The 54,989-nt window shown below is 58.4% G+C and overlaps 2 protein-coding genes across 3 annotated transcripts; one reads left to right on the top strand and one right to left on the bottom strand.

The window, feature by feature from the left end:
* The first annotated feature begins 7,103 nt into the window (after positions 1-7,103).
* On the top strand, positions 7,104-44,175 carry SSBP3 (single stranded DNA binding protein 3). Of its 2 annotated transcripts, XM_038752981.1 has the most exons (18): positions 7,106-7,234; positions 7,776-7,848; positions 8,058-8,119; positions 8,779-8,863; positions 32,236-32,325; positions 38,279-38,359; positions 38,966-39,028; positions 40,718-40,784; positions 40,939-41,015; positions 41,171-41,235; positions 41,416-41,464; positions 41,570-41,605; positions 41,750-41,804; positions 42,308-42,378; positions 42,737-42,815; positions 43,035-43,063; positions 43,185-43,286; positions 44,035-44,175. In XM_038752981.1, the coding sequence occupies exons 1-18, from the start codon at positions 7,179-7,181 to the stop codon at positions 44,062-44,064; spliced, it is 1,170 nt and encodes a 389-aa protein (XP_038608909.1). In that variant the 5' UTR covers positions 7,106-7,178; the 3' UTR covers positions 44,065-44,175. The 2 variants fall into 2 exon arrangements, with proteins under 2 accessions (XP_038608910.1, XP_038608909.1); XM_038752982.1 differs by lacking the exon at positions 38,279-38,359 and having other exon boundaries at positions 7,104-7,234; positions 44,035-44,064.
* Positions 44,176-48,503: 4,328 nt separating this feature from the next.
* On the bottom strand, positions 48,504-53,641 carry MRPL37 (mitochondrial ribosomal protein L37). The gene is made up of 7 exons (XM_038752637.1): positions 53,268-53,641; positions 50,469-50,652; positions 50,266-50,381; positions 49,949-50,134; positions 49,089-49,246; positions 48,779-48,982; positions 48,504-48,697 (listed from the first exon to the last, which is right to left on the bottom strand). Exons 1-7 carry the CDS (start codon positions 53,620-53,622, stop codon positions 48,584-48,586), a joined length of 1,317 nt encoding a protein of 438 aa, XP_038608565.1. The 5' UTR covers positions 53,623-53,641; the 3' UTR covers positions 48,504-48,583.
* Between the last annotated feature and the right edge of the window lie 1,348 nt (positions 53,642-54,989).

Genomic DNA, 54,989 nt, shown 5'->3' with positions numbered 1-54,989 from the left:
GGGGTGGACGAGTGCAGAGTTTGGACCCTGACCTGTGGGCATTCTCTGGTGGGCAGGGGGTGGGCAGGAGCCTGCGGGGACTGGCGGGGTGGGGGGCTGTGGGGGGCAGGAAACCACCTCTGCTGTAAGTGGGAGCGAGGCGGGTGAGGGGCAGGCAGCGGCCTCATGGAACAAAAACTCCCGGAGCTGATATTGCAGGCTCTCCTCTCCTCCTCGGCAGCTCCTCTCCCCTCCAGGCTCTCCTCTCCTCTCCTCTCCTCCACCGCAGTTCCGCTCCCTTCCCACCCACTCCTTCGCTGCTCGCTCTCCTTCGTTCCCTTCCAGTCCCACCTACCTGAACCTCGCTCTCCACCGCACCCAGAGGCACCGGACTGCCGCTCTCCCTGCCACCAAAACCATCCAAAACACCACTTCCTCCGGAAAAGCCTTTTCTGGGCTTCGATCCTACCTTTAGCAGCCCTGTACGGATGGATAATTTTATGATAATGGACACATGGATTCAACACTTATTTTGTGTTAAAAGCTGGGGTGGATACAAAAGAATCAGATGGGGCACAATCTCTGCCCCTCATGGGCCTCACAGCCACGGAGGGAGGGAAAGCAGGAACCTCTATCCCCGTGTCACTCGTGAGGAAACTGAGGCTCCAAGAGATTGATGGTCTTGACCAAGGTCACAGAAGAGGCCAGTAGCGCCCTGTCCGGCAGTCAGTGGTGCTGCCTCTCCTGACTTATTTGTAAATTGGTATATTTATCGGAATGCACAACTATGGGCTCAGGGGAACCACCCTGCTCCATCCTGGCTTTTTCTCAGGTTTCGCTGTCAGTCCATCAGTCATCCCAATCCTCTTGTCTCCTCGAGGGCAGGTCTTGCTTCTGTGGTCCTCTCCTGGGTGCTCAGTAGAGTGTCGCACATCCAGTTGGCGTTGTGCAAACAACCGCGATGGACTGATAGGCGCCGAGGCTCAGGGTCAGGAGCGAGGGGAGCGGTGAAGCCTTAATGGTCTGGGCTGCGCTCAGGCCCTTCCTTCGAGCTCCTGGAGTCCCCGGCCCCTCGATCAGCGCCGCCGAGACCTCCCACCCCACGGGAAACGCCTCCTGGGGGCCGGGGAGGGGGAGAATTAATTATGGCATTTGTTAAAGTGCTTACTATGTGCCAGGCACTGTACTAAGCGCTGGGATGGATACATGCAAATCAGATTGGACACAGTCTCTGTCCCATGTGGGGCTCACAGTCTCAATCCCCATTTTACAGATGAGGTAACTGAGGCACAGAGAAGTAAAGCGACTTGCCCAAGGTCACACGGTAGACAAGCAGTGGAACCGGGATTAAAACACATGACCTTCTGATTCCCAGGTAAGGGAGGTTGGAAGAGAGCCCGGGTGCCCAAACCCTGACTCTGACGTAGTCGGCACCATTTCCATGGAAACCAGAATCGACAGTTGAGCGTCACGGGGTGGGGGTGGCGGGGGTCGCGGCTGGAGGTCCCGACTTCCAAACCCTGGGCAGTGAGTCGGGGCGGGGGCGGCAGCAGGAGGGAGGGTAGCTCAGGGTCTCCATGAGGTGCCCGGGCGGTGGGGGGTGGCCTGGGGAAGTGAGTCTGGAGGCTCTAAGTGAATCGGGCTGGGGCTGTGGGGTCATTTCTGGGCATTGAGGGGGTTTTGGCCCCCACCCCCAACGTCTCTCCCCCACTTCAGAGAGAGCTAGAAGGGAGGGAGGTGACCATAAGCCACAGCTCGGGCACTGGGCAGGGCAGAAATCCCGACTCCGGTGGAGGCCTCGGCATCAGGCCAGAGGACAGAAGAGGGATGGAGGGAGGAGGGAGGCCAGAGGAGGTAGATCCCGGGGGTCCCTGGGGGCCGGAAGGGTTAGGGCTCAGCCCTGTGGACGGAGGCAGACTGGACATTACAGAGCCTGGGATCCAAGGTGGGCAGGGGGAGTTTGGAATTGCTGCTCCCCAAACTCCCCCTACCCCCCAGATGGAGGCCAACGGGCACCACCGCTCCTCCCGGCGTCTGAGGCCCGTGTTCGAGAGGGTCCTGGGCTGGGAGGCCCTATCAGGGCAGACCAGGAGGCCACAAGTTGTCTCCTGCCCGCCCCCCACCCTCACCCGTGCTGGCACCTGGCCAGCAAGCTTCAGGGTGCACAGTTGTGGTCTTGTTAGACACTTGTTTGGGAAACAACCTGTTTCGATTTTCAGTTCCTTCCTCTATTGTAACCCGAAAGTAACCATGGGACTCTGGTGAGCACCCAGCCAGGAAGCATCATGGAAACCGGGCCCTGCTGAGGCCCCAGCCCCCACCCCCATTCCCCCGCTTCCCCTCCCAGCTCATCGAGGTGGAGGGCCGGGGGTCGTGCCGACCCGCTGTCCCATCCGCCTGCTCAGAACTGCAGGGACCGAGGGTCGGGGGCTGAAGGGTAAGGGTGGGGGGAACCTTTGGTGGGTCCCTTGACATCACGGTCCCGGGCAGCTTAGAAGGGCGAGGTTCTTGGGGCGGGCCAGGGGAGGAAGGGTCTGCTTGGCCCCTAGCTCTCCAGATCTCTGGGGCCGTGCTGGGCAAACCAGACTGTGAGGTCTCTGGAGTCGAGGGCTTTGACCTGGGCAGGCCCCTGGGACGCCCCACTTTTCCTTATCTCCCACTTCCTTCTGCAGCACCCTGACTTCCTCCCTTTGCTCTCCCCTCTCCCTCCACCCCACAGCACTTATGGATAGATCTGTCATTTCATTATTTATATTTATGTCTTTATTTGTATTGATGTCCGTCTCCCCTCCCAGACTGTAAGCTCCTTGTGGGCAGGGGTTGTCACTCGGTATTGCTGTATTGTACTTTCCCAAGCCCTTAGTACAGTGCTGTGCACACAGTAAGCGCTTAATAAATACGATTGACTGAATGAAGGAATGAATGAATGGTCAGACGACTTCTCCCTGTGGGGTAGGGACGGGGGGGGGGGGGGGGGGGGGGGCGGGCCAGCGCAACCTCCTGAGACTGGGCAAGCAGGGTAGCACCAAGCCGCCGACACCCTAGGCAGACCTTTGTGCTTGAAGAAGTCAATTAATCCATCTTATTGATTGAGCACTTATTATATGTACACAGCGTACTGTACTAAGCGCTTGGGAGAGTACAGTACAACAGAGTCGGTAGGCAGATTCCTTGCCCATAATGAGCTGACAGTCGAGAGGGATGACCAATGGTGAAATTCACAAGGGACTGGACAGGCTGAGGCAGGACCTGCAGGACTGGCGGCATTGTGCTCGCTCATGTGAAACACACACACACACAGAGTGCTCCTCATTATCCCACTGATGCTGTTTTTCAATCAACTGATGGTATTTATTTCTTACTGCGTGCAGAGCACTGCACTAATTGCTTGGGAGAGTACAATATGATAGAGTTAATAAACCCATTCATTCATTCAATCGTATTTATTGAGCTTTTACTGTGTGCAGAGCACTATTAAGGGCTTGGAAAATACAATTCAGCAACTGAGAGACAATCCCTGCCCACAACAGGCTCACAGTCTGGGGGGGCGGAGACAGACATCAATAGTAGTAAACAGGCCTCAAGCGCTTAGAACAGTGCTTGGCACATAGGAAGCGCTTAACAAATACCATCATTATTATAAATAAATTAAATTATAGATATATACATAAGCTCTGTGGGGCCGGGGGGGAGAGCAAAGGGAGTGAGTCAGGGTGACTTCCAGTTGTAAATATTTTATATTTGTCTTCTGCTTCAGAGCGGAAGCTCCTTGTGGGTAGGGAACATGTCACTTTATTCTGTACTTGCAAAGCCCCTGGTACAAGCCCCATCGCAACAAATGGATGCTTAATAAATATTACAACTGCTCCTACTACTGGCTCTACTACTTCTACTTCTGCTAGAGAAGAGCCAATCCTTTCCAGGTAGCAGTGTCCCAGCCTGGTCTCTCTCCACTGCAGTTGACTCCCAGCATCCAACTGGTACGTAGCATTGTCTTAAGGTTTGTTTCACTGTATCCTGAAATTGTTTTCCCCGCCCTCCTCCCTTTCTGTTTCCCAATTTCAGCTCTCCCTAAAGGCAGTTGTTTGGGTCCCCTGCTGTCGCTCATTTTCCTCCCCGTGTCCCACCCAGCAGTGCCTCCATGCCAAGCATTTAGTTCTGCCTTGCCAGAGTTACACTGAGCTCTGGTCTGTGCTGACTTCCCTGGTGCAGGCTTACTTCTTCCAGTGGTCAGGAGGCTTCTCTCCACCAGAGTTACCCACCGCCTGGACCCCTTACCCAGGGGCCAGCTCCGAACAACGGGCATCTCTGCAGCGGGCATCCCTAGACAGTGATCTGGAGATGCCATCACCTTCACCTCAGCTGCCCTCATTCTCCTGTCTTGGGATTGCAGGGGAACGGGCCCAGGGACCATGGGGGGGGGGGGGGGGAGGCACGGTCAGCGGAGGAGGGAGCAAGAGGTCACCTGGTGCTATTTCACCAGCTCCTCAACCCCGTGGACTGCGGGCACTACAGCTGGGCCCGGGAGGAACCGTAGCCAGATTTCCCAGGTCAATTTTCCATTCCCATCAGCCCTGACCCAGCTCCAGGCAGGGCTGCAGCTTCTGAGTGGTCTGGACCATGTGGGGAAAATCCCGCTGCTCGGCTGACTGCCCTGTGGGACTGTGAGTCCAAACCCATCCACGGCCGTGGGAGCCCCCCTGTTGCTGGGGAGGCCTTTCTAACTCTGCCCTGGCTGCGAAAAACTGACAGTCGCTTCTCGGCTCTGGCCCCCACACCCCACCTTCCGGCCCCTCACCAAACCCTTATTCGAACTGGGGTAGTCTAAGCTCCAAATCAGAAGCTCTTCTCCCCGCTCCCTCCCGCCGCTGTTCCGGGAACCCTCCTGCTTCTTCAGGGAAGGGATCCCACGAGCCCGGGGTCCGGAGCTTGGGCCTGGTCAGGGCCTCAGTCCGACGCCCAACATGGGCAGCAGAAGCGACCCCCATCCCCTCCTCCTTCGCTGACCACCAGAATTAGGCAATTTGCACGGAAGAGTGGGGTGGGGGGGGTTATTTCTTTAACCCTGGGGCCGAGTTTTCCCCTCCCCGAAAGTGTTTTCCCCAGGACACTGACCTATCCTTTAATTGTTTGGTGATAGGCATGTAAGGGGGAGGGGCGTTACTTGTTTATTGGAACAGCGCAGTGAAAAAAAAAACCCACCCAGGCGAACCGTTTCAAGGCTCCCCTAAAGATGTATCCAAACGGGCAGCCAATCAGCGCTTACACAGCTTTTTCTGCTCGACACTTTTAAAGGTACACTACCCAGTTGGGAGCGCGCATTTAAAGGGAAACACGCTCCGCAAAAAAAGGGGCTGCCTCCCTTCGCCGCGTCGCCCCAAACCTGCCCCCTTGATTGACCCGGTTCTGATTTGATGGACCCACGGGGAGCGGGAGAAAAATCGCCTCTGCCCGGCCCCCTCCCTCCTGAATCCCTGACAGTGGGTCCCCCCCCCCCCAAAAAAAAAAACCTGGGGAGGCCTTATGTAAGTTTTCAGATTTTGGCGTGTGGAGGAGAGAGGGGCCGGGCGAGTTGGCGTTCAGCCCCCTCGGAATGTTTTCCCTCGAGGAAGGGTCGGTCGCCTCCTCCTCCTCGCCCTGCAGGTCCAGGGCGGCCAGGCGCACTTCCCTTTGGGGTCCGTCCGTCCGGGCTCCGGGCTTTGGGAGCGGGGGGCCCTAGGAGCCCCGGAGGGAGCCCCCGGAGGGAGCCCCCGGAGGGAGCCCCAGGAGGGAGCCCCGGATTAGGGAGGCGGTACGGGGCCCCTCTGAGCCCGGGCGGAGCCGCCTGCCCCCAAGCCAAAACCGGCTCCGCTCCTCGGACTCGCGCTCCCCGGCCCCGGAGCCCGGAGCCTTGGGAATCCGGAAGCCTGGAGTCCTAAGCCCTGGAGCCCCGCTCCTCCTCCCTCTCTTCCTCTTCCTCTCCACCAAAGTGAAACCGAACGCATTGTCGCGGCGACCCCGGGGAGCCCCTCCGATCACCCCCTTGGAGCCCCGAAGTTTCCCCCCCCCCCACCCCCGGGCATCCCGCCCGGCGCCCCCCATCACCACCTCCCCGGACCCTCCCCCATCAATCCCTCCGGAGGTCCCCCTATCGCCCCCCCCCATAATCAGCCCCACGGAATCCCCTCCCCGCGGAGTCCCCCATCACTCCCCGTGCCCCGGAGCCCCGAAGTTCCCCCCCCCCCACACACACACCCCTGGGCATCCCGCCCGGCGCCCCCCCTCACCACCTCCCCGGACCCTCCCCCATCAATCCCTCCGGAGGCCCCCCTATCGCCCCTCCCCGGGCCCCGGAGCCCCCCATCCTCAGGCCCCGCCCCCTCCGGAGGCCCTCCATCGCCCCCCGGGGGGAGGGGGGGGGGCCGGCGGCGGCGGCAGCCCCAGCGCGGCCCGACCTCCCCGGGCCGCCGACCTCCCCGGGCCGCCGAGGCTCCGCCCCCGAGGCCCCGCCGATTGGCCGAGCCGACTATCGATTGGACAACGGGGCCGCCCCACCCGCTCCCGCTCCGGCTCCCGGCTCCCGGCCCCCGGCCCCCGGCCCCCGCTCCCGGCCCCCGGCCCCCGCTCCCGCTCCCGGCCCCGACCAGCCGCCTTCGGTTGAGCGCTGAGCAGCGCGGCGGCGGCGGCGGAGGCAGAGGAGGAGGAGGAGGAGGAGGAGGAGGAGTCGGGGGCGGCCGAGGCGGGTGGGAGGAGGAGGAGGAGGAGGACGGACGGACGGACGGACAGGCAGATAGGCAGGCAGGCAGATAGGCAGGCAGGCAGACGGGCAGGCCGGCGGCCGGGAGGGAGGGCGGGCGGGCGAGCGAGGAGGAGGAGGAGGAGGAGGAGGAGGAGGAGTAGGGCCGGACGGGGCAGGGCGAGGCAGGGCAGAGAGGGAGGAGGAGGAGGGTGGGGGGTCGCGGCGGCGGCGGCGGCGGCGAGGCGGGCAGCCGGGGCCGGGGTCGCCCCAGTGCCATGGGGTCGAGGCCGGGGCTGACGCCTTGACAGCCCCAGGGAGCGGCGGCCCCGGGGAGGGAGGAAGGAGCGGGAGACCGAGCGGGGGACCGAGCGGGCAGGAACAACGGGAGCGGGCGGGAACGGCAGCGGGGGACCGAGCGGGCGGCTGCAGCCCCGGAGCGGCCGGGCCGGCGGGGGCCGCTTCCCCGTCTCCACTGCGGACCATGTTCGCCAAAGGGAAGGGGTCGGCGGTGCCTTCGGACGGGCAGGCCAGGGAAAAGTAAGTCGGGGACAACGCCGGGGAGGGAGGGAGAGAGGCCAAGGCGGCGGCGGCGGGACCGGACCCGGCCCCCCCCCCCCAAAACACACACACACACACACACACACACAGAGGTGGGCGAGCGCGGGGCGGCCCGAGGGTCTGGGCTTGGGGGGAAGGGGGAGCCCCCCGCCGCCTCCTTTTGTGTGTGTGTGTGTGTGCGTGTAGGGGGGTGGGGGTCGCGGGCAGCGTGGGCCGCCGCTTTGTTCCGGGGCCGGGGGCCCTCGGACCGCGGGAAGGGAGGGCGGGAGTTGCAGGGGGGTCGTAGGGCGACCCCCAAGGCGCCCACAGGGCCGGGGGCGACCCGGGGGGCTCGGACTGCCGCGGGGGGGAGGTGGGTTGGAAGTTTGGGGCCACCCCCTCCCTCCCGCGCCCCGGCAGGTTCCCCCTGCTTGGGGCGTCCGCCGACGGCGGACGGTGGAGGGCTGGGGAGGGCTGGGGAGGGGGGCCCGGGGTGGGGGGCGACCCGGGCCCGACTTGACCGAATGGTTTGTGTCTTCAGGCTGGCCCTCTACGTGTACGAGTATCTGCTGCACGTCGGGGCGCAGAAGTCCGCGCAGACGTTTCTGTCGGAGGTGAGCGGCCCCCCCGGCCCCCATCCGCCCCCTCCCGCCCCGTCTCCCATTCTTCCCACCGCCTTTGTTTGCAGAAGCTGCTACTGTAGCCACCATTTTGAATTTTTATCACCTTTGGCCGTTTATCGGTCCGCGGCGCCGGCAGCGGCCGGGCCGGGGGGTCGAGGCGGCCCCGCTGACCCGCCCCTCTCCCCCCCTGCCGCCCCTAGATCCGATGGGAGAAGAACATTACGCTGGGAGAGCCCCCCGGCTTCCTCCATTCCTGGTGGTGGTAAGTTGGGGGGGGGGAGGGGCCCGGGGAGGGAAGGAGGGAGGGGGAGCCCGGGGCCGTGGGGGTTAAAAGGGTGGGGGGCGGGGCAGCCGTGCACGCCGGGGTGATGGGGGGGGGCGGTCCCTGCCCGTCTCTGCCCGCGGGCTTCTGGAATTGCGGGTGGGAATTCCGGCCTCTACTTCCCTCCTCCTTCCCTTTGGGCCCCTCGGTCCCACCTGGCAGGTGGGCCGGAGGCAGGCAGGAGAAGCGGGCCAGGGGGGTGTTGGGTGAGCCCCGAGACCTCCCCATCCTCAGTCCCGTCCCAGACCCGCAGCGGGTTTGCGCACCCCGCTCTCTCGCCCGGGGCCCAGAGGAAGGAGGCTGGGGGTCGTGGATTTGGGACCCCTTGCATAGGCTGGGGGTGGGTGGGTGTGGGTGCGGGTCACAGCCTGCCCCAGGGACCGGGGTGGTCCTGGGGAAACCCAGCCGGGGAGCCACCCGGTCCCCTGGGGGGGGGGTGGCCCCATCCCCGTCTGCAGGTCGTGTCCAGGTTGCCCGTGGAGGGGGACCCGGGGTGCCCGGCTCAGGGCTCCCCTGGGAGGCCCGGGTGTGGGCAGCATCGGTCTGCTGTCCCCTCCCCCGGGGTGTGACCGCCCTCCCGTCTCCCCTCTGCCCCCCAGCGTGTTCTGGGACCTGTACTGTGCGGCCCCGGAGAGACGGGACACCTGTGAACACTCGAGCGAAGCCAAGGCCTTCCACGACTACGTGAGTAGCCGGTTTGTCGTCCTCGCAGTCAAGCTCGGGGCGCGGTGAGGAGGAGGGTGTGGGTGACAACCCACGTAACGCAGCCTTTACCTGGCAGCCCCTTTCCCGGTCCCATCTGTCCGTCGCTCTCTCCCATCCCACATGTCCATCTCCCCAGGCCCGTCTGTCCGTCGCTCTGATCCGTCAAGCGTGTCCGGCTCTGTCCCGGCCCACTTGTCCGGCTCTTTCCTGGCCCGCTTGTCCACCTCCGTTGGTGTCCCCACAACAGAAGGAAATTTTGTCGGGGGTGGGTGAGGTGGTGTTGGAGCTGGATTTCCTAAAGTGGCAATTAAGTATTACGGCAGTGGTGCCCGCATTGGGGCTGGAAAGACTTCTGGAGGCCTGGGGAGAACACGGGGTGGTCTTGCGCGAGTGGAGCCGTTGGGTACAGAGGGTGGTTTGGGCGCCCGAGATGGAGGAGGTGCCCGGCCCTGGGTGGTGGGGCAGTGCTGGACGTCCCTGTCCCGCTGCTGCAGAGCTGGGGAGAGCGTGAGGGCAGGGACATGTCGGGGGGCTCCCCTTCTGCTCTACAGGGAGAGTCTCTGGGTGGAGCGCCTGGTCATCCGCTCTGTCAGGGGTTCCCACGTAATCCCTTACCCCGATGTGGTTCCCCCAGGTCCAGGGAGGTGCTCGGCAGGCTCCAGCTTGGGGAAGGGGAGACCGGGCTGTGGTGCCCTGGGGTCGGGAGGAGGATGGGGAACGTTGGGAGCGAGTATCCCAAAAAATAAATAGCTGTAGCACCTGTTAGGCACCAAGCACTGTACTAAGCGCCGAGGTAGAGACATATAAGCTAATCAGGTCAGACACAGTCCCTGACACACAGAGGGCTCACCATCTAGTGGGGAGGGAGAAGAGGTATTAAGGCCCTATTTTACACATGAAGGAACTGAGGCCTAGAGAAGTGAAATAACTTGCCCAAGTTTATACAGTAGGTGAGTGACCCCGTCCATCAGGCCACCCTGCTTCCCAGCAGGGAGGCATCTGACAGGCAGCCGTGGTGGCAATGGTGGCCCGGACCATTCGATCGTATTTATTGAGTGCTTAGTGCAAAGTAATATACTAAGCGATTGGGAGAGTACAGTACAGTAAACAGAAACGTTCCTGCCCACAAGGAGCTCAAAGTCCAGAGAGGGAATGGTACCTGCCCTTCCCTGGGGGTGAATAGAGAACTGGGCCGGGTAAAACTGGTGGTTTTGTTGCCTACTCAGTGCCTGGGGTGAAAACGGGGGCTGGAGGCACCTGGGTTACCGGGAGCTGCAGCCTGTTCTGGCTCAGTTGCTTTCTGGGCATCTGGGCCTTGGCTAGGTTGGTGGTGTGGCCCGAACCGTTGGGGAGCGGGGATGCCAGAAGGTTGATCGTCTCTCACGGGGGTGAGGGCGGATGGGCACGTAGATCATAGGCCTGGTAATCAGTAGGTCATGGGTTCTAATCCTGGCTCCGCCACTTCTCTGCTACGTGACCCTGGGCAAGCCACTTCCTTCTCTGTGCTTTAGTTACCTCACCTGTAAAATGGAGATTGAGGCCGTGAGTCCCGCGTGTCCAACCCGATTTGCTCAGATCCACCCCAATGCTTACTACAGTGCCTGGCACATAGTAAGCACTTAACAAATACCTTTTTTATTATTATTATTATTACCATTACTATCGTGATTGTTATGAACACTTCCAGTGCTGCACCGAGTGCCCCACTCTTATAGCAGCGGTAAGATCCGCTCCCTGCTGTGAAAGAGTTCACAATCAGAAGGAAAGAAGGTCTTGGGTGAGGCTTGCCTGACTCCCTAGAGGGACTCCCCTCCCCTTGCCATTTGTCTGCTGAGGGCCCAGTCCCCCACCTTGTCAGCCCCTTGTCAGCCCCCTGGGTGGGGGTGGGGGCTAATTAATGGCCTCTGGAGGAGGCCTGTCTGTGGTGGGGGGGCGGGGGGAGTGGGCGTCGGGCCAGGGACTGCTGTGGAGGGCAAGGAGTGTTGTCTTTTAGGCTAGCTGGTTGCCCGGGTGATGCCTCGTCGTTAGAGCTGTCCGCCGGGTGTCACTGGACATGCTGGGTCCTGACTGCCCTCTGAGCCGGGGAGGTTGGGCATCGTGCTTGGGGGCTCGAAGGGGAGGTCCTGAAACAGGAATACGGGCAACAGGGACCAGGACAAACGGCAGTGAGTCCCCAGGCGCGGTCGACCTCGGGCGCTCCTAATTCGTGTGGATCGGCTCGGGGCCCTGGTCCATCCGAGGCAGCCTCCGGCCATGGTGATCCCCTGGCTGGGGAGGCTGACTGCCCGTCAGGGCAAGGATCAGACACTGTTTGACCGGTGGTCAGACCGATGCCCGGTCCCACACGAGGCACCTGGAGGGAGGTGTGTTGGGCCTTGGGCCTGTAGCTGGGGGAATGGTCCCGGGTGGACACTGTGCCCGGCTGTGCCCGAGGTGGACTTGGGTGGCTCTGATCCCCGCCCGCCTCCTGAATGGTCAGAGCAGGAGGCAGCCCGCTACGGGTGGGCATCCGCTGGAGGCAGGGGCGAGGTGGCCCATGAGGTCTCTGTTGGCTTTGTAAAAGTCGACCAGGTTGGGTGGGGGCTGCTTGGCTTAAGTGTGTGGCACTGGGACTGGTCAGATCAGACAGGCCTTTTTAGCTTTCTGGAGTGGCTGGAGGGTTTTGACCAATTGTCTTGAGTCACTTCCCTTCTGGTCACTCATCTGGTTTGCATCCAGAATCTTCCGAGCTTGGGAGTGGCGAGTAGCAATCCCATATTTGCCCTGTCTTCTCTCCCTTCCCACTTGCCCCCCGCTTCGCCCATCCCATGATAGGGGTGAGTGGCAGCCCAGTGTACTGGGGCCTGAGCCCCTCCGTGTGGCTTATTAGAAGGAGCCTGGGCTTGGGAGTCAGAGGACATGGGTTCTAATCCTGGCTCCGCCGCTTGTCTTCTGTGTGACTTTGGGCAAGCCATTTAACTTCTCTGTGCCTCAGTTACCTCATCTGTAAAATGGAGATTGAGACTGAGTCCCACGTGGGGCAACCCGATTACCTTGCATCTACCCCAGCGCTTAAAACATTGCTTGGTGCATAGTAAATGCTTAACAAATACCATAATTATTATTTTTACTATTCTTATCCTAAAGGGATGGGGTCAGGCTTGCCTCTTCTCCCCACCACCCCCATGCATGAGTCTGGGCTTCGGTGGTGAGGGAGGCGTGTTGTTGGGGCCCGTGTCTGTGTGGGCACAGGGGGCCGTGAGTGAGGCGGGGGATGGTGGCTCTGGGGACTGGTTGTGGCAGGGGGTGATGGTGGCCCTGAGCTGAGGACTGGGAGGGTGTGGGAGGGTGACCCTGGGAACTGGGCACGGCTGAGTGCAGCATTGACCCCGGGGACTGGATATGGGCTCAGGCCTCAGGTGGGAATGGAGGCCCAGGGACTGAATGTGGCCTGGGGTGACAGTGGTCCAGGGTACGACGGTCACCTTGGGGACTGAATGTCGGCCTGGGGCACAGAGGGGATAGTGGGTATTGAGATTGTGAGCCCCATGTGGGCAACCTGATTACCTTCTATCTTTCCCAGTGTTTAGAACAGTGCTTGGCACATGCTAAGCACTTACCAAATACTATTATTATTATTGTTATTATTATTATTACTAGTGGCCCTGGGGACTAGATGTGCTGGGGGGGGTGGGGACAGTGGCAGACAAGTGGCAGGGCCGGGATCAGAACCCATGACCTTCCAACTCCCGGTTCTGTGCTCTATCCACTACACCATGCTGCTTCTCTAATAATTTAGGGTTCTGTAAGGGTCCAGGGGAACTGGGGCCCAGGGTCTGGCCCCCATCCTCACGGGCAGGTCTGTGACCTGTAGGGTCCAGTGATGGCGGGCCGCTGGAACTGGGGTAGGAAGTGCCACTGCTGGTCAGTTGTCAGTGCTGCTGGTCAGTTGTCAAACTGGCCGCGGACAGGGGACTCGTCCCTCTTCAGGCTTTAGTCAGTGATCCATATTGTAGCAGTGTTGGGCACCTGCTCCGCTGCTCCGGGGGCTGAACTGAATTTCTACCTAGCAAACTGTAGTATTCCATGCTTAGAATTAAATGGGGGAGACAGACGGATGCAGATATAGCAATAACAATAATTAATACTAATGGTAATGATGGTATTTGTTAAGAGCTTACTATATCTTAAGCACTGTTCTAGGCCCTGGGGTAGATAGAAGGTAATCAGGTTGGACATAGTCCCTGTCCCACATGGGGCTGACGGTCTTAATCCCTATTTTAGAGATGCGGTAACTGAGGCACAGAGAAGTAAAGTGACTTGCCCAGGGTCACACACCAGACAAGGGGCGAAACGGGGATTAGGACCCAGGTCCTTCCAACTCTCCCAGGCCCATGCCCTATCCACTAGGCCGTGCTGCTTCCCTGTTCTTCAGACCACAGAAGCAGCAAGAAGGGCAGGATGGAGCAGGAAGCAGCACAAGTAAATCAGGTGGAAATAGCCGATGAAATGATTGAATGTGTCACTATCCACAAGGCCCCTTCCCGGAGCTGGGGATAGAAATAGAATTCATAAGTGGGTACCTGGCCGGCATGCTGGGAGTTGATGGGAGAAGATTTCTTGGAGGATGGGGGAATTCAGGAGGCTTCTAGGTGGACGTTTACCATGGGTGGGGGAGGGCGTTGAGAGGAGGGGAATATTGGGGGGGGGGGAGGGGGAGGAGCCCAGAGAGTGAGTTGGGGAGCAGTGGATGAAGGGAGCAGGTAATAGAACTAGATAGGGAGTTTACAATCCTGTGAGCTCCTGAGGTCAGGGAGTGTGTTTACTAACTATTGTATTCTCCCAGAGCCTAGTACCGTTCTCTGAACTCAGTCAGCACTCAATAAATCCCACCAATTGATGAATTGAAAGGTGGAGAGCTCATGGGGGAGGCTGACAGAGAGGAGTGTCTACTGAATGTGCCCCGGAGGGTTTTAAAGGCGGGGGAGAGTCACTCAGCAGCAGAGAAAGTGGAGAGGTCAGGGGAGAGGCCGGAGGCAGGGAGACCGATAGAGAGCTACTCCCGGCTGGACTCTGGCAGTGTTGTGGGCTCTGGGCCCTCTTGGAGTAAGAGGTGGCGTTTTGAGTGGGGAGAAGAGGTTGGGGCTCAGGGGCAGCTGTTTCAGCTGATGCTTTGGGGGAGCAGGATCCGTGTGGGTGTGTGGTGGTTGGTGTGCAAAGGCATGTGTGTGGGCTGGGTGTGAAGCCTTCTGAAGCCTAAAAATTAAGCTTGTTGGGCCTTTTTCATTTTTGTGGTTGCCCAGGGAAGACCCCTGCCCCCACTGTCCTAGTCATTTCTCTTTCCCGGGACATGGGGACATCTGCAGACACTGAGCAAGCCTTGAGGAACCCAAGCTCCCTGTCAGCCCCCCAACTGGACCTGGGCTCCTGTTTGTCGGTGGTGAATCCCGACCCCTGCCTGCCTTAGAAATCTCGCCCCTGCCACAGTGTCCCAGGTGGGAGTGGAGGAAGCCCCCATTTCTTCCGCGGAGCTCTCCTGAGCCAACTGGCCGGCTGAGACTTTCACAGCCGTGGCCTGTGGGAGCAGCTCTGGACGCGGGTCATTTGGGCCGAGACCTCGGTGTTTTTACCCGGTGTCCAGGCCAAAGAGAACCCCCACCCTGTCAATCCGTGTGAGCAGCCAGAAGTGCCGCCTTCTCCCCCATGCAGTGGGCCGGGCGGCTCGGGGGGCCTGGTGGGCCTGGGGGATGGACGGCTCTCTGACCTCCAGGTGTCTGCCAATGCAGTTGTCCAGCCGCTGTCCCGGGGTCAGGGGCCGCAGGAGGCAGGAGCTGCTGGGACGGGGAAGAATAAATATTTACCCTATTCCGTCCCTAATGAAAACAAATTGTCAACAGTTGTTCAGTAACTGACTAAATTAAAATCTGTAATTAGTCAATTAGATTAAAGAGTTGGCAGAACCTGGTTGTATCATGCTGGTTAGGTTATTAAGAGAAAGGGTGTGATTTTTAATTACTGAATGCTAATTCTGACAGTTCGCAATGAGAACAGACGCAGCTCCCACCCTCTCTCTCCCCCCTTCCTCCTCTTCTCCCCACCCCTTCCTTCCGTTTCCCCCACTTCCTTCCTTTCCTGCTCCTTCCCATCCATGGCCCCATCCCTTCAGTCCTTCACCTCCGCAAACTGTCAGGGGTTTGGGAAAGGGGAGACTCTGGTCTGGGGAGCAGGGCAGGGAGACACTTTGGGGAGGGGCAAGGCCCTAGGCTGGGGGGGCGGGGCGGGGGGGGACGCAGTACAGCAGGGAAGCAAGGAGGGGAAACCCCTCCTGGGCTGGGGAGCTCAGCATTCGTTCATTCAGTCGTTCACTCAGTCATATTTAATGAGCGCTTACTGTGTGCGGAGCACTGTACTAAGCGCTTGGAAAGTACAATTCAGCAATAAAGAGAGACAGCCCCTGCCCACACTGGGCTTACAGTCTAGAAAGCAGCAGGGAGGGGAGACCCTAGGCAATTGTGAGTGGAGGAGCTGGGGGATGGGCAATAGTGTGGCAGGGGGCGAGGGGAGAAAGTGGGGCAGCTGGCCGGCGTTGGACATTCTGACACTGTCTAGACTGTCCAGACCGTAAGCTCGTCTTTAGACCGTAAGCTCGTTGTGGGCAGGGAATGTCTTTTGTTATATTGTATCCTCCCAAGTGGTTGATACAGTGCTTTGCACATGTAAGCTTTCAATAAATATGAATGAATGTCCAGGGGCTGGACACTGGTCGGTGATCGGCTGCTAGACAGTTGAGTGTGGCCTAAGAGAGCGGCAAGGGACCGGGGTCCGGGGGTGACAGAGAGCTTGCCTCACTTATCCTCCATTCTCCCGCGCAACCCCCCCCCCCCCCCCACCATGGTCCCCCTACTTTGGAGAAGACCCAGGCTCACCATTGGTTTTGACTTGGGCCAGTTGGACCCTGATCCCCAGACCATGGACCCTTCCTGCTCCGGGCCATGCATTCGGGCGGATTCTCGGTCAGCAGTAATCCCCAGGCAAGCTCAGACGGTTGGGTCTTGGGCCCATGGCTACCCGGAAGGAAGTCCTGAGGACCGACTCTGGTCTACCGGTCATCTCGATGGAACTTTGGTGCAGGCGCGGAGGTTATGGGAAGGACAGGGACTATAGGGCAGCTGAGCCCTGAGGTGGGGCCACTGGGGGTGTGAAGACCAGGATCTCAGATAGCAAGTCAGAGGGGTCTGAGCTTCTCCGGTCTCAGAGCTCAGACCCCAGGTCAGAGAGCCATGAGGAGATATCCTGGAGCCAGGGGAGGGGCAGGACTGTAGCCAGGGGAGAGGTTGGGGTGACTTGGGGACTCTGACTGGGACAGGAGGTCAGTCTCTTAGTGGTGAGGGAGGAAAGGAGAGGGGGTTGGGTGAGGGGCAGGAAAAGCTGGTAAGGACCAGGCCCTGTTGGTCACTGCAGGGCAAGAGCAGGGGCCTGAGCAGAGTCTGGGTACTCCCAGCCCAAGCCTGACCCCCTGGGAAGACCCAGATCTCCTGGGACCAGCCAGCGAGGCAGCCTCTGAGAGGGGAAGAGGGAGGGAAAGCAGATGGCTGTCGTTGGCCACTGCCCTGGGGGCTCCTCCCCTGGTCAGTGGAGTTTTCTGGAGCGGGGGGAGCGGGAGGCAGAGGGTTGGGAGAGGTGCCTGTGGGGGATCCCCCCCACACCCACCCCACCGTGCCCCCACCCCTTCCTCCCTGTGGGTGGATCTTGGCTATCCATTATCCATGTGGGTGTGTCTGTTGGCTATCCATTATCAATTGTTTGTGTTAACTGCCTGAGTTGTATCAGATTGATCTCTGCTCTATCAGTTGTGAATCAGTTGTCACCTCCTGTGTGTCTGCTCCTGATCGGCCAGTGTGGCCCCCCCTCCCCTTCCCCAGGGCCTTTGCTTCTCACCCGGGTGGGCAGGGGGCAGCTGGGTGTGAGCCACGGGTTGGTAATAAAAACTTCCACGCCCAGCCCAACCCAAGAGTGGATGCGGGAAATGACTGGTGGAACCCAGTCCCACAGGGAGCTGTGCTGCTGGAAACCCCAGCGGGTCCGATGGATCGATCAATCAGTGGTATTGAACGCTTATCATCGTGTGCTGAACCTTGTACTAAGCACGTGGGAGGGTGTGATTAAAATAGGGTTGCTGAACACAATCCCTGCCGGCCGGGAACTGGAGGGGTTGGGTTAGATCAATAGAGGAGTATATATGTATACATCTGTAATTTATTTGTTCAATTGTTTATATAAATGTCTGTCTCCCCCTCTAGACTGTGAAGTTGCTGTGTGCAGGAATGTATCTGTTTGTTGTTCTATGGTACAATCCCAAGCGCTTAGTACAGTGCTTTGCACACAGTAAGCACTCAATAAATACGGCTGAATTAATGAATGAGTGTCAGTGCTGGTAGAATCAGGGATGAAGGGAGTATTTGGAGTGTTGGATGGGCCATGTTAGGTCACTGAGAAGAGTCAGGGGTGTTGGGTGGGCCAGGCTGGTCACTGTGGGGGCGAATCTGGGACGGAGTGGGGAGAGTTGTCCGTGCTGGGTCACTGGGGGAAAGTCAGGGGTGTCAGATGGACCGTGCTGGGTCGCTGAGCAGAGTCAGACATGTTGGATGGTCTCTGCTGGGTCACTGGGGGAATCGGGCGGAGTAGGGAGAGTCAGGTGTCGGTTAGTCCTTGCTGGGTCATTCAGGGGAGTCAGGGCAAGAGAAAAGAGTCAGAAGTTTAAGATGGTCTGTGCTGGGTCACACGGTCTGGTGTGGATCCCCAGCGCTGGGAGCTGTTGTCCCAGTCGGACGGTCTGGCGTGGGCTGCCAGCGTTGGGACCTGTTGATGGCAGCGGCCGTTGAGCCGGTTGGACGGTCTGGTGTACGATGCCGGTGGTAGGAGCTGTTGATGGCTGCGGCTGTTGTCCCAGGCGGATGGTTCGGTGTAGGAAGCCAGCACTGGGAGTCGTTTATGGCTGTTGATGGTCTGGTTTTGGATGCCAGCACTAGGAGCACTAGGAGCTGTCGGTGGCTGAGGCTTTTGTCCCAGTCGGATGGTCTGGGGTGGATCGCCGGCCCTGGGAGCCGTGGTGGTTACGGATGTTGCCCCAGTTGGGTGGTCCAGTTTTGGATGCCAGCGCTGGGAGCTGTCATTGGCTGCGGCTGTTGCTCTGTTCGGATAGTCCGGTATGGTGAGGCTCAGTGGAATTTTGCAGGGCAGAGGTGGAGAGTCGGGCATTGCTCCCGTACCCTGCTCCCAGAATCTGTACCCTGCCCCCCATACCCTGGTCCCTGAATCTGTACCCTCTCCATACCCAGCTCCCTGGCTCTTTACCCTCCCCACAGCACTGGTGCTGTGCTCCCCGGTTCTGTGTCCCCTCCCCCTACCTTGAGCTGGCCTAGCCCATTGACCACAGATGGTACTGCTTGGGGCACTATAGATCAGGACACTACAGCCCGGGACCAGGCTGGGGCCCTGGGCGAACCCAGGGCAGCTCCTCCCAAACTGTTAGGTACAGGATCAAAAGTGGGGCTGGGCAGGGGTTAAGGGCAGGAGCAGTGGCTCATGCCCGCGGCAGCAGCGCCTCCTCAGTTACTCAAACATCAGTGAATCAGAGCTGTGGACTGAGCTCTCCTGAGCGCAGTACTGAGTCCCGGACTGGATGTGCAGTAGGGAGACACAAAATAATGATGGTATTTGTTAAGCACTTACTTTGTGCCAGGCACTGTGCTAAGCGCTGGGGTGGATACATGTCCCAGGAGCCCCAGGCTGCTGGCAAGAGCCCCACTAGGGGCTGGGCCCGGTGCCGGGGCTGCAGCTGGAGGGGCAGTGGTGCCACTGGCCCATTTTCCCATCAGATAGCGAGGTGCCCACACCTTGCTAGGCGCTGGCACCTTGCATTACTCTGGGCCCCTCCAGGCCACAGGGCACCCTCCCCCCACACTGTAGTGCTCTGCCCCAGGCACGGCCCTCTGCCCCTCTCTCAGTCCTCCCCTCCCTCCCACTCCCTTCTTCTGCCCTTCCCCCCTCTCCCCGCCCTAGAGCACTTATGAATGTGTATATATCTATAATTTTATTTATTTATATTGATGTCTGTTTACTGGTATTGATGTCTGTCTCCCCGCCCTAGACTGTGAGCTCGTTGTAGGCAGGGATTGTCTCTCTCTATTGCTGTATCACACTTTCCCAAGCACTTATTACGGTGCTCTGCACACAGTAAGCGCTCAATAAATCCGATTGACTGAATGAGTAGTGCTTGGGCTTGGGCGGGAGCTCAGTAAATGATGCCGATTACGGGTAGCGCCCCCCCCCCCCCGTCCTGCGGTTTGGGGGGGCCTTAGGTCGGTGGGGTGGGGCTGGGGGAGCCCACAGCCTGGACTCTCCTTGTCCCCTGCCTTGACGTAATCTCCAAGGGGGCCAGGGGTCGCTTTGTTTCTCTCGGTGGAGAGGTTTCTCCCTCCTGCCGGCCCAGGAGGAGAGCGTGGTGGGGGGAGGGGCGGGACAGTAAACGGCTGGCTCCCTCCCCCCATCCTCCCCCGGCCCCGGTGGCTGTGAAAGCCCTGTTTGGCTTCAGACAAGGACTGCGGCCTAGGAGGTATGGGGGAGGGGGGGGGGGCGGGACCGCTGGAGCAGATGCCAGTCGGCGCAGACCCTTCCTCTCCTCCCCTGGGAGACCAGGGTTGAGGGACATCGGGACTGCCCGTTCCTGGCCTGTAAAGGGTTAAAGTGTGGGGGTTGGGGGAGTGCCAATCCCCCACATCCCCCCCACAATTGCCATGGCAACAGGCCCGTGGCTGGGGGGTGACCTGGGAGACAGGATGGCCCATCCAGTGGCCCTTTCCAGCCTGCTCACACTTCTTCAGTGGACGTGGGAGTGTGTGGTGCTTGCAAGGGCCTGTGTGTGCACACGTGTATGTGCAGGGGTGGCCTTAATTGGCCCCTCGATCCAAGAATTCTCCCTTTCCCTGCCCTTCTCTAAAGCTCTCAGCCCCACCCCTCCCTATTAGTGCTCCCCACCCAGTCCTCTTCCTGCCCTTTCCCCTCCTTTTGTCTGCCTTATCCAGCTCTGGGGGCCGGATAACTCCAAAGCCTCGGTGCTGCCCCCCATCTCTCCCCTTCCTGCTCTTCCCCTTATCTGGAAGTATCCTCCGCAGTGGAGCACGTGGAGGGCGCTCTATGAAAGAGGGAAATAGAGAAGGGCATCCAGTCCTGTGGCGGGCACCCCACCTCACGCCCTGCCCGTCACAGGTGCCCAGAATAGTGCCGGCGTGGGCTGTCCAGAAGACTCTTCTCCCACCCTACATGGGCCTGAGAAGGGGCGAAGCCAGTGATGGTCGATGCCATGCCACACTGGCTGTGGGCTGAAGTGGGAGCTGATTGTGGCACAGAGCGGAGGCCCGGGGCATTGTGACAGTTTATGACTCGGCCTTGTCCCTCTGGGTCATGGTGTTCAGCCCCTGGCTCTGGGGGAATGATAATAATAATAACAATAACAGTTATTATTATGGTATCTGTTAAGTGCTTACTATGTGCCGGGCATAGTACAAAGCGCTGGGCTGGATACGGCAAATTAGGTTGGACACAGTCCCTATCCCGCATGGGGTCACAGTCTCGATCCCCATGTTACAGATAACATAACTGAGGCACAGATAAGTGAAGTGACTTGGCCACTTGCTGGGATAAGAACCCGTGACCTTCTGACTCCCAGGACCATGCTCTGTCCAAGGCGCCATGCACTCTATTGTACTCTCAAGCACTTAGTACAGTGCTCTGCACACAGTAAGTGCTCAATAAATATTCATTGACTTGTATTTATTTATTCATTCATTCAATCGTATTTATTGTGTGCAGAGCACTGTACTAAGCGCTTGGAAAGTACAAGTTGGTAACATATAGAGATGGTCCCTACCCAGTAGCGGGCTCACAGTCTAGAAATAGCGGGCTCATTTATTGAGCGCTTACTGTATGCAGAGCACTGTACTAAGCGCTTGGGAAAGTACAATACAGCAATAAAGAGAGATGATCCCTGCCCACAACGAGCTCCCAGTCTGGGAGCCCACTGTTGGGTAGGGACTGTCTCTATATGTTGCCAACTTGTACTTCCCAAGTGCTTAGTACAGTGCTCTGCACACAGTAAGCGCTCAATAAATACGATTGGTTGATTGGGGGCGGGGGCGGTTGGGGTGAAGGGAGGGGGGAATATGATTGACTGACCGACTTGACTCAATAAATACTAATGATTGAGGGCCACTGGGCCCCAAGACTGATCCCGCTGCAGCCCTGCTGTGGCAAGGAAACTGCTCTTCCCATCCCACCCCTTAGAGAAGCAGCGTGGCCTAGCGAGTAGATTCCGGGTCGGTCCGGAAGTCAGAAGGACCTGGGTTCTAACCTCGGCCACCCAGCTGCTGCACCTGAGCGGTCGTGACCCTCAGCTGCCCTGACCAGTGCTCAGCGCCCAGGGTCCCGCAGTCCATCAGCCGTGGCGAGAGCGCTTCCGCTCTGGGCAGGGGTATGCGGAGGACACGGAGTCTTGTGGGTGCACATGTGGAGGCCGTGTCATGCAGAGTAGTACTAGTGATAGCATTTACTAATCCCTTTCTGTGTGCAGAGCACTGTAGTAAGTGTGCGGAAGGAATAGACAGGTGGGAATTCGTCACGGTCCCTGGCCCCAGGGTCACGATCTAAATGGGGAGAAGGGAATGGAGGCCCAAATCAGGAGCGATGAAATATTAAAACACAATGCAAACAAATACACAAGAATAGGCTCAAAGTCTTGGCAGGGAAGAAGAATTAGTGTGGCCTAGTGGGTTGAGCACAAGCCTGGGAGTCAGAGGACCTGGGTTCCAATCCCGGCTCTGCCACTTGGCTGTGTGACCGTGAGCAAGTCACTTCGCTTCTCTGGGCCTCAGTTCCCACACCCGTGAAACGGGGATTAAGACTGTGAGCCCTATGTGGGACGCGGGATGTGTCCAACCTGATTAGCTTGAATCTACCCCAGCGTTTAGTACAGTGCCTGGCATATAGCAAGTGCTTCACAAATAGCACAAGGAAAAAAAATTGAGTCCAAGAGCATGTTGGGAGTGGGGGCCTTTGGTAGGTTTGCCTATATGCATGTGTGCAGGGGCTCGTGGTGGGGCAAGAGTGCTCAGCACAGCACTCTGCACGTAGCAGACTATAAGCTCCTCCAGGGCAGGGATTGAGTCTACCAACTGTATTGTCCTGTCTCAAGTGGTCGGTCCAGTGGCCTTCCCCCAGTGGTCATCGCTCAGTTCTAGGATCCCATTCCTGGACAAGGTACTGGGAACTCCAGAATCATTCCCCGCTTCCTGTCGCCATGGCCCGCACCCTTACTCCCTGGCCTGGAGGTCGAAGGTCAGACCCAGGCTACAGCCCCTAGACTCTGGCAAGTCAGCCTCAGGGCAGCGGGGGATCGTGATGGGTGTCCCAGGGGGTGGGCACTTGAGGCCTGGTGGGGGATGTGGCTTGGGATCGACCTGGTGTCTCCAAGCCCAGCGGACAGCGTGGCAGCAGTGGCAGACAGGGTGTGGCTACTGAGCCAGTAGGTGTAGTGTTCTGGTCTGGGGGTCTCCCCGGGAGAGAACATGATGGCCACAAGGATGTGGCTTCGGTTGGGGGTGGGGCAGAGGCCTGGTCATCCTGAAAGCTCCCTCAGCCCTGCAGAGCCCTTGGCTGTTGCCTCATTTCTGTTGGTATCGTTGATGCCAGGCTCCTTTGCCCAGGGTGGCTTTGGCCTCTTCAGTTAAAATGCAAGCTCCTCAGGGACATTGGCCGGGCCCTTTACTGCTGCACACTGTACTTTCCAAGTGCTTGGGGCGGTGCTCTCTGGGGGAACAGTGCTTGGGGTGGTGCTCTCTGCCGTGACCGTGTTCCTGCTGGGTTTAGTTCCCCTGAGCCCGAGGCTTCCAGACCCTCCCCTTTCCGTTCTCGCCCCCATGTTGTGTTCCAGCATTCAGGAGTTCCAGCCCCACAGTTAGCCCAGTGTTTCCTACCCGTGCCAGGAGCAGAGCTGGGAAGTTGGCCATCTCTAGAGGTCCTGGAATCAGGGCCGGGCCCAGGAGTTGGGTAATAATGATAATAGTATTCAAGTGCTCATTCTGTGCTCGGCACCGTACTGAACACTGGGGTAAATACAAGGTACTCAGCTTGGACACAGTCCATGTCCCACATGGGGCTCCCAGTCTTAATCCTCATTTTACAGATGAGGTAACTGAGGCTCAGAGAAGTGAAGTGACTTGCCCAGGGTCACACAGGAGGCAAGTGACAGAGACGAGATTAGAACTCAGGTCCTTCTGACTCCCAGGCTCATGCTTTATCCACTAGGCCACGCTGCTTTTCATCAGTGGTCCCGGGTAGATGGTCCCCGTCTGGGTAGGGGTTATGGTTGGTGGGGCGGGGAGGCTGGGTGGGGGCCAGGGCCCGTTCCACAGGTCTCGGAGGCAAGGGGTCGGACTGGCCCCTTGGTCTTTGCCCTCCCCTCCCCCTGACCCACCTGAGCCCCTTTCACCGGGCCTATTAACGGATGTGCCCCTCTCCTCCCACCTCTTAGCCGACCCTTTCCTTCATGGCACGGCCCCACGACTGGCAGTGCCAGCCTGAGCCCTGTGTTTCTACCCGGGCCGGAGAAACCTCCGCTCTAGGAGGTACGGTCTGGAGCCCGGAGTGGACAGCCGGGGGTTGGAGGGCTGGGCCAGGAGGGGATCGGACTCCGAGCTGGGGAGAGGGAACGGACAGAGAGCAGACCTCCACATCCCCTTTCAGTCTTTTGTCAAAACCTGCTTGTTTTGCCTCCCCGTTTCCCCGAGCCACCTATTCCTCTCCATTCAGGTAGCCTCTATGCTGGTCAAGGTGCTGGCCCCATCCCAATTATTAGTATGAAGTTTGCGGGCCCAGACGAGAAGGTGCTGGGGCTCTGGGAACCGGGAGACCTGGCTTCTGGTCCTGGCTCTGCCCACTTGGTCTGCGCCGTCGGTGGGAGCTATTTCTGAGTAGGGGGTTCCCCACCTGGGATGTTGCATGAGGGGGATGGGTCCAGCAGGGATCAGTCATTAGTATTTATCGAGCACTGTACTGAGCACCAGGGAGAGTGCGAGAGAACAAGTAGACACTGTGTTCAAGAAGCTTATAGTCATTGCTTGCAGAGCTCTGTGATGAGTGCTGGGAGAGTATCCTGGAGTTAGTAGGCCTGATCCCTGCTCTCAAAGAGGGTGCAATCTAGCAGAGGAGTCACAAAGATATTACAAGTGAAGGGGAAGCAGCCTAGTATGAAAGTAGGACCAGAAATACTATGGGGATGTTGTAATTATCCATATGCTTGGGTACTGTGGAAATAGGGTGGGATTAGTCAGGGAAGGCCTCCTGGAGGAGGTATGATTTCAGAAGGGCTTTAAAGATAGGGAGAGGGTGGTCTGCCTGGATGTGAAGGGGAGTGAAGCAGTGTGGACAGGAGCATGGCTCACTGAGAAGGTTAGCCCGAGAAGAGTGAAGTTCGAGAACTGGGATGTAGTGGGAGAGGAAGGAGGATAAATAGGGGGAGAACTAATTTGAGAACCTTCAAGCTGATGGTGAGGAGTTTCTGTCTGATATGTAAGTGGATGGGCAGCCACTGGAGGTTCTTGAGGAGTGGGGAGATGTGGATGGAACTTTTTTTTTATTTAGAAAAATAATCTGAGTAGCAGAGTCAACTATGGACCGGAGCGGTGAGAGCTCGGAAGCAGGGAGGCCAATGAGGAGGCTGATGCAGTAGGCAAGGCGGAATATGACCAGTGTAAGGACCAGCAGGGTGGCAGTTGGGATGGAGACAAAGGGGCCGATTCTGGAGATGTCGGGAAGGTAGAACTGATGGGATCTGGTGATTGCCTAAATATGTGGGCTGAAGGAGAGCAAAGAGTTGAGATTAATGCTTGTGAGGTGGAGGACGGGGTTTGGGTGAGAAGATGACGGGGAGAGTCATTGTCCGATGGATTTGATGAGGGAGGGCATTCCAGGCCAGACGCAAGATGAGAGTGGAAGGTCGGTGGTGAGGTGGCGAGATCAAGGGACGGTGAGAAACATTGTCATTCGAAGCGCAAAATGTGTGGGCTGGGTTGAAGTAGGAGAGTAGCAAGGTGAAGTAGGAGGGGGCGAGGTGATTGAGTGCTTTAAGGCCGTTGGGAAGAGGTTTCTGTTCGACACGGAAGTGGACGGGCAACCGCTGGAGGTTCTTGAGGAAGGGGGAAACATGGCATGAACGTTTTTGTAGAAAAATGATCCGTAACAGCAGAGAGAAGTATGGACTGGAGTGGGAAGAGACAGGAGGCCGGGAGGTCAGCAAGGAGATTGATATAGTAATCAAAGCGGGAGAGGATAAATGCTTGGATTAATGTGGTAGCAGTTTGGATGGAGATGGAGATTTGGGAATCATCCCCATAGAGAAGGTAGTTGAAGCCGTGGGAAAGAATGAGTTCTCCAGGGCAGTGGGTATAGATAAAGAGTAGAAGAGGACCCAGAACTGAGTCTTGAGGATCCTCCACAATTTGGAGGGTAAGAGGCAGAGGAGGGGCCAGCGGCCGAGACTGAGAAGGAGGCTGCAGGCCCAGATTCCAGTCCCGGCTGGGTAACGGGGCAAGTGAGTGAGGCCGGGCTCGCCTCTGGACCTGCTGTTTTGTTTTGTCAAACAAAAACTCCCCATGATTGACTTTAAAGCACCCTATCACCTCGCCCCCTCCTACCTCGCCTCCTTTCTCTCCTTCTACAACCCAGCCCTCTCACTCGGTTCCGCCGGGAGCCTTCCCACTGGGCCTCCCATCTCATCTCGCCTGTCTCGCTGCCGACGTCCTATACCTCTGTCTTGGAACGCCCTCCCTCTTCAAATCCACCAAACAATCACTCTTCCCTTCTCCCCCCCCATCCCCCCCTGCCCTTCAAAGCCCTGCTGAAAGGCACACCTCCTCCAAGAGGCCTTCCCAGACTAAGCCCCCTTTTTCTCAGCTCCCCATCCCTTCCATGTCATCACGACTTGCTCCCTTTGCTCTTCCCCCCTCTCCCTGCCCTACAATGACTTTGGGCAAGTCACTTAACTTCTCTGTGCCTCAGGTACTTCATCTGTAAAATGGGGATGAAGACTGTGAGCCCCCCGTGGGACAGCCTGATCACCTTGTAACCTCCCCAGTGCTTAGAACAGCGCGTTGTGCATAGTAAGCTCTTAATAAATGTCATCATTATTATTATTATATAGTCATTCATTCAATCGTATTTATTGAGCGCTTACTGTGTGCAGAGCACTGTCCTAAGCGCTTGGGAAATACAAGTTGGCAACACATATATGAATATATACCTATAATTCTATGTGTTTATATTGATGCCTGTTCACTTGTATCAATGTGTGTCTCCCCGCATCTAGCCTGTGAGTCCGTTGTGGGCATCGTCTCTCTTTCTTGCTGTATTGTACTTTCCAAGCACTTAGTACAGTGCTGTGCACAATAAATACGATTGAATGAATGAATGATGGTTGGAAAGAGCTCGGACTTGGGAGTCAGAGGACATGGGTTCTAATTCGGCCTCTGCCCCTTGTCTGCTGTGTGACCATGACTTCTCTGGGCCTCAGTCACCTCATCTGTAAAATGGGGATGAAGACTGTGAGCCCCCCGTGGGACAGCCCGATGACCTTGTACTTACCCCAGCGCTTAGAATAATGCCCGGCACATAGTAAGCGCGCAGCGTGGCTCAGAGGAAAGAGCACGGGCTTTGGAATCAGAGGTCATGGGTTCAAATCCCGGCTCCGCCAATTGTCAGCTGTGTGACTTTGGGCAAGTCACTTAACTTCTGTGCCTCAGTTACCTTATCTGGAATATGGGGATTAAGACTGTGAGCCCCCCGTGGGACAACCTGATCACCTTGTAACCTCCCCAGCGCTTAGAACAGTGCTTCGCACATAGTAAGCGCTTAATAAATGCCATTCTTATTATTAACAAATACCGCCATTGTAATTGCATTTCATTATTATTCCCCGGCGCTGGCTCGCGGGGGTGGGGGTGGGGAGGGGGGTCGCAGAGCCGGCGGGGCGGGCAGGGGGCGTCTTGGGGGGTGGGGGTGCAGGCCCCCGGGAGCCTGGGTCCCCGGCAGGTGCGGGGGCCTGAATGGAGCCTTTATCATTCTAATGCGGCCGCCCCACCGGGCTCCCATCTGCTCTGCTCTGCTCTGCTCTGCTCGCCGCCGCCCCCCTCCCACTGACCGCCCCCTCCCCCAGGCCCCCCGCCCCCCGCCCCTCCGGCCGCGGCCCCTGTTGCCGTCCCGGGGTCCCGGGCCGTGGGGTGGGGTGGGGTGGGGAGCGGAGCCGGGGGTCCCCGGAGCGGCGGGGGCGGGGGCGGGGGGCTGGCCGGCCTCCCCCCTCCCCCCTCCCCTCTGTCAGCCCTCTCCCCGCCGTCCCTCTCCCGTGGCCCTGCCCGTGGCCCTGCCCGGGCCGCCTGTGTCCGTGTCAGTGTGTCCGTGTGTGTCAGTGGGAGCGCGCTGGGCCCGCGGGGGGCGGTGGGGAAGGGGGTGGGGGGCAGCCGGTCCTGGCGGGGGGCGGGGCGGGGCGGGATCGGCTCGCCCTCCCGCCCGGAAGATTAACGGCCCATTGTTCCCCGCCGACCCGGGCCCGACGCCCCACCGGCCTCCCGTTCTCGTCCGCCCCACGGGACGCCCCCCAATCCGGACCCTCCCCCCGGACCTCTCACTCACCCCTCCCTTCCTTCTCCACCTCCCCTTCCCGCCCTTCCCTGCCTTTCTTCCTTTTCTTTCTTCCTTCCTTTCCTTCCCTGCCCATCCTTCCTTTTCCTTCCTTCCTTCCTTGCTTCCTTCCTTCCTTTCTTCCTTCCTTTCCTACCTTTCCCTTCCCATCCCTTCCTTTCTTCCTTCCCTTCCCTTCCCTTCCCTTCCTTCCTTCCTTCCTTCCTTCCTTCCTTCCTCCTTTCCTTTCCTTTCCTTTCCTTTCCTTTCCTTTCCTTTCCCTTCCCTTCCCTTCCCTTCCCTTCCCTTCCCTTCCTTTCCTTTCCTTTCCTTTCCTTTCCTTTCCTTTCCTTTCCTTTCCTTTCCTTTCCTTTCCTTTCCCTTCCCTTCCCTTCCCTTCCCTTCCCATCCCTTCCTTTCTTCTTCCTTTCTTTCTTTCTTCCTTTCTTCCTTCCTTCCTTCCTTCCTTCCTTCCTTCCCTCCCTCCCTCCCTCTTTCCTTTCCTTTCCTTTCCCTCCCCCCCTCCCTCCTTTCCTCCCTCCTTTCCTTTCCTTTCCTTTCCTTTCCTTTCCTTTCCTTTCCTTTCCTTTCCCTTCCCTTCCCTTCTTATCCCTTCCTTCCTTCCTTCCTTCCTTTCATCACCTACCCCTCATCCCGGTGGCCAAGGTCGAGGGAGACCCAGGAATCTTTGTCCCCTCCGCACCTCGGGCTCTTCCCATCCCTCCCACCGGCCAGGCCTGCCCACGTGTGCGGGCAGATGGCCTTCTGGGGCAGAGGGAAAGGGTGGCAGGGGTAGGTAGGCTCAAATGTCTCCCACTTCCCAGGGTCATTCATTCATTCACTCAATCGCATTCATTAAGCACTTACTGTGTGCAGAGCACTGGACTAAGGGCTTGGGAAAGTACAGTCCAGCAATAAAGAGTGACAGTCCCTGTCCGCAACGACTTCCCAGTGTAGGGGCGGGGGGTGACGAGAGGTGCCCAGCCTGGCCAAGCACTCTGGGCTGGGCTGGTTTTTCGAGGACTTGGGGAGGGGGAAGGGTGTGCCCTGGGGGGCTGAAGCCGTTCTGGCCAGGATGGACCCCAGACGTGCTCATGGTCGTGCCGGGAGCAGAGGCCTGGAGAGTGGGGGGGAGGGATTCTGGCCAGCTCGACCAGCCGACCAGGTGGACATTCTCTGGCAGCAGGAATGGTGGGTACTGAGCGCCCTCTGGGGGTCGGGCTCTGTACTGAGCGCCCATCTACCACTAGTAATAATAATAATCAATCGTATTTATTGAGCGCTTACTGTGTGCAGAGCACTGTACTGAGCGCTTGGGAAGTACAAGTTGGCAACATGTAGAGACAGTCCCTACCCAACAGTGGGCTCACAGTCTAAAAGGGGAGACAGAGAACAAAACCAAACATACTAACAAAATAGAATAGATATGTACAAGTAAAATAGAGTAATAAATATGTACAAACATATATACATATATACAGGTGCTGTGGGGAAGGGAAGGAGGTAAGATGGGGGGGATGAATAACGAACCTGTTAGTAAGGATAATTATAGGCAGTGTGGGCTAAACGCTTACTATGTGCCAAGCACTGTACTAAGCACTGGTGTAAGAATAAGAGAGGCAGGTAGGACAGAGGCCCTGTCCCAACAGGACTCAGTCTAAGGGGGAGAGAAAACAGGTATTGAATCCCCATTTTGCAGATGAGGAAGCTGAGGCACAGAGAGGTGATGTGACTTGCCCACTGTCAATCAATGGTATTTATCGAAAGCTTACTCTGAATAGAGCATTGTACTAAGCGCTTGGAAGAGCACAGGACAACATAATCAGCACACAGATTCCCTGCCCATAATGAGCTTACAGTCTATTTATTCAGTCTTATTTAATCAATCGTATCTACAGGGGGAGACAGACATGAAAGTAAATAAATAAACAGTCAACAAGTGGCAGGGCCAGGATTAGACCCGAATACTTCTGACTTCCAGGTTCGGGCTCTTTCCACTAGACCACACTACTTCTCTGAAAAGAAATGGGGTCCAGACATCATACTGTGAGTCCACTTTGTGTGTGCACGGCCTCAGAGGTGTGTGCTTGGCCTCCGAGTGGATGTGTGGCTGCGTGTTTTGCAGCTGGTACTGTGACTGCCGTGCATCAGGACTGTGGGTAACCCAGGGGGCAGGTGCGGTCCGGGCTCTGCGAGTGGACGCTTGGCGGTGGGGATGGGCCGGGCCGGGAAATTGTCCCAAGGAGAGGTGACCGTGTTTGGTGCTGAGAGCACCCAGGGCCCCACGAGGGACGACACAGCGGACTTTGGGGGACCACAGCAGGCTTGGACCCTCACGATCCCTCTGGACATGGGTCCCCGACACTCTGACCCGAAATACACGACCGCAAGCAGACCTCCAGTGGAATTTACGTGTTTATTGCTGTATTGTGCTCTTCCAAGCGCTTAGTACAGGGGTCTGCACACTGTAAGTGCTCAATAAATATGATTGACTGACTGATCGCTGCTGCACCGGGAAGGCTCTTGGGTGGACCGTCCTGTTTCCTCCTCTCTCCCCCCGATTCCCCATTCAACCGGTCGGTGAGGGGCGTTGACCGGGTGCCTACTGCGTGTGGGGCACTGTACTGAACACTTGGGATAGTAACAGCCGGGGCCTATGTTTGGTGCTACAAGATAATGGTTATAGTACTTGTTAAGTGCTTACTGTGTGCCGAACGCTGTTAAGCACTGGGGTAGACACAATCCCTATCCTACCTGGGACTCTCAGTCTTAATCCCCACTTAGTAGATGGAGGTATCTGAGGCCCAGATACCCTGTCATTTCTGCATCACTTACGTGCTTGTGTGCTCACAACCTCCTAAAGCAACTTAATGACAGGAGGAGGGAGAATAGGGTTGAAAGGTGAGAGATTATTGTCGGGGAAGCCTTTCGGGAGGAGAGACTATTTCAGAAGAATGTTAAAGGATGAGAAGCAGCGTGGCTCAGCGGAAAGAGAACGGGCTTTGGAGTCAGAGGTCATGGGTTCAAATCCCGGCCCCGCCAATCGTCAGCTGTATGACTTTGGGCAAGTCACTTCTCTGTACCCCAGTTACCTCATCTGTAAAATGGGGATGAAGACTGTGAGCCCCCCTTGGGACAACCTGATCACCTTGTTAACCCCCCCCAGCACTTAGAGCAGTGCTTTGCACCTAGCAAGTGCTTAATAAATGGCATCATCATCATCATTAAAGCTGAAGAGAGCCGTCGGCTATCAGATATGAAGGGTGAGGGAGCTCCAAGCAGGAGGAGGACGTCGGCGAGGGGTCCGCGGGGAGATAGATGAGATTGAGATACAGTGAAAAGGTTGGCATTAGAGGAATGAAGTGTGCGGGCTGGGTTGTAGTGGGAGATCAGAGAGGCAAGATAGGAGGGAGTGAGCTGATAGAGTGCTTTAAAGCCAGTGTGTATGGGGTTTCCGTTTGATGGGGAGGTGGATGGGCAACCGCTGGAGGTTCTTGAGGAGTGGGGAGACGTGAACCGAGCGTTTTTGTGGAAGAATGAGCCGGGCGGCAGAGTGAAGTACGGACTGGAGTGGGGAGAGAGAGGAGGCCGGGAGGTCAGCCAGAAGGCCGATGCGGCGGTTGAAGCGGAAGATGACAGTGTGTGTGAACCTGCCCCCCGGCTGCCCCATCCCCCCGGCTCCTGGTCAGGGCTTCTCCTCAGCCTCCCTCACGGCTCCCCGGATTGGGAGTTCCCCACCGTTCCCTGGCCGCTCACCTCTGCTGTTCCCCTTCGCCCCCCGGGTTTTGCTCTTGTGTCTCTGCCTGACGACTCACCTTGTCGGGTTGTCTCTCCCATCAGACTGTTAGCACTCTGAGGGTGGGGACTGTGGCTTCTACTCTTTAGTCCTATTAATGTCTGTCTCCTCCGCTAGACTCTAAGCTCTCTATGGACAGGGAATGTGTCTTTTTTTGTTATATTGTACTCTCCCAAGCACTTAGTACAGTGCTCTTCACACAGTAAGTGCTCAATAAATACAATTGACTAAGCTCGTTATGGACAGGGAACGTGTCTGCTAATTCTGTTGTATTATACTCTCCCGAGCGCTTAGTACCTCGGGACATGATCTCTGACATGATCTCCAGTGTCAAGTGAGTTGCTCTGCTCGTTATGGACAGGGAACGTGTCTGCTAATTCTGTTGTATTATACTCTTCCGAGCGCTTAGTACAGTACTGTGCACACAGAAAGTGCTCAATCAATACAGTTGTCTGACTAAGCTGGTTATGGGCAGGGAATGTGTCTGCTAATTCTGTTGCATTGTACTCCCCAAGTACTTAGTACAGCACTGCACATAGTAAGCGCTCAGTAAATACAATTGATTGATTACTCTTGTTGCATATTCCCAAGTGCTCAAGCCAGTGCTCTGCACATCGTGGTTGTCTGGCACAGCATTCTGCACACAGTGCCCGGTACCATAAATACTGATGATAATGATTGGGATTCTGGTGGTGACTGCCCCCACCCCCTGAGGCAGAAGGAGATTATGGGGGTGTGTCTTTAATTGTGGCCTAAGAAGCGGTGGGTGGGGGAGGGGACCCCAGATTCTTCGCCCCTAACGGACTCTGATTCTGCCTCTCCGCCCCTAACCTGGTTTCTGTCTCTGCAGAGCGCAGCAGCAGCCCCCAGCCCCGTGCTGGGGAACATCCCTCCAAACGACAGCCTGCCCGGTGGCCCCATCCCTCCCGGCTTCTTCCAGGTATGGCAGCGGGCAGACAGGCGGTGGGCGGGCGGGCGGCGGCCGGGTGCTGGGCGACGATCGGGCTGCTCCCATGGCCCGGTGACAGGCATAGAAGAGGGAGTCCCCTGTCATGGTCTAAACCAGCAAAGCTTCTCTCAGCCTCTCCCCCAGCCTGCCCCTTCAGCTCCCCCTCTGCCCTGGTTTGGGTTGACATCTGGTCTCTGTGGGGGCCACGAGGATGGTTTCTCATTCGGATCCCAGAAGGCCCCGAGCCTGGGGTGGCCAGGTTCCCGGGGGGCTGCGGCCCGGGCGGAGGAGGTTTCCGGGTGGCGAGAACGGTCGGCGTGTCATTCTCCTGGGGGTTAGGTGCCACGGGGGGGATGTCAGGTGTTGCGTCCAGTGTGAGGTTTGTGGTTTGGGCCTGTCCCGCCATCGGGCAGGGGGCGGAAGGCTTGGGAAGGGGAGGGACGGGAAGAGTGGGGAGGGGGCTCCACCTCTGACATGATCTCCAGTGTCGAGTGAGTTGCTCTGCTAAGAGGTGCCAGGCTGGGTTCCGTATCCTGTCCCCTCTGACCTCTCCGGACGCTGGCCTGCCTGGCCGGGGCTGCCGGCGGAGGGGAGCCGGTCCATCTCCCTCCCATCCCCCAGTGGGATGTGAAGGAATGACCTCTAGCCCTGGCCTCGGTATCCACCGTCTGCCTCTGACCCCTGACCCTGGGAAGCAGCCAGAGACCCAATCCGCCAGGGCTGCCTGCCGAGACCCCAGAGTGACCTGTGGGGTGCCCTGTGGGAGGCCTGCTGGGTGTGCGTGGCTGGGTCAGGCTATGTGTTGAGATGTGAGTGTGGGTGCATGTGTGAGGGTGTGTGCACCAGTGTGATCTTGTGTTCCTGAGTGTGTGTGGTCACGTGTGCATGAGTGGGTGGGTACATGAGATAATTTGGGCACGAGTGCATGTGAGTGTGTAGGAGCCCAGAGGCCCTGGGGGAGTGTACCCCCCTCCCCCCTTAGACTGTGAGCTCGATGTGGGCAGGGGGCGTCACTGTTTATTGTTGTATTGTACTTTCCAAAGCGCTTACTACAGTGCTTTGCACAGAGTAAGTACTCAATATGATTGAATGAATGAATGAAGGAAGGAAGGAATCCCAACACTGGGCCTGAGCCTCCATTGAACTGCAATGGGGTCTTCCCTGGGGGAAGAAGCAGTTGGCCTTCCCATCCCAAGGACCCAAGACTGACTCTTCTCCCCTTCTCCCCCCTTTCCTCCTCCCCGCTTCTCCCCTCTCCTCTTCCCCCTTCTCCGTGTCTCTCTTCCTCCTCCGTCTCTCTTCCCCTTTCCCCTTCTTCCCCCTTTCCCCCCCTCCCCCTTCTTCCCCCCTCCTCCCCCTCTCCTCTCCCTCCTCTCCTTTCCTCTTCACTCCTCCCCCACCCCTCCCCATCTCCTCCCCCACCCCCAGTCCAGATGCTGCTGCCCTGCCAGGTGGTGGGGTGTTGCTGGGAGCTGTGCAAACAGCAGGGAAAGGGTAAATCCCCTCCCCCCACCCCGCACTCTGCTCTTCCTCCTCCCTCCTCACTCTCCCTCCTTTCTCATCCGAGGGGATCCTGGAGAGCTGAGGCCCAGAGGGACAGAGAAGACTCACCCTGGGGTTGGCGGACGTGTGGGTGCGCGTGCGCAACCACACACCCACCCCTTTCTGTCTCTACGCAAACCCTGTCAGGGGCCCGGGGTGGGGCTGAGGTGGCTGGGCATGGGGGGCTGGGGAGGCCTGAGGAGACTGGGGGGTGGGCCCAGCAGCAGACTGACCTTGATTCCCCCAGGCTCTGATTTGGGCTTACCTTCCTGTCCTTTACTCTTCCTACAACATCACTCTGCCCTTCTGACCGCCCTCCACCCATCCTCCCAAGGATTTCCCTTCTCCCACCACCACCACTGGGGCCCACACAATGCTGTAGCAGGGAAAGGTTAATACCGTTAGCTCCCCCCCAGCTAATGATGGACATGAACATAAGTCCTCGGGTTCCAGAAGCCACCAAAGGGCGGCTGGGGTCAGTGGCACCTGTGTCGGGCTTGGGGAGGCTTGTTGGAGGAGATGGTGGTGTTGGGGGGCTCTGAAGGAGGAGAGGGCTGAAGGGACAAGAAAACGGGATCCTGGGGGTCGGGGCGGGGGAGCAGGGCAGGACCGGCGGAGGCAGAGCCTCGAAGCCAACGGTCAGGGGTCTTCACCCCCGTTGGAGCTGGGCACCACCGGGAAGGGTTTGAGCAGAGGGGAGGTGCGTGCCGAGCGACGTTGCAGGGAGACCATCTAGCTGGCGGCAGCGGGTGGCGGACTGTGAAGAAGGGAGAGGCCGGAGGTGGGGAGACCGGCCAAGAGGCCGATGCTGTAGTCCTGTCATCATCTGCCCGGCGCTTGGCCCCGGGTGGTGGCCCTGAGGGTGGAGAGGGTGGGGTGGGTCCAACAGGTGGCTCTGATGAAGAGCCAGTCAGATTTTGTCCGGTTCGCGGGCTGTGAGATCGGCCCAATGGACAGAGTGTGAGGCGGGGAGCCGGGAACCCTGTGACCCCGGGTGAGTTATGTGACCCCGGGTGAGTTACTCTTCCAGTCCATGAATTACTCACTACCGGTAGAAGCAGTGTGGCCTAGCAGATAGAGCACTGCCGTGAAAGTCAGAAGGATCTGGGTTCTAATGCCTTGTCTGCTGAGTGACCTTGGGTGAGTCACCTCACTTCTCTCTGCATCAGTTCTCTTATCTATAAAATGGGGATTAAGACTGTGAGTGAGTCCCATGTGGGACGGGGACTGGGTCCCACCTCACTACCTTGTACCTATCCCCGTGCTTCGCACAGTGCCCGGCACATAGTCAGTGCTTAAAACAAACACCATGAAAATAACAAAACTAAACCAAACAAAACTAGCCAGTCAGTGGTATTTAGTGAGCTTTCACCATGTAAGGAGCACTGTTCTCAGCACTTGGGAAGGCACAGTGCATTAGAGTAGACTAGATTTGGGTTCTAGTTCCAGCTCCTCCACTTGTCTGCTGTGCCTCAGTTACCTCACCTGTGAAATGGGGATTATGACCGCGAGCCCCATGTGGGGCGTGGACCGTGTCCAACCCAATTACCTTGTATCTACCCCAGCGCTTAGAACGGTGCCTGGCACAGAGTAAGTGCTTAACAAGTACCATAAAAAAAATTAGAGTAGGTAGACACAGTCCTGATCTCTCTGGGTCTCAATTTCCCTCATCTGAAAAATGGGGAGAGGACAGATGGGAAGTCCTGTGTAGGGCAGGGATCCTGTCCAGCTTTCGAGCCTCGTCTCTACTCTAGCGCTTAGCACAGATTAAGTGCTTAGTAAATGTCACATTGTTGTTAGAGAAGCAGCGTGGCTCAGTGGAAAGAGCATGGGCTTTGGAGTCAGGGGTCATGGGTTCAAATTCCGGCTCCGCCAGTTGTCAGCTGTGTGACTTTGGGCAAGTCACTTAACTTCTCTGCGCCTCAGTTACCTCATCTGTAAAATGAGGATTAAGACTGTGAGCCCCCCGTGGGACATCCTGATCACCTTGTAACCTCCCCCGTGCTTAGAACAGTGCTTTGCACATAGTAAGCACTTAATAAATGCCATCATAATTACTATTATGATTGTTGTTATTGTTAATTATGGTTGTTGAGGAAGACGCCGCTGTTGCGAGCTTGTGAAACAGGATGATTGGTGTGGTCTCCACCGATGGGGGAGGCAGGAGGAGGAGAAGGTTTTGCGGAGGAAGATGAGTTTGTTTTTGGACCTATTGAGTTTGAGGTGCTGGTGGGACATCCAGGTGGAGATGTCCTGGAGGCAGGAGGACATGCGGTATTGATCGGTGGGGTAGAAATCAGGGTTGGAGAAAGAGAAATTAGGAGTTGTCCACCTCGAGGTGGGAGCTGAAGCCGGATGAGCGGGATGAGCGCAGAGCCGGGAACCCAGGATGGAACCTCCGGGGTTGCACGAAGGATAGGGCCCAGAGCCAGGAGGGGAACCAGTGGAAAAGACGGAGAAAAAGTGACCAGAGAGGAAGGAGGAGAAGAAGTAGGAGAGGACCCTGAAGATGACACCAAGGTTTGAAAGAGTTTCAACCCGTCAGTCAAGGGTATTTATTGAGCGCTTACTGTGCCGAGCACTGGGGAGAGAACCATAGAATAAGTGGGCGGGTGTGTCTCTGCCCTCAAGGATCTGGCATTCTTGTGGGGAAGACTGGAAGAGATCCCAGGTCTGGGGAAGAGGCAGAGTTCAAACACGTAGTCGTAATGGTAATAACGGTAATAATAAAAACGATAATAATGTGTCAAGGGAGAGGGGAATGAGTACCCAAGTACTCAGGTCATGTGGAACGAGGGGTAGTGGGGTCAGGGTGGGGTCGTCGGGGTTGGGCAGTGAGGTCAGGAAGAGGCCAGTGGGGTCAGGGGGAGGCTGTTGGGATGGGGCAGTGGGGTCTGGAAGAGGCCAGTGGGGTCAGCCTGAGGCTGCAGCGCCATCGGGGTCAGGCCAGGGTGATGGATGGGAATTTAGGGTGGTGAGGGGGCGGGGTAGCAAAGGGTTTGAAAGAGTCGGTGGATATTGTGGATGTGGTGATGGCTGAGGGCAGTAAAAGGCCTCCGGGGACCAGCTTGTCGCAGGGCCTGCCGACCAGCGGTGACCAGAAGGTATCGGGCCTGGCAGGAGAAGGGCAAGGGACAGAGGGGAGGGATACTGCCACGGGGTGGGGAGCGGGACGTGGAGGGGCGGGAGTCCTCTCCAGTGCGGTTCCCGCTGGGTTGGGGTGGGGGGCAGGGGCCGGCTGGGAGGAGTGGCTCCCGAGATGCTGGCTAATCCCCAGATGATGAGTTCAGGCCCGTCCGGCCAGGGCCTGCCGATGCGTGGGGGTGTCCAAGGGTGGAGCTCGGTACAGCCCTTAGGACACTAAATTCTTAGTACGGTGCTCCGCACACAGTAAGCGTCCTGTAAATGCCATAGAGTAACTGAATGAGAGCGCCCGGCCGTGCCCCTGGCAGTGAGTACCGCTGGGTTGGGCCGCCGACAGTGCCCTGGACAGTGAGTACCCACAGGTTGGGCAGCCAGTGGTGCCCTGGACGATGAATGCCTGTGGATTGGGTGGCCGGCAGTGCCCTGGATAGTGAGTGACCATAGGGCAGGTTGCGGGCAGCGCCCTGGACAGAGTCCCCACCACTCAGGCTGCCACCGATCCGCAAGGACGCCAGACCTCTACTTCCTCCTTTGTGTCTGCCTCTCCGTGGCTGGACCCTGTGCGCTGGTCCTGGTCACGGGAAGCAGAGCTGGCTAGTGGCTAGAGCACGGGGCTGGGAGTCAGAAGGGCCTGGGTTCTAATTCCGGCTCTGCCGCTTGTCTGCTGTGCGACTTTGGACAAGTCACTTCACTTCTCTGGGCCTCAGGTCGTTCATCTGTGAAATGGGGATTAAGACTGTGAACCCCACGTGGGACAAGGGACTGTGTCCAACTTGAGGTGCTTGTGCCCAACCCAGCACTTAGTACAGTGCCTGGCACATAATAAGCACTTAATAAATACCGTTATTATTATTATTACTTGGCCGTGCTGAGAACTCACTTGGGACGGCCGGTTTGGGAGGGATGGAGAGAGGAACAGGACGTGAACCCGTGCTAGGGGCTGCTTGACCTGCTCTCTGTCTCTCCTCGCCCTCGCCCTCTGTGTCCCTCACCCCCGTTTCCTCTCCATCCCCTCCCTGACTCCGTGTGTCCAAGCAGCAGCAGCATCAGCAGCACCGCTCCCCCCCCCCCCCCCCCCCCGCTTTCCTTCCCACCCCCTCGCTGGATCTCTGTGGCTGACCCCGCCTGACCCCAACGTTTGTGTCTGGCCCTGTGGGTTTTTGGTTGAAGACTTTCCTTTCGTCGAAGCTTTTTCTGGGCTTTTGTCCCTGTGCTGTGACCTGTGACCTGTGACCTTCTCCTGTCTGTGACCTCGCAGGGTCCGCCTGGCTCCCAGCCCTCGCCCCACACACAGCCTCCTCCTCACAACCCCAACAGTCTGCTGGGACCTCACAGTCAGGTAAACGGGGGTCCGTCCTCCCCGCCCCCGGTGGCGGGGGCCCGGCCGCGAGATAGACAGACAAGGACAGACCCCGGCCAGGGAGTGGCCGGGGTGGGGGTGGGGCCTATGCCCCCGTCACCCCCACCCTGCCAGATGATGGCTAACACAGCCTCCGCCCAGCGCCCCACCCCCTTCTCCGGGCCAGGGTCCCTCCCTCCCCCTCCCACCAACCTTCCCCTCGCCTTCCCCACCCTGGGCTGCCACCCCCTCCTCCTCCCGCCCCCACCCCGTGTGCTCCTGTGGCTGCGGCAGCGCTCAGTTGTGTGTTGTGTCCTGGTGTGCGGTGCTGTCCTGTTGGTGCCAGTGTCTGTCTGAGGGGAGGGAGGGAGTTTTAGGGTCGTGGATTGAGCCTTGCGTGGCTCGGGGAGCTGGGGTCGGGGAGGGGGCCTCGAGCCCCCGGTGTCTCAGGGTGGGCAGCAGGGCACTGCGTTGGGGGGGAACTTCCCGTGGACGCTCTGGAGTTCCTCCCGGAGGGGAATGGGGATCTGGGGTGGATCTGTGGGAGTAGGGGCGACCCGGGCGTCGTCGGGCAGGACCCCGAGCAGGCACTTGCTGTCTTTACAGCCGTTCATGTCTCCCCGCTACGCTGGAGGTCCCCGACCCCCCGGCCCCCGGATGGGCAGCCAGGTAACGCGCTCCTATTGGCCAGGGTAGGGGGTGCGGTGGGGCTGATGAGGGGAGCCTGTGCTCTTTCACCTGACGGAGTTGGAGGTCGGCTGATGCTGCCCGTGGTGGAGGTGGTGGAGGGGTCCGAGAGGGGTCAAGCCAGGGCCACAGCCCTCTCAGAAGCCTGGAAGATCGGGGCTTGAGGGGCTCCTGCACACTGCTCCGGTTTCAGCCTTGAGACAGACCCCCGGGATGGGAGCGGGTTGGTCCCCGGCCTTTGATGTTCCATCCAGGGGGCCTATTTAGGGTCTGGGGTCCGTGATGCCCCCAGGGTCCGGCCGGAGTCCTGTGGGAAGAGCAACCCACGGCTGTGCCCGGGGACGAGAGCGGGGCAGACTTGGGGTCCAGGCCCTGAGGGGGGTCTGGGAGGGGCAGGGCCAAGGTGCCCAGGCCATCAGCAGGACGATCCCAGGCAGCAGGCTGGGACTAGCGGGAAGGTTTTGGGTCAGCGGAACCAGGACCGGGAGGGAATTGGAGGCCCCCGGGTCAGGGAGGGCGAGGTGTGCGCCCTGCAGGCAGGGGATGGATCCAGTGACTTGGGTTGGGGTGGGCCCCGGGTGGGGGGGGGGTGGGGGGGAGGGACATGCTAAGGATTCTGGGAACACTAAGGGCCCAGCGCCACAGGAAGGGGACAGAGGCCCAGGACACTGGGACCAAGTGTGGTGACTGCCCTGTCTGAGGCCGGAGAGAGCAGGGCTGGGATCTGGGGAATGGGGCCGGGCAGGACAGGGCCGAGCCGAGCCAGGCAGGCCTAATGCCCAGGGGGCCGGACTGGGCCAGAAGGAGTAACGGAAAGGGCAGAACTCGGCCCTGTGGACCGATGTAGGCTGGGCCGGAGTAGGGCTGGAGGTTACAGAACTAGGGAGGGTGTCGACAGGGTGAACACAAAATTGCTGTTTTCCAGGTGCCCCCCACCCCAGGTGGGAGGGCCCCCTCTGGTTCAGTACAAACAGCGTGGCCTACTGGATAGAGCACAGGCCTGAGAGTCAGAAGGACCTGGGTTCTAATCCCAACTCTGCCACTTTGTCTTGCTCTATGACCTAAGGCAAGTCACTTCATTTCTCTGTGCCTCAGTTTCCTCATCTCTAAAATGGGGATGAAGACTGTGAGCCCCATGTGGGATGGGGACCGTGTCCAACCCGATTATCTTGTAGCTATCCCAGCACTTAAAACAATGCCCGGCATATAGTAAGTGCTTAACAAATACCATAACTACCACTCTACGAACCACAGAGAACACATCGTGCCCCGGCGGGGTGAACCCTGGGAGTCCGTCCCCAAAGGGAGCCACACGGCCAGTAAAGTAACACCGACAGGTCCAGGGCAGTTTGGATGGATCTGTAGACCAGCATCCGTGCTGGGTCATCAGAGGGAAGAGTCAGGGCATGAAGACGGGAGAGTAAAGGCTGTGGGATGGCCCGTGCCGGGTCACCGGGGGGAGAGTCAGGGTTGGAGAAGGAAGAGTCAGGGGTATTGGGTGGTCCCGATTGGGTCCCTGGGGAGAGTCAGGGACAGAGAAGGGTGTGTCAGGGGTACTGGATGGTCCAGACTGGGTCCCCGGGGAGAGTCAGGGGCAGGTGGGATCAGGAATTGGCTGTCAGAGGGTGGTGGTCGCCCCGTTGCTCAGTATCGGTCCTCGGGTGCTTTCAGCCTCCAGGAGCTGTCCCCGGGACCCAACCCCTGCTGCCCAACTCCATGGACCCCACGCGGCAGCAAGGTAAACGGGGACCCGGGTGCAGGAGGGGGCCGGGACGGGGTGACGGGCGAGGCTGTAGCCCAACTGGCATTTACCCTCCTCTCTCTGTGAGATCCCCCTTCCCTCCGTCCACTCCCGCCACCCCTAATGCTGGTGTGTGTTGTGTCCCCTGCAGGTCACCCCAATATGGCAGGCTCCATGCAGAGGATGAACCCCCCACGAGGGATGGGGCCTATGGGCCCCGGCCCCCAGGTAAGTCCACCCCCAGTAACCCTGGGCCGGGTCCACGGGCGGCAGACCGCCTTGCCTCGGGGCCGCGATGGGCGTCAGGTTGCATGGAGGTGGGGGGCGGGGGTGTTCCCTGCTGTGGGCACTCTCTCACAGAGTGACCCTGGGTCATCTTTCAGAACTACGGCAGCGGCATGAGGCCTCCCCCCAACTCGCTGGGTCCCGCCATGCCTGGAATGAACATGTAAGCCCTGCCACACCTTTGCCACGCCCCTGCCCCCCACCTCGTCCCACCCCTGGGACAGGAGACCCTCCCGATCCCTCCCACTGGCCCCGAGCGGGACGACTTGCGGCCAGCTTGGCACGGGTGCGTTCGTGAGTGATGTGTCCGTCTGTCTGTCTCTCTCCTCGCTGTGAAACCCAGGGGTCCGGGCGCTGGCAGGCCGTGGCCCAACCCCAACAACGCTAACTCGGTGAGTGTCCGAGCCGGGGGGATGGTGGGAGGTGGGGGGTGGAAGGGTTAAGGGTTCAGCCTGGCCCTGCTCGGGATAAAAATGGATCTTCCCGCTTGTTCCTAGATCTCCTACTCCTCGTCCTCACCCGGCAACTACGTGGTGAGTGTCCCAGGATCCCTGGGTCCCGTTGTCGGGGTGGGGGTGGGGGGGTCGGGCAGGGGTCTGGGGGACCCCAGCAGGGGAACCTGGGAGGGGGGCGGAGGGCAGGCTCTGGTTTGACCTGGCATGTGTCTCTGGCCACAGGGACCCCCTGGCGGCGGCGGCCCACCTGGAACGCCCATCATGCCCAGCCCTGCAGGTACGGAGGGGTGGGGGGCCGGAGGGTCGGGCGGGGAGAAGGCCCTGGTACCCCGGGGTTGGACCCTGATCTCCCCGGAAGGCAAGCGGATTAAGCTGGAAGGAGGGATCCGGGTGCGCGTGGCTGCTGCTGGACCCCAAACTCCATCCGGTGACTGGGGCCCCCCCCAAGGCCTGTCGGGGAGGGGGCCCAGGTGGGGGACCCCACTGATGGTGTTTCAGTGCTGCCCCCTCGCTCCTGGGAGCCTCGGGAAAGTTTCCACTGAGGGCAGAGGAAGGCAGGATTGATGGCTGATGGCTTGGTAACAGTGTGTCCATCTGTCCATCCGCCCATCCGTCCGGGACCGGTAGGATCCAGGAGTCCCCTGGGAATTCAGGGAGCACTGGGAAGGTCCAGGAGGCCCTTGAGAATTTGGGGGGGGGGGGGGACAAGGGGTGCCAAAGGGCTCCCAACCACCATCGTTCCAAAATTGGAGAGTGATTGGCTTTCCTGCCTCCTCACAGATTCCACAAACTCCAGCGACAACATCTACACAATGATTAACCCCGTCCCGCCGGGGGGGAACCGGTCAAATGTGAGTGGCAGCTCTCTCTTGCCCCGACAGACTTCCGGCCCCTACCGTCCCAGTTCGGGGTCCCTTCTCTGGCCGGAGCCCCAGCAGAGGCTCAGGCTAAGGCCCGATGTGGATCCCATCTCCTGGACTACGATGTTCTGCCCTCCTGTCGTCCGGCCCCGTCCCGTCCCCCCCCCCCGTCCCCCCCGTCCCCCCCCCTCCCCCCGTGCCCAGTACTCTGTCCCCGCCTCCCGCTAAGTGCCCTCTAGTTCCGGTTCTGTCCTCAGCTGTGGAAGAGGTAGAGGGGAGAGCCCCTTCTGTGCCCCTGTCCCCACCCCTCTTCCCCCCAGGGTGACATGGGCTGGTCCTCTCTCGGCAGTTCCCGATGGGCCCGGGGTCGGATGGGCCGATGGGAGGCATGGCTGGGATGGAGCCTCATCACATGAACGGGTCATTAGGTGAGCAGCCGCGGCCAGATCTGGGGACCCCCGGCCCCAGTCCGCCTTTAATGCACCCCCCCCACCACCACCACTGGCACACACACAGACTTGTGGACTCACGGCTGCCCGGCGGGTGGCGAGAGGTGCGGTGAGGGGCGCCACGAGGGGCCGAAAGGCCTGGCCCACAGGTGGGGGTCCCTCCAGCCCCCATGATGGTCTGTCTCTCTCCGCCTGCAGGGTCAGGTGACATTGACGGACTCCCCAAAGTAAGTCTGGGGCCCAGGACCCCTGGTGGGCGGGGGAGGATGGGGGTGGGGGGGTGGGGCGGTCCTGTCGGCGGGAAGCGGGTCAAATGAATCTCACTATTCCCTCTGTGCCCACCCCCAGAATTCCCCAAACAACATCAGCGGCATTAGCAACCCCCCCGGCACCCCACGGGATGACGGAGAGCTGGGCGGCAGCTTCCTCCATTCCTTCCAGAACGACAACGTGAGTGTCCGCCTCCCACGCACCACCCCCGGGACCGGCGAGGAAACTGCGCGGCGGATTGGGCAGGGTCAGCGGGTGTGGGATGGCCTGTGCTGGGTCACTGGGGGAGAATCAGGGGTGTCGGATGATCCGAAGCGGGGTTCCGGGAGGGCCTCCGGCACTTGAGAAGCAGCGTGGCTCAGTGGAAGGAGCACAGGCTTGGGAGTCAGAAGTCATGGGTTCAAATGCCGACTCAACCACTTGTCAGCTGTGTGACCTTGGGCAAGTCACTTAACTTCTCTGTGCCTGTTACCTCATCTGTAAAATGGGGATTAAGACTGTGAGCCCCACATGGGACAACCTGATCACCTTGTATCCCCCCAGCGCTTAGAACAGTTCTTCGCACATAGTAAGCGCTTAACAAATACCACCATTATTATTATTATTATTATTATTATTGTTATTTGATGCAACCCAGCGTCTTTTTGTCCCAGCTCTGGCCTTAGAAGGGTCATGGTGGGGCTGAGGTCTGGGTGGCAACAGGGGCCTGTCAGGGTTGGATGACTGGGTTCGGCCCCACAGCCCACCCGCCGTGGCCCGGGCATTAGGGGGAGGTCCAATCAAACCCCCTCAACGCTCTCCCACCGCCACCCCTGCTTCCCTTTGCTCCTCTTCATCCTCCTCCTCCTCCGGTCCGCCGTGGCCATCCTCAACTCCCCCCACGTCTGTGTGTCTGTCTGTCTCTGTGTCTGTGTCGGCTGTGGCGCAGTACTCTCCCAGCATGACGATGAGCGTGTGACGCATGTCCGGACAGCAGAGCTACCGGCAGGAAGAACCCAGAAATTATGCAAGATGAAAGCGGTCGGTCGGAAGAGGCGGGGTGGGGCGAGGGGGGCGTGTTGTCCCACCCACCCCCCGCCCCCGCCCCCTCCCAGTCTTAGTTTCATGCAATAAAAAGGGTTTACTTTTTATTCCATCGAACATGAAGGACAGAATTTACAAATGAGAAATCTGTCTCCTCCCCCAGCCCCCGCCCGGCCCCCAGCCAGTGCAGACACGTGGGGGTGGGGCCGGGTTTGGGAATTTGTTTTTTTTGGAAACAAACGGAAGCTTCTAGCCCCCCACCGGCCCCCACCCCGCCCTCTCTGCTTTGTTCTTTTAAGAAAACAAGGAAAAACACAAAAATCCCTGTTGTGTGTTTGTGCTGTGGTCCCTGCGCCCGATGGTAGCTTAGGTCGGGGTAGGAGCCCCCCCGGTGTCTGTTGTAACCCTTGACAACGATCCTCATCCTCATCCTAATAAACTGGACCGTTTACAGTTGGCGCCTTCTTCCCGGGGTGGGGAGGGGGCCCTGTGTCCACAGTCTTCCTATCCACCTCTCTTCCTGCTGGGGGTGGAGCACCCTGTCCCCGCCCCCCCCCCCCCCCAAATCTGGCTGCCCACAAGTCCAGGAGTCCCTTTTTGTCCCCCTCCACCCGCCCCGCCCCCTCCAGCGAGGACCAGGGTTTCTGGCTGGGAGTGGCCTGGTGGGGATAGGGGGGTCTTCATAGCTGTCTCTCCCCCTGATTGTGGGGGTTCTGATGGGTCATTAGGTTGAGCCCACGGACTTCCCCCTTCCCTCCCAGAGCGGGGAGACCGATGTGCCCCTGACAAAGGGGCCAAGATGGGCAGAGGGTACGCCCCTGACTTGGGGCTTCCTGTCTATGCCCCCACCTGAGAGGTTGGGGCTGGCTGGGTGCCCTACCCTGGTTACCGTCATGCTTTGTTCTGGAGTGTCTGCCTCAGCAGGGGTCAGCGAGTGGGCAGCCTGGTCCAGGCCCAAGGACTCCAGGGAGGACGGTTAGGCATCTGATCCCTTGACCGAGGAGACCCCCACCCCTGGCCCCTTGTAAGAGTGGGGCCTGGTTGGGTTCGGGCTGATCCTCAGGGGGAGGACGTGAGGAGACCAAGCGGGAGGTGAGCCAGAGCCCAGAGGGCCCCTGGGAGCGGGTCAGCCCAGCGAGGGCTCTGGTCCACTACGGGTTGGGGGGCAGACCAGGCTCCAGTTCTGGGGTAGGGGTGGGGGGGCCTGGTTGCCGTAGCCGGGCTGGCTCACGATGGCAGGCCCGGAACCTTTAAGGTGGCAACTGGACGGCTTCTCACAGGGGGCCGTGGCCGGCCGTACTCGTGGCACGGCAGGCCATGGGGGTGCCGGTCTGAGCTGGCCGGGGAAACACCAGTCTTCTAGACTGTAGGCTTGTTGTGGGCAGCGAATGTGTCTTACAATTTACTCTCTCAAGTGCTAGTACAGTGCTCTGCGCACAGTAAGTACTCAGTAAATGCGATCGACGCTGTCGGGTAGAATGTCATGTGACTGGGGCCATCTCTACTGTGTGCAGAGTGCTGGACCCAGTGATTGGGAGAGGACAGTAGACAGTAGTTCCCGGTCTTGTGGGCATAGCGCTGTCTTGAGCATCTTGGTGAATGTGAGCTGGTGGTCACAGACCCAGCTCTCAAGGGGCTTCTGGTCTAGAAGGGGTGATAATAGATGCTGAAATACGTTACAGACAGGAGGAAAAAGAAAAAGGGGGTGTGGGCCTGTTATGGCTTAACAGGCTGTGTGAGATACTCTGCTCCGTGGGGGATAAAGACCCGAATGCTTTGTTGATGTTCAAGGGGCGTCACTTGATGCCCAAGAGGTAAGCCAGGGAAGGCCTCCTGGATGTGGGATTTCGGAAGGGCTTTGAAGGTGGGGAGAGTGTGGGCCTATGGGATCCCGCCTCTGCCACTTGCCTGCTGTGTGACCTTGGGCAAGTCACTTCACTTCTCTGTGTCTGTTACCTTATCTGTAAAAAGGGGATTAAAAGTGTGAGCCTCATGTGGGACAACCTGATTACCTTGTATCTCCCCCAGCGCTTAGAAGAGTGCTTGGTATATAGTAGGTGCTTAAGAAATACCATAATTATTATTATTATATAGGGAGTGGGCAGTGAGAGAGGCCCAGTGAGTGGGTTGGCTTGATAGCTGTTGGCTGTGAGCTGGCACTTTGTGGTAGAGGAAGAAGAAAGTGGATGAATTGAAGGAGTGCTGGATGAATTGAAGAAGTGCCTGCCCTGGCCAGCTGTTTTCCCCAGGACACATCCATCCCATCATTCATTCATTCAGTGGTATTTATTGAGCGCTTACTTTGTGCAGAGCACTGTACTAAGCGTTTGGAAAGTCTAGAGAAGCAGCGTGGCTCAGTGGAAAGAGCACAGGCTTTGGAGTCCGAGGTCAGGGGTTCAAATCCCTGCTCTGCCAATTGCCAGCTGTGTGACTTTGGGCAAGTCACTTCACTTCTCTGGGCCTCAGTTCCCTCATCTGTAAAATGGAGTTGAAGACTGTGAGCCCCCCGTGGGACAATCTGATCACCTTGTAACCTCCCCAGCTCTTAGAATGGTGCTTTGCACAGTAAGCGCTTAATAAATGCTATTATTATTATTATTGGAAAGTACAATTCGGCAACAAATAAGAGACCATCCCTGCCCAACAACGGGCTCACAGTCCATCACCCCTTTCCCCTCTTCCTTGGCCCCTCCAGCCTTGGAGTTGGGGGAAGAGAGGACCAGGACTCCATTTTCTGGCCAGTATACAGCTCTCTCCAGCCCCCCTTACCAAATCTCGTGCACTGGCTGGCCCCCGTCCTCTGGGAACCCTAGGTTTGCCCGACACTGCCCGCTCCCGGTACCCCTCCTCAAACTGCCTCCCCCCTCTGCCATTAACTGAGGATGCCCTTCTATCCTCCATCTCCACCCCCTCCCCAGGGAGTTCACTCCCACAGCTTCAGCTTCTCTCTCCACCAAATCCACCTCTTTGGCCCCGACTTCTTTTTCTGCCACTTTGCATTTCCTCCAGGTTCCAAGACATCTCTGTAGGTTTCTGGCCGGCCCCTCCAGATCAACCCACCCAAACCTGAAGTCCTCATCTCCCCCCCACCCCACCGGCCTTCCCCCTCCTAACTTCCCCAGCGCTGTGAACAGAACTATCCATACAGCCCACATCACCCTGCTTCGCAGAATCCTCCAGTGGTTGCTCATCCAGCCTTGTATCAAACTCCTTAAAGCCCTCAATAACCTTGCCTACTCCTACTTTCCCCTCAGTTTGCTATGACCCAGCCCACACATTCTGTTCCTCCAATGTCAACTGCCTCACCTTACCTCATTCTCGTCTGCCAACTTCTCACCCACATCCTGCCTCTGGCCTGGAACTCCCTCCTCTTTCATAGCTGACAGAGGATCGTTCTCTCCACCTTTAAAGCCTTAAAATCATATCCCCTAGAGAGGCCTTTCCAGACTAAACCCTCATTTCCCCTTTTCCCACTCCCTTCTGCATTGCCCTTGGATTTGTTCATTTCCCCCCTTCTAAGCCCCACAGCCCTTATGTCCATTTTCATAATTCATATCATCTATCTTCCCCACTTGACTGTAAGCTCCTTGTGGGCATGGACTGTGTCTACTAGCTCTGTGGTATTCTCCCAAATGCCAATTACAGTGCTCTGCACACAGCAAGTGCTCAAATGAAATTGATGTTTTACGAGCCGGTATTTGAATGCTCCACACACTGCTTCTTCTACCAGCATATGGAATCAGTTACTGACCCCCGTCAGTTCTACCTTCATGTCACCTGAACCCATCCCTCCCTCACCATCCAACCCGCTGCCACCCAGATCCCAAGCCCTTTCCTTTTCCTGCTTTGATTCCAGCAGATGCCTCCTTGCTGACCTCCCTGTCTCTCCCCTCTCTCTCTGCTCCACAGATCCTTGAACAGGTACTAGATTTTGGTGTGTGACCCCTGCTGGGAGACCACGGGCGGGGGGGGGGCGGGGGTTAGTACGTGCATCTTTTGTGTCTCCCAAACTCTCCCGAGTCCTTAGTGGCTTACTCCAGACCCACCCACTTGTGCCAGGCTGGCATCTTGGCCATAACCGTGGGGTGAGCCCACGTGTCGTGCCTCGGTGGAGACGCCAACTGTGGGCGGTGGATTTTTTTCATCTTTCACCATGCTGCTGCCAGGAGGGAGGGGGTTTCTACCCGGAAGGGGGCCAGAGTGGCCGAGGGATGGGCCCATTGTCACAGGTCCCCCACCAGCCTGCCCGACAACGGGCCTTTTCCCCCATACCTTGGCACCTGGGCCCAAGGGGGTGGGCGGTCAAGGAGGTGAGCAGGGATTCTGGTTGGTGTGGTAGAGATGGGCAGTGCCCTGGGTGGGGGTCTACGGCTCTCGAATTTAACAGAACTTTAATGCCCGTGCGGAAGCTAGATCGACGGTGGAGGCTTCCCCAGCTCCCACCCCCGGCAGGCCTAAGGGTGGGAGGGCGGAATGCCGCCCGGCTCCGCCTCCTTGGCTCCGTGCAGGAACAAGGCTAAGAACTTCCTGAACGTGTCAGGCTGATAGTCGACGAGTCCAGACGGCTCCTGCGGGAAAACAGACAGCGTCAGCCCCGCGGCTCCCCGGAAACTTGGCCCACCCGGTCGGCTCCGGGCCCGCGGACTCACCACGACCTCTCTCTTGCGGATCTTGGGGTAGCAGCGGAAGTGCTGGTACAGCAGCTGATCCTGGTCCATCCAGACGAGGTTCTTGATGCCGGTGCTGGGGGTCAGGTCCGTGGTGTTCAGCTGGAAGACCAGGAACTGGAAGAGGCGCCCGTCCGTGCCCACAGCCTGCACCACGATGGGCTGCTCCAGGACCCGAGCCTCTGCCTGGAGGGCGGGGGGGGTGAGGGAAGGAGATGTGCCGTCAGGCCCGGCAGCCCTTGACCCCTTCCCTTCCCCGACACCCCCTGCAGCCCCTGCACGCCGCACGTACCCCGTGCAGGGCCCGGGCCCGGGCCAGGGCGTTCCCAAAGGCGAACATGATCATCTTGGCCCTCAGCTGCTCCGGCTGCATCCTGGCCTTGCGCCAGTTGGCAGATTCCAGGAAGTACACGGTGTGAGGGTGCTGATACAGGTAGCCTGGCCCAAACCCTACGGGGATGGATGGCACCGTACGGTTGGGTGGGTCTGGTGCCACCCGGTAAGACCCCTTGCCCACCCAGTGCCGGGGCCTGGAAGACACGAGGGGTCAAGATGGTGACGCAGCTCCACACTGGCGTCGGGGATGGGGGAGGAGACTCCCATCCGGAAGCCAGGAACGAGGGGAGGAGGAGAGGGGCTTAGCTTGGAGTCCCAGGGCAGGAGCCGTGGTCAGAGATGGACGGGGGGCGAGACTAGCAGGATCCAGGTGGAGTGTTGGGTCCAACCGGATGATCCTGTACCTTCCCCAGTGCTGGGCCTTAACCACCTCAACTATTACTGTTCTTACTGGCATGGAAGGAAGGAAGAGGGTGAGCTGGACTCAGCCGAGGAAGGGAGAGCAGGAGCAGCATCTGGGTATCCCCCCGTCCCAATCCCAAGTCACGGAGAGGGGAATCGGAGGTGAGCCCCTCCCGCAATTGGTCCTGGGGTTTCTCCTAGTGGAGGAGGGAGAAGAGAAAGGCCCAGTCCTCCCCAGCTCTCATTCATTCATTCGTACTTACTGAGCACTCACTGTGTGCAGAGCACTATACTAAGTGCTTGGGAAGAGAACAATAGAACAGCAGACACATTCCCTGCCCACCATGAGCTTCCAGTCTAGAGGACTACTTCAGGGGAGCCAGCCGTGGGGGGCACGGGGGCCGGCGCCCTCACCTGTGTCGTCCCTCAGCTGGTACACGTAGCGCTCCTCCAGGTTAATGGTCGGAGCCAGCGGGTACAGGTCCTCCAGGGTGTGGGCGGCGGTGGCCAGGACCTGGTCGTGACTGGCCACGGGCGGCAGGGCGTCCAGGCTGCTCAGACGCGTCCCGTTCAGCCCGCGGATCTGGAGCACAGTGGAGTCTGCGGGGGGAGCGAGTGCAGAGGAGTCTCGAGGGGAGCGGGGCGAGAGGGTCTCTGAGCCGCACCCCACCCCTCGGAGGGAGCGGTGAGAAGTCCTCCGGACCTCAGTCCCCCCGGGTCCACCCTCGCACCTCGGTGCCAGACGGCGGAGATGGTGTAGTTCCTGGCCAGGATCCTCCGGCCCAGGGAGGGGAAGCGGGGGATCAGCGAGCGGCACAGCTGCAGGAGGTTCTCCATGATGGCCGGGCTGGGCAGCGGGGAGAAGGGCGGGTGGTGTCAGGGCCGCGGGGGCGGTTGGAGGGGGTCCCGGCTGTGGAGAGCGGGGGGTGCTCACCAGTAGTTCTCCCTGGTGGGGATGGCGTCGGTGGTGAGCCACAGGCGAGCATGCCACACGGCCCTCTGCACCCGCTCGTCCTGGTCGGGCACTTGATTGCTGGGGTCCGCGGCTAGGCGGAGCAGCCGCTCCGGGAGGCCTTCCACCAGCTTGGCTTTGCTCAGCCACAGCGCTTGCTTAACGCCTGGCTGGGGAGAACCGGGTTAAGACGAGGAGAGGCGGATGGAGAAGACCGGCCTCCACAAGCCCAACTCGGCAAGTGGGCTCTGCTCGGGATCACCGCCTCCCAGAACCCCCAGCCCCAGAACCCAGGTGGGGCGGAAGGGGAGAGCCCAGGCCAAGGTTGGATCCTGGGGGGCAGACACGGGGCTCATCATCCCCTCTCCCCCCCACAGGCCTGGGGAGGTGTCATTTCCTTAGAGGTCACATCAATCTACCGGAGAAGGTCGAGGTGGGAATCCCAGGAACCTTATTCCAAAAACAGTGGTCACACCGAGCTTTAAATCACAGTTTGATGTTTCCTAGCTTCAACACAATGGGAGCTGGAAAGCTGCTCTGGACCCTTTCTCCCTTACGACCAATGGCTCCAGATCTCCGGCATGGGGGAGATGGGGGGGTGGGGGGAGTTGAGGGGGCTCGACAGGCTCCAGGAATAGTTTTTTCCCCATGATGTTCCTACGCCTGTCAGCTTCCCCTTCAAAACAGAACCTCCTCAAGGGCAGGGTTCTCATCCAGCTCTTTGGTACTTTGGGGAGCAAGCACTGAGCACTTAAGAGTAGGTGCTCGGCGCTCGCTTCCCCTTCAGCATCAGTGTGGGCAGGAGCCCAGGGAGGGCACGGGCTACGTCCCCCGGCTCCAAAGGGACCGGGAAGGCTGCGGCCTGGACACGGCACCCTAAGCGGCAAGGGCGGGGCTCATTGCACCTGGGCATCTGCCCCCCACCCCCGCCCCACACCAGAGCCCCAGGTGAGCCCGGCTGAGCCCCGAGGCACAGAAAGTGGGTCACCTCCTTGGTGTGAGCAGGGTGGGCACTGCCCTTATTAAGCGCTTACTTTGTGCCAGGCACTGTACTAAGTGTCGGGGTGGACACAAGCAAATCAAAGTGGACACAGTCCTTGTCCCGTGTGGGGCTCATCGTCTCAATCCCCATTTTACAGATGAGGTAAACCATGGCACAGAGAAGTGAAGTGAGCCCGCTGTTGAGTAGGGACCGTCTCTATATGTTGCCAACTTGCACTTCTCAAATACAGTGCTCTGCACACAGTAAGCGCTCACTAAATACGATTGAATGAATGAACGTGGTCACACGGCAGACGAGTTGGCAGGAGGGGCCTGGAGTAAATACGACGGAATGACTGCCCGGCACCGTGCCTACTGTTGGGTAGGGACCGTCTCTATATGCTGCCAACTTGTACTTCCCAAGTACAGTGCTCCGCACACAGTAAGTGCTCACTAAATACGATTGAATGAATGTGGTCACACGGCAGACGAGTGGCAGGAGGGGCCCAGAGTAAATCCCCCTTCTAGACTGTGAGCCCACTGTTGGGTAGGGACTGTCTCTATATGTTGCCAGCTTGTACTTCCCAAGCGCTTAGTCCAGTGCTCTGCACACAGTATCCGCTCAATAAATACGATTGATTGATTGATTAAATACGACGGAATGAATGCCCGGCACAGAGCCTACTGTTGGGTAGGGCCCATCTCTATATGCTGCCAGCTTGTACTTCCCAAGCGCGTAGTCCAGTGCTCTGCACACAGTAAGCGCTCAATAAATACGATTGATTGATTGCTTGATGTCCGAGAGAGAACAGGGATTGAATTCCCGCTCTGACCCATTGAAGACGACGGAACTGAGGCACAGAGAAATGAAGTGAGTTGCCCAAGGTCTCCCAGCAAGAGGCATGGTTGGGATTAGAACCCCGGAGTAAATACGACGGAATGACTGCCCGGCACCGAGCCTACTGTTGGGTAGGGCCCGTCTCTATGTGTTGCCAACTTGTACTTCCCAAGCGCTTAGTCCAGTGCTCTGCACACAGTAACCGCTCAATAAATACGATTGATTGATTGAATACGACGGAATGAATGCCCGGCACCGAGCCTACTGTTGGGTAGGGCCCGTCTCTATATGCTGCCAGCTTGTACTTCCCAAGCGCGTAGTCCAGTGCTCTGCACGCAGTAAGCGCTCACTAAATACGATTGATTGACTACGACGGAATGAATGCCCGGCACCGAGCCTACTGTTGGGTAGGGCCCGTCTCTATGTGTTGCCAACTTGTACTTCCCAAGCGCTTAGTCCAGTGCTCTGCACACAGTAAGCGCTCACTCAATACGATTGATTGACTACGACGGAATGAATGCCCGGCACCGAGCCTACTGTTGGGTAGGGCCCGTCTCTATGTGTTGCCAACTTGTCCTTCCCAAGCGCTTAGTCCAGTGCTGTGCACACAGTAAGCGCTCACTCAATACGATTGATTGATTACGACGGAATGAATGCCGGGCACCGAGCCTACTGTTGGGTAGGGCCCGTCTCTATGTGTTGCCAACTTGTACTTCCCAAGCGCTTAGTCCAGTGCTCTGCACACAGTAAGCGCTCACTCAATACGATTGATTGACTACGACGGAATGAATGCCCGGCACCGAGCCTACTGTTGGGTAGGGCCCGTCTCTATGTGTTGCCAACTTGTACTTCCCAAGCGCTTAGCCCAGTGCTGTGCACACAGTAAGCGCTCACTCAATACGACTGATTGATTGATATTGGGGAGGCGGTTGGGGGGGCTGGGCTTGGCGTCGGGGCCTCACCCTCGAGGAGGCGGCAGCGCTGCTGGAAGAAGAAGCAGGGCCGGGGGCGGTGCAGGGCCATCAGGTGGGGCGGCGGGGAGCGGTAGAAGCGCCAGTCGTCGGGGTGCGGCTGCCAGCGCGGGAAGCGGGGCCGCGCCAGCCACGGCACGTAGTGCAGCTTGCCCTCGTAGGTGACGGGCTCCAGCCCCGGGATCTCGTAGGCCCGCTCCTCCGCCCGCGACCGACCGACCAACGCCGCCGCCGCCTTCCGCGACGAACGCACCCCCCACGTGTAGGCGCCGCGCCGGGGCACCCGGGCGGCCCAGCCCGGCCTGCCCGTCATCATCAGCGGGCCCGTCACCATCGTGCCCGTCATCGTGCCCACCGTCCCCGCTCGGGCCTCCCCGGGCCCCAGGCCCGCGCTGCAAGAGGTGCTGGGAAGGGGGCGGGAAGCTTCGTCCCCGTCACCGGCTCCTCCTCCCCTGGTACTAACGTTCATCCCTTCAATCGTAGTCATTCATTCATTCAATCGTATTTATTCATTCATTCAATCGATCGCATTTATCGAGCGCTTACCGTGCGCAGAGCACTGGACTGAGCGCTTGGGAAGTACAGGTTGGCAACAGATAGAGACCGTCCCTACCCAGCAGTGGGCTCACAGTCTAGAAAGGGGAGACGGAGAACAAAACGTATTAACAAAATAAAATAAGGGGAATCAATCAATCAATCGTATTTATTGAGCGCTTACTGTGTGCAGAGCACTGAACTAAGCGCTTGGGAAGTACAAGTCGGCAACAGATAGAGGCGGTCCCTACCCAACGGTGGGCTCACAGTCTAGAAGGGGGAGACGGAGAACAAAACGTATTAACAAAATAAAATAAGTAGAATAAATATGTACAAGTCAAATAAATAGACTAATAAATACGTACAAACATTCATTCATTCAGTCGTATTTAGTGAGCGCTTACTGTGTGCAGAGCACTGGACTAAGCGCTTGGGAAGTACAAGTCGGCAACAGATAGAGACGGTCCCTACCCAACAGTGGACTCACAGACTAGAAGGGGGAGATGGAGAACAAAACATATCAACAAAATAAAATGAGTAAAATCAATCAATCAATCAATCGAATTTATTGAGCGCTTACTGTGTGCGGAGCACTGGACTAAGCGCTTGGGAAGTACAAGTCAGCAACAGAGACGGTCCCTACCCAACAGTGGGCTCACAGTCTAGAAAGGGGAGACAGAGAACAAAACAAAACATATTAATAAAATAAAATAAATAGAATAGATATGTACGTGAAATAAATAAAGAGTAATAAATATGTACAAGTAAAATAAATAGAGTAATAAATATGTACAAACATGTATACATATATACAGGATCATTCAGTCCATTCCCCTGTTTCCAGGTAGGACTGCACCTAAACACCCCAGTCTTGGAAAAATCAGTTTTCTATTCAATGATTCTGCCCTTGGCCATATGCCTACAGCTATAATTCTACTAGAGCGCTTAGTACTTTTCATTCCTTCATTCAATCGTATTTATTGAGCGCTGACTGTGTGCAGAGCGAAATTGGGTAGGGACCGTCTCTATATGTTACCAACTTGTACTTCCCAAGCGCTTAGTACAGTGCTCTGCACACAGTCAGCGCTCGATAAATACGATTGAATGCATGAATGAAAAGTACTAAGAGCTTGGGAAGTACAAGTCGGCAACGTCTAGGGACAGTCCCTACCCAACAAC

This window comes from Tachyglossus aculeatus, chromosome 10 (assembly GCF_015852505.1).
Source record: "Tachyglossus aculeatus isolate mTacAcu1 chromosome 10, mTacAcu1.pri, whole genome shotgun sequence".
In the NCBI taxonomy this organism is placed as follows: Eukaryota; Metazoa; Chordata; class Mammalia; order Monotremata; family Tachyglossidae; genus Tachyglossus; species Tachyglossus aculeatus.
Note: the sequence above shows the minus strand (reverse complement) of the source record. Positions and strands in the feature narration are given on the sequence as shown.

Excerpts from the sequence above, each read along its gene's own strand:
- SSBP3 (XM_038752981.1), top strand. The coding sequence starts at position 7,179 with ATGTTCGCCAAAGGGAAGGGGTCGGCGGTGCCTTCGGACGGGCAGGCC. Across the intron at positions 8,864-32,235 it reads CCAAGGCCTTCCACGACTAC|AGCGCAGCAGCAGCCCCCAG; the intron begins GTGAGTAGCCGG and ends CTGTCTCTGCAG. Across the intron at positions 41,606-41,749 it reads CCTCACCCGGCAACTACGTG|GGACCCCCTGGCGGCGGCGG; the intron begins GTGAGTGTCCCA and ends CTCTGGCCACAG.
- MRPL37 (XM_038752637.1), bottom strand. The coding sequence starts at position 53,622 with ATGACGGGCACGATGGTGACGGGCCCGCTGATGATGACGGGCAGGCCG. Across the intron at positions 50,653-53,267 it reads GCGCTGCCGCCTCCTCGAGG|GCGTTAAGCAAGCGCTGTGG; the intron begins GTGAGGCCCCGA and ends CTCCCCAGCCAG. Across the intron at positions 50,382-50,468 it reads CCCACCAGGGAGAACTACTG|CCCGGCCATCATGGAGAACC; the intron begins GTGAGCACCCCC and ends CCCGCTGCCCAG.